General features: G+C 46.7%; 1 protein-coding gene and 1 non-coding gene across 2 annotated transcripts; both read left to right on the top strand.

Annotated features, from left to right (window-relative positions):
* Positions 1–13,997: 13,997 nt before the first annotated feature.
* E2f7 (E2F transcription factor 7) lies at positions 13,998–54,224 on the top strand. Its single transcript, XM_028873040.2, has 13 exons — positions 13,998–14,223; positions 14,872–14,964; positions 22,018–22,296; positions 25,778–25,946; positions 30,562–30,852; positions 32,344–32,502; positions 33,893–34,027; positions 42,800–42,985; positions 43,537–43,606; positions 44,603–45,098; positions 46,552–46,816; positions 49,750–50,174; positions 51,575–54,224. The coding sequence occupies exons 2-13, from the start codon at positions 14,872–14,874 to the stop codon at positions 51,743–51,745; spliced, it is 2,739 nt and encodes a 912-aa protein (XP_028728873.1). The 5' UTR covers positions 13,998–14,223; the 3' UTR covers positions 51,746–54,224.
* On the top strand, positions 47,748–47,854 carry LOC114695673. Its single transcript, XR_003734897.1, has one exon. It is a non-coding gene; the product is annotated as a U6 spliceosomal RNA (small nuclear RNA).
* Positions 54,225–71,821: the final 17,597 nt, after the last annotated feature.

Genomic DNA, 71,821 nt, shown 5'->3' with positions numbered 1-71,821 from the left:
CCAACGGAAGCTCTTATGAATGTGCACTGAATTGCCCAGCCCACAGATATTTTTCATTGAGGTTTAATGTTCTTTTTATATATAGCAAGATTGCCAGTGGCTTGAAAGGCAGGACTTTGGGGGGCAGGGGTATCAAAATGCTACCTATGATTATCCTTGCCCACTTCCTGGAAAAACAAGAATTGCCTGCCTGTATTAGCTAGGGGTCTCCCATACACAGAAAGAATGGGATGTGTATATAGAAATACACTGGTCTGAAGGAATTGGCCAACAATTCAGAATGGGAGCTACTGGCAGGTGGGAAATTCCAGAAACATCGCCGTTTGAGTGCAAAGGCAGTATACCTTTAACCAGGAAGAGCAGATGTGGCACATGAAGTCTGAAGCCTGTATGTGGGCAGAATAACGCCTTCCTCGTCGGAAGACGTCATCCTTTTGCTCTGTCTATGCCCTTGACTGCTTGGATGAGGCCCATCGGTGTTATGGAAGTCACTCTGCTTTACTTGCTAACTGGTTTCCATGAGAAAGATGTCCATGACGCACCTTCGCAGAAACTGCCATAATAAAGTTTAATTAAATATCTGTAATCAAGTTTAATTAATAACTCTCTGGGCATTGAGGTGCAGTAAAGGTGATAAACAATTTGCTACCAGACTGCCACTTTGAAGGAGAACATCACAATGCCCTCTCTACAGCCGTTCAGTGGACTTTGCCGCTCAACAAGCACATGGAGTTCTCCTTCTCTTAAAGTCTAATTAAATATTAACAATCATCAACAACAACAACAAAATCATTGGGGACAACTAGCTGGCTCATCACACAAGGTACTTGCCATGTAAGCCTGGTGACTAATAGAGTCTCATTCCAGAATTTGTGTAAAGGAGGAAGGAGCAAATTGACTCCATACAGTTGTTACCTGCCCTCTGTGGTCTGTGTGTGTGCGTGTGTGTGTGTGTGTGTGTGTGTGTGTGTGTGTGTGTGTGTGTATAAGTATACATACACAATAACATTTTAAAAATCATTAGACAATATGAGCCCAATGATTTTACTATTACAAAATGTTTAATTCGTCTCTTGCTCTTGTTTCATGAGGTTTCGTCCCACAGTTAATGTGATACCTCACACCGTCCTTCTTTGTTCTCAGTTATGGATCTGGTGCATTATAACACTTCGCTCCTTTCAAAGCAGCACTAGAAAAATGACAAGATGTTCGTGTAACTGTGTTGTTCTTAAACTAGCTGTTTGGGTTGATTTATATTGGTGCTGCTTATGGTCTAATGCCTAAAATATTTAATTATTTAAAAAGATCAAACAATTACAGAAAGTTTGAGGAAAATAAAAAAACAAAAGCAATTTACCCTAAGGGATATTCTAGTATTATGTCATTGTAATTGCAAATATCAATAAAATATTTAATAGCTACAAGGAAAGTAACCAGTAAACTGGAAAAACAAACTCCTAGAATAAATGTCAGTAAGCTTAAGAAAATAGTAGAGTGATCTCATGGGAACGCTATCCAGCAAGAAATCCTGATGCTGAGAATCAGAAAAAAATCCTGCTTGGATCAAAAGAGTAGACAGAATTTAACTGGATCAGCTAAGAAAAAGTAGAATAAAGACCTAGGTCTAAATCAAGACAAAAACTATTCAACACTAAGAGATGTGTGACGCTGCCAACTTGACCATATCTGGAATGAGCTACAATCCAGAAATGGAGGGCACACCTGTGAGAGATTATTTTTGCTTGGTTTGAAGTGGGTGGATCCACTTCTAGTCAGGCCTTTGAGGGAGGAAGACACATGCCTTTGTTCTGGATCTGAGGCGGGAAGACACACCTGAAGCGTTACTCTACTTATTCTATATCAATAAAAATTCAGGGGTCAGGTATCAAGGTAAGAGCCTGAAAGATCAGAGAAGCCGAGAAGTCACCAGTCCTTCCTACCTGCTCCCTTCCTTCCTCCAGAGAGTCAGATCCCTTTCCTCCCCATCTTACTACTTCCTGTCCTATCTGTCCTCAGTCTTCCAAAACCTCCATGGTTAATTTTAGTCAGCTAGTGGCTAGCTCCGCCCTCTGACTCCAAGCAAGCTTTATTAGTCAGAACACAATGAAAATATCACACAACACACACCTTCAATCTGGGCTACATCTTCTGCTGGAAGACATGGAAGAATGAAGCTTTTACTCTTTGCCTGCTTGCTCTTGCCTTGCTAACAAGTCCATAGAGCCTATATCTTTGGAATTCCGTTGTCTACTGAAGACCAGATGAGATATCTAGCTTTGTGGACTGAGCAACTACTGGATTCTTGGTCTTTCCATTCCTAGCCGACCATTGCTGAATTAGTTGGACCATAGTCTGTAAGTGATTGTGTGTGTGTGTGTGTGTGTGTGTGTGTGTGTGTGTGTGTTCTATAAGTTCTGCTACCCTAAAGAACTCTGACTAATACAAGGCATTGGTCCAATACACCTTTACTGGATGTATGGGGAGGAAAAAGATCCAGTACCATCTCCCAAGCTCTGAACATTGGCACCTTGCAGAACCAGTAGCAAGGTACACCCTCAAAACAGACAAGATGCAAATGTTTTCACTTGATGGTAGTAGCAGTGGCTGGTGCCCTTGATGCAGAGCAGGGTGGCATAAAAGAGCATCTCTGACCTTCTCTTTGAAGATGTTGGCAACAGAGAGCTGTATTGCATGGAGATTCCTGGTACCTCATATCACCAGCGAGGGCAAAAAGAAACCAACATTTGGCATTGGAAGATTTAGGTGTCCTGAGAGGTTAAAAGACTCCTCAGGAATATGTGTAACAGAAGATGAAAAAAATTCACTCAGAGAGGGCCAGCAAAATGGCTCAGTGGGCAGCCACCATCCAGCCTGATGACCTGCGTTCAGTCCCTAGAACTCACAACGTGGAAGGCAAGGTCCAAGACTTGCAAATTGTCTCTAATGTCTACATGTGCTCCACGGTGCACACATGTGCACGCACATACTCAATAACTAAATAGAAGTCTAAAAAGTTTTAAGATTTCTCTCAGAAGAAAGGATGTCCTTAAATAAGATTAGAAATTACATTGTAGGTCCTTCTCTACTTTTGGTGGTTTGGCTTGCGTTTTCAGACTTTACAGGGGTGTAAAAGTGATACATATTCAAGAGGATTGATGGTTTGAATATTTCTATTTCTTGGCCTGGTGCTATGCAGCCTGAGTCTTTCTTACTATACAGTGGCTCACTGCACGACAGCTCCCAGCCAGTACACGAAGGATACTCTACAGTGTACGCTATGGCCAGTTGTTTTTGAGTTCAGGCACTCAGTACATTATATCAGATAGCTAAGGGGATTTTATTTCTGTAAAATAGGGTTTATATTAGATGAGTTTGCCCAGCTATGAGCTAATGTAAGTGTTCTGAGCATGTTCAAGGTAAGTTAGCCTGAGCTAAGGTTTTGAGCGAGCCAGGTACAGTAAAAGTATCTTCACTTCTGGTGCCTTCATTGCGTAGCCCCATCCCAAGTTGTGGGGGTTTGAATGAGAACGGCACCCATAGGCTCACATTTGAATGCTTGGCCCACAGTTGGTACAACTGTTTGGGAAGGATAAGTAGGTGTGGCCTTGTTGGGGGAGGTGTGACACTGGGGAGTGGGTTTTGAGGGTACAGAAGCCCACACCATCCCAGTTAGTACTCATATTCTCCATATGTGTGTGTGTGTGTGTGTGTGTGTGTGTGTGTGTGTGTGTGTGTGTGTGTGATGGTTGTTGCCTCAGCATGTAAGCTCTTAGCTGCTGCTCCAGTGCCATGATTGCCTGCCTGTTGCCATGCTCCCCTCTATGATAATCATGGACTCTAACTCTCTGGAACTGTGAGCCTCCAAATTAAATGCTTTTATGAGTCTCCTTGGTCCCGGTGTTTTGTCATGTGTGTCCTAGAAACACAACTAAGATGCCAGTCTAGAAGGGTCCAGAAGCTTCTCTGTTTCGTTCATGGAAATTTAGAAAACATAGTGGCCTCCATTTCAAGGTTAACCCATTTTTTTCACTAGAAGTTCTGATGAAAGACATCTTCACAGGCTACATGGGTGGTGTTGGTCAAATGATTACTGTTTTTTCAGGAAGTTCACATTTGACAGCGATGTGTCATGAAGACAACATCTAGTCTTTGTACAGATAGTGTGCTGACTAATTTTATGTCAACTTGACACAAGCTATAGACACTTTGGAAGAGGGAACTTCAACTGAGAAAATGTCCCCACCAGATTAGCCTGTGGGCAAGCCTGTGGTATCTTTTCTTGATTGATGATTTGTGTGTGATTGATGTGGGAGGGCCCAGGTCACTGTAGTCAATGCCACATCTGGGCTGGTGGTCTTGGGTGCAGGCTGAGCAAGCCACGAGGAACAAGCCAGTAAGCAGCACTCCCCAGGGTCTCTGCATCAGTCTATGCCTCCAGGTTCCTGCCCTGTTTGAGTTCTCGATCTAATTTCTCTCAGTGATAGAGTGTGATGTGGACCTATAAGCTGAAATAAACCCTTTTGTAGATGTAACCAACCGTCTTATTAAATAAGAAACACAGAACCAATGCAAAGAAGAAAGCCTAGAGATCAAAGCTAAGAGCCTTACCTCCTGCTGCTAGCCTCTTTAGCCAAGAGACCTCTCCGAAAGGGACCTACTTCCTGTGTGTTTGTCTTTATATAGCCTTTCTGTTCTGCCTTTTCATTGGTTGTAAACCCAAACACATGACTGCCTGGTCACTGCCTGTTTGTACAGCCCTCCAGATCTTCTATGGTATTGAGATTAAAGGCATGTGTCTCCAATACTGGCTGTATCCTTGACCACACAGAGATCTACCTAGCTCTTCTACCAAGTGCTGGGATTAAAGGCGTGCACCACAAATGTCCAGCTCTGCTATGGCTTGCTATTAGCTCTGACCCCCAAGCAACTTTATTAACATACAAATAAAATCACATTTCAGTACAAATAAAATACCACCATACCCTTTCTTCCTCAATTTTCCAACAATAATAACCCTAACTAAGATAGAATAAGTGATGACAATCTGGACTATGATGTATCCATTTGGGCCCAATACACCACCTCTGTAGATTTTTTTTAAGGTAGAAAAGCTTTACAAATGATTAAGTGACTCTCAGTCAGTCCCCCTCCCTTCCTCCAAGCCAAGGACCAGGGAACATTTTAGCAGAGGAGGCAGAAAGAATGGGAGGATGGGAGGATGGGAGGGGGAGGATGGGAGGATGGGGGAGGGGTCCTATAAACGCTGACTTCTGGATGTACTCTGGACATGGCTATTGCACTCATGAATTTACAGCAGCTTCCATTACCTGCTCAAGACCAGAACAAGATCAAGCCAGTCAGATTTCCCACGGAAATGGAGGAAGAACTCACAAGCCTCACCCCTAATTGAGGAGTGATTGGCAGCTGATAGTGGTGGGGGAGGGGAACTATTCTGCTTTGGGGATGTGGTCACTGGTGGGTTTCCCATGCTTCAGTAGATGACCGCATATCCATGCATGTATGGGCAGCACTAAATGAACTTGATGGGAAGTAGAAAGAGAGAGAGAGAGAGAGAGAGAGAGAGAGAGAGAGAGAGAGAGAGAGGGAGAGAGAGAGAGAGGAAAGAGATGTGATAGGAGCATGGAGCATGTGAGATGGTGACGTGGGGAGGGTGGTAGACTTGGAGAAGGAAACAAAGGGTGAATCAAAAACATATCTAAGAAAGCTTTGATGTAGGAAGAAGCCGGATGTATGGGGAAACTCCCACGATTCTACAAGGAAGACCCAGCTAAGACTCCAATAGTGGGTATGTAGCCTGAACGGGCCATCTCCTGTGATCAGATTGGCGACTATCCCAATTGTCATCAGAGAGCCTACATCTGTAACTGATGGAAACAGATACAGAGACCCACCGCCAAACATTAGGCTGAGCTCAGGGAATCCTGCTGAAGAAAGGAAAGAAGGATTTATAGGAGCCAGAGGGGTCAAGGACATCACAAGGAAACCCACAGAAACAACTAACCTGACTCATAGGAGCTCACCAAATCTGAAGCAACAGCCAGGGGGCCTGCATGGAACTGCCCTAAGCCCTATGCAGATAAATGACAGTTGTGTAGATTGGTCTATTTGTGGGGCTCCTAGCAATGGGAGCAGGGGCTGTCCCTAATGCTTTGGCTGGCTCTTGGGAAGCTATTCCTCATAATGGGTTGCTTTGTCCAGCCTAAATACAAGGGGAAGGTGCTTAGTCTCACTGCAACTTGATATGACATGCTTTGTTGACATCCATGGGAGGCCTGTCCCTTTCTGAACAGAAACAGAGAAGGAGTGGATTGAGGCGGGGGAGGTAGGGGAAGAGAATGGGAGGAGAGGAGAGAGAGAAAACTGATCAGGATGTAAAATAAACACATAATAATAAAAATAAAAAAGAGAGGAAAAAAGAGAACGCTATAATGTTGCTATGGGTTATGCATGAATTTTAATTTCTGTAATTTACTTTATAGTCTTATTATATAATATGTAATATATGCAAGTGTTTTCTATACCGTGTCATATAAAGCAGTTATGTACATACTTTTAAAAAGATAATATCTCTCACATCTATTTATTTATTTATTTAATTTTTTCTCTTTCTTTTTCTTTCTTTTTTTTTTTGAGACAGACTCTGTGTAGCTTTGTGCCTTTCCTGGAACTTGCTTTGTAGACCAAGCTGGCCTTGAACCCACAGAGATCTGCCTACCTCTGCCTCCTGAGTGCTGGGATTAAAGGCATTTGGCGCCACCACCCAGCTACCTCTCATATTTAAAATGAAGCTTAATCCCAACTCTTTTCTCCCCTATCCCTCACTACAAACTCATCTTTCTCCCACACAGTGAAAATATTTTTACTTGGTCCTACAAAGTATTTGAATAATTAAATGCTACTAAGTAATACTAATTCAGGGGTATTAAAAATTACACCCAGACATTTAATTTTAAACTGAGAAACAAGATAGTCACATAGTTAGTATTTGGTCTGATTTTTTAACAATTATGCTATTAAAATATAGATGTGTGTACATGGATATACATAAAGTGAGTTAATGAGTAGAGATGTATTCCATTTAATCAAATATAGAACTAAAAAATGTGATTGCTGTAATGTTCTCACATTTCCCACATCAAGTAGCTAGGAGTTAGTAGAAAATAATTTTAAGAGGTAGCAAGCAGTTTCAGAGGCTAAACCATCCAGGAAATATTTAAGATAAAAACATTTGCAGGCTTTTCAAGGGTCTTCCAAATCAGCCTGCCACTTGTGGGAGAAACCAGGGCTGAGGTAGGCAATGCCAAGTGTTCCATGAGACAGCTCATGGCCGACCTTGATCTCAGATCCACACACCTCTACTTCTCCAAGTAAACTCTTTATTTTCTTGATAAGACTGGAGATTCATGGGATGTGTATTGATCATTTTCTCCAGAATCTCAGTTCCAGGGCAGCAGTCAGTCCACTGTTAGTACCCAGCGTGGTGCCTCCAAACACAGTGCTCAAGCTTGCAGCATTAATGATACTAATTCCTACACTAGTTCCATAACCACTCAACTCCAAAGTCATCTGTGGAATATTCCTTTACACTGTGTGAATGTGTGTCACTGTGATTGGTTTAATAAAGAAGCTGACTGGCTTATAGCTAGGCAGGATAAGATTAGGTGGCAGAGCCAAACTAAGAGAAAACTGGGGAGAAGAGGGGCTGAGTCTCAGGAGTCAGGGGAGACGCCATGAGACACAGAGTGAGCAGGATGGGAAGCATGTATGAGGAAAACAAGCCTCAGGGCTGCACATAGATGAATAGAAATGGGATAATTTGTGTTATGAGAGCTAGCTAAAAAACAAGCCTAAGCTATCGACCGAGCATTTATAATTAATATTAAGTCTCTGTGTGGTTACTTGGGAACTGCCTGATGGGACAGAAAAGTTTGCCTACAGTCATCCAGTCTAGATCTAATTTCAGTACAACCTCTTCCCACCCTTCTTTCAGTGAGTGCACAGTAACACACATCGATACACCCATATACGCCCCAAATATCTTTTCACAAAATGAAAGTGCAATCTATATTACTCAGAAAACTGGTTTTGCTCCATTGTGTTAATGATCCCAGGAGTCTGTGGATGACCAGGAATGAATTCCTCTATTCCCTATAGGAGTTGTACTCACAGTTGGAACTCCTCCCTTGGAACAGCTGCATGTCTAGAAATTATTAGGATTGGAGCCATAAATGCCCTTTGCTATTATTTTCTTTGTATTGTCAGGGACTCATGCCCCTTACATTGCTCACAATCAGTCAAAAACAAATGTTTGCCTTCTCTGACTTGCTTCTAGTTAGAGAAGCTAATGCACCAGGTTCTCAGATCCATGGATGGCTGATGAGAAAGGCCTTTATTATTATTATTTTTAAAGACAGGTTCTCACTGCATAGCTCCAGCTGGCCTGGAACTTGATATGTAGATCAGGCTTGTGTCTGCCTCCCAAGTGCTGGGATTAAAGACATGAGCCACTACTGCCCAGCTCAAAGTTATTTTAAACAGCCATGTTCAGTTTAAGAAGAACAATTAGCCAGGTCTGGTGATGAAGGTCTATAACTCGGCTACCACAGAGGGGAAAACAAGGAGGCCACACTTTCAAGGCTGCTGGGGCTATAGGATGAGTTCATGTCCAACTTGGGCAAGTCAGCAAGACCCTGTCTTGAAATTAAAATGTTGGGCCTGGAGAGCTCATTCAGTGATTAATAGCACCGGCAACTTGTCCAAAGGACCTAGGTTCAATTCCTAGCACCCATATGGTGGCTCATAACTGTCTGTAACTCTAGTTCCAACAAGTCCAATGCCTCTTCGGGACCTTGCAAGGCACCAGGCACACAAGTGGTCCATAAACATACATGCAAGCAAAACACCCACACACACAAATTTTTTAAAAAAATGAATATTAAATGTCAAAAGTGAAGGGCTGGTGGTGTAGCTCAGTGGTGGAGAATTTGTCCAGCAGGCATAAGACCCTGGGTTTAGTCTCTCAAACTAGGGCAGTATGGGAAAGTGGAGAGCTGTTATACAGATCCATTAAGTGAGGCTGGAGAATTGCCAAGATGCAAAGCCAACATCCCTCTGTTACTTGAAACCTGAAGCTGTTCTTTGGAGCACAGATGCATTAAGAGCTGTTCCTTTCCATCGCTCATGGCAGGGAGAGAAGAGGAACATCATCGGAGGAAGCTCATGCATTGACTGGACAACCTAAGCCATCTTGCTCCAGAGTTGACCCTCGTGGATTCCATTTCCACTACAGTTATTCTTTTCATGAATTGTGATTAATACCGTGTCTCTGAAAATCTTGATGTTCAGAATCCAAAAATGGTAAAAGATGATTTGTAAGTCTGGAAAAGAATGCAGTGGTTCTCAACCAGTGGGGTCGAGACCCCTTTGGGGTGGGGGGGGATTGAACAACCCTTTCACAGGGGTCACCCAAGACCATCGGAAAACACAGATATTTACATTACGATTCATAGTAGTAGCAAAATTACAGTTATGAAGTAGCAACAAAAATAATTTTATGGTTGGGGGTCACCACATCAAGGGGGACAGTGTTAAAGAATCACAGCATTAGGAAGGGTGGGAACCACTGGAATAGAGTATGTTGTGTGACAGGGGAATGTCAGGCATCGTCTACAGGAACTCTACTGTGCGTGGCTTTTCAAGCGCTCTCCTCCTCTCACTTTGTTCTTCTCACTCATCACAGTTTTTCCTCCACAACCAGGCTCTTTCAGCCATGAAAGAGAAAGACCCAGTCCTCAACACCTCTGCATCTGCTTCAGAGAGTAGCACATCAACCTATCTCTCATTGCCACTGGTGGGCTCTGTGGGTCGACTTCTGAACGGCCAAGTCCAAACAACCCACAGGAACTGAAGAAGAAGCATCCAGCTGGTGTGGTGTGGACCCAAGCACGAGCATTTTTAAAATACTCCATACTCAAGTCCAATACAGAGTCAACTGAGTGGAGGATATTTGGGCGTGAGATTCAAGTGCTGAAACGATTAGGCATCTTCTGAAGCTCAGCATAGCATGTCATGGATATCTGGGGGACTGATGCCAGACACATGACGTGATCCTAGGCCATTCTAGTCAGTGACTTTTCAAATCTGATGCAGCAGTTTTTCAAATGGTCCCAGGTTCCTCAACACTTCTTCCGTTGCGAGGAAGAGTGTGTGTCCTCTCTCCTGGAATATGGATGAACTTTGGCCTACTGCATCTAAAAAAGTATTACAACATCCGTGTTCCCTTCCTTCTTGTGTGTAGCTATCCACTGCCTTGCTAGCTGAGGCTCATTTTGGATCCCTGAGGCTACCACAGAAGTCCAACTTCCTGGAGCTCCCAGGCTGTAAAGAAGTTCAGGACACATGCAGAAGCCGTATGTAAGGGCTATCACAGCCTATTTCCCGTCTGAACATCCGAGACACTGGGAGAGTGAGAATTCTAGAACTTAAAAAAGCATCCATTTTAATAAGTGTTCAGTGTCTTTGAACTATCAAGTTATGATTTTTCCAATTTTTTTCTCCAAATCTAAGATCCTTTTTACTTAAAAATACAAAGTGTCTAAAACTACACATCGAGTTTTTCTTAACTCAGTAGAGGCCACTCTTGAATTGGAACTGATAGAGGACTTTCTTTAAAGGTCTATGACACAAAACTGTAAACTCAATAAAACAAGCATATATGTTTTGAAACATCAGAAAAACGAATGGATTTGTTTTAATTTTGTATGGGTTTTGGGTGTATGGGCTTTGAACAATGCCCCCTCAAAATGTATATTCATATCATAAAGTCTGGAACCCATGGGCATTACCTTATTTAGATGACTTTTTTATTTATATAATAAATAAAAAATTTTTTATAATTATGTTTTATATATATATATATATATGAACTTCTGTTCTTTTAAGTCAGTCATTTTGAGGTTAATTTATTATAGCAGCCACAGAAAACGACTACAGTCATAAATAATGTATTTCCTCATCTAAATTCTCTGCATCTACATGAGGGAAAAAAAATGTAGTAAATTCCAGTTTGACTCCTTACATTTCCCTATGCTTCTCTATTGGTCTACAAGATAGATTTCACTTCATATTTTTATTTCTTGTGTGTGTGTGTGTGTGTGTGTGTGTGTGTGTGTGTGTGTGTGTACACGGGCGTGCGTGCGTGCGTGCGTGTGTGTGTGTGTGTGTGTGTGTGTTCCCGACACACATATGCACAGTTAGGCACTTGTGTGGGGGTCAGAGGACAACCTAAGTGCCGTTCCTTAGAAGTCATTCACTTTTATTTTATGATTTGTTTTTAATGCATATGTGGAGAGGGGTGTTATGTGCGCACGTGAATGCAGGTGCCCAAGGAATCTTGAAAAGAACAGCCAGTCCCCTAGAGCTGGAGTAATAGAGTGATAGAGTAAGCTGCCTAGCTTGGATGCTGGGAACCGAACTCTCCTCTTCTGCAAAAGCAGCAAATGCTCTTAACTCCTGAATCATCTCTCCAGCCACTGTGTGTGTGTGTGTGTGTGTGTGTGTGTGTGTGTGTGTGTGTGTTCCCGACACACATATGCACAGTTAGGCACTTGTGTGGGGGTCAGAGGAAAACCTAAGTGCCCTTCCTTAGAAGTCATTCACCTTTTTTTAAGATTTATTTTTAATGCATATGTGGAGAGGGAGGGGTGTTATGTGCGCGTGTGAATGCAGGTGCCCAAGGAATCTTGAAAAGGACAGCCAGTCCCCTAGAGCTGAAGTAATAGAGTAATAGAGTAAGCTGCCTAGCTTGGATGCTGGGAACCGAACTCTCCTCTTCTGCAAAAGCAGCAAATGCTCTTAACTCCTGAATCATCTCTCCAGCCACTGTGTGTGTGTGTGTGTGTGTGTGTGTGTGTGTGTGTGTGTGTGTGTGTGTGTGTGTGTGTGAGATTGGGAGATGTACATGTAAATGCCAGTGTGTGAAGACCTGAGGTAGGCACTGGATGTCTTTTTTACAATAGCTCTCCTCATTTTATGTACTTTTCCATGAACTCATTCCTTTCAGACAGGGGCTGTCACTCATCAACGAGGAGAGCTTGACTGGCCAATGAGCATCTGGAATCAGCTGGTCTCCGCAGCCTAGGTTACAGAACTCCCCACCCCCAGCTTTCTAAATAGGTGATGGGAATCCGGACTGGGGTCCTCGGGCTTGCTGAGGCAGCACTTTGCGGATTAAGCCTTTCCCCAACCCCCCACCTCGTTTTGGACATAGGGTCTTTCCTTTATCTGAAGCTCACTGATGAGACTAGACAGGCCAGCCCGCAAGCCCCAGGGATCAGTTCCTGTCTACCTGATGCTGGGATTGCAAACAGGCGCCACCACACCCAGATTTGTGCTATGCCTACTGGGGAGCAAACTCAGACCACTTTTTGCATGACAAGCACTTTATTGGCTGAGCCACCCCTTCTAGCCCTCAAATTGTTATTTGCCACAGAAATACTTTTGCTGCTGTTGTTTATTTGTTTGTGTGGATTGTTTTACAAGCTTTCTGGTCTTTTCGAAGGTATGGCCTGGTGGTCATTTTTAGGCTGTGTTTACCAGCAGCCTGGAGCAAAAAGTGAAGGACATGACCGAACATTTTGAACTCTGCTGATGGCTCACTGTACATATTTGAGAGCAAAGGCTAAGGAGGGACAATGAGAATGATAGCTTTGCAGTTAAGTTACGGGGGAGGGGAGAAGCTGGTAGGCTTGTGTTAAAGAGGGCCACTCTAAATCTCAGTTGAGAGTGCCCTACGAAATACCAGGATTGGTGGAAAGGACCACCGGGATCATAATAAGAAACTGTCAACCAAGAGCTTAGGAGACATGAGCAAAAACGATGTCTTCCAACAGGAAAACAAGCATTAGGAAAAATGAAAACCTGAAGAAACAAGTGACTTTAAGAAACGCCCTGTATTTACGTAAGTGGTCGAAACTGGATACAAGATGTGGGAACTCTTTAAAGGATCTTATCCATTTTTTCTGCAAACCCAAAACAGTTCTTAAAGATGAGTTTCTCAAGGGGGTGTGTGTGTGGCTGAAACAGCCACCTTTCCTTATGTTCGTATTTTAAATAAGAAACCAGAGAAGTGAAACATCTTCATACAGATCAGCAGTATTCCAAAGCTATCCTTGACCGTTTTCCCCTCCCCAAAAGCTAGTCTTGACAAGAAACTAATAACGCTCCTTGGACCATGTGTCCGTTAAATGCTCTGAGAAAGAAACACCACGAAACCTTTTCCAAACGCCCTTTTGGGGGGGGTTGGCTTCCAGGGTTGTTCCCAGGGCTAACGGGCGTACCATCTGCTCTCAGCCCAGGTGGTTAGCCAGGGTTCACGTGTCACCACCGGGCACCGGGGTGCTAGGTGGGGAGCCGCCCTGGCAGGTCCGGGCAACTCCTCTGCCGCAGGTTGCCGGGGGCAGGGCGGCGGCCCCAGCATCCAAGCGGGTGCGGATCGTTTCTCCCACCCCCACGAGCTCCCCGCGCTCCCACATGCCCAGACCCCCCTCCTCCACCCCCGGGGCTCCATCTGCTCACGCGGGGACCGACCGGGCACCGATCGGGTCGGTGTCCCACAACAAAAGGACGCCCCGCGGAGAGCGCGCCTGGCCCGCGCCGGCCCGGCCCGCCCCGCCCCGGGTTCCCGCGTCCGCGCCCGCGTCCCCGCGGGAACCGCTCCCGCGCCACCGCCTCCAGGTACCCGGAAGGGGGAGGGGGCCGAGGCGACAACAATCCGGCGGCGGGCGGGCGGGCCCGAAGCCGGGGCGGGGCGGGGGGGAAAGGCGCGGCGCCGAGCGCCAAGACAGCGAGGGGCGGGGCTCCGGGCCGGTGCCGCCGCGCCATTGGTCGGCGCCGCCCCTCCGGCCGCCGCTCATTGGCCAGTGCTCAAATTCAGTCTCAAGGCGCCAGAGGAGGTGTTTTAGCGGGGAGACGGCGATCCCGGGCTAGAGCTTCGCGAAGGCGGGGGAGGAGACGCTGTCGCCCTGCGGACCGACGGACGGACGGACGGGCGGGGCGGTCGCCGCTGGCTGGAGGAGCCCCGGGGATCTGCGAGCCTGCCCTATGCCGCCAGCCCGCCGCTGAGATCTACACGCCCTGCCCGCGCACGGGTGCGGCTGCGGGTGTCCCCCCCGGGAGACGGAAAGCCTCCATCGCACGGCGGCAGTAAGGAAGCGTGCAGCGCCCCCCGGATAAGGGAGGCGGGAATAGGGGAGAAGGGTTACCCGCCGCGGCTCCCATCCCACCGTCCCCGGGTCCGAGTGCCCTGGCGGTTATGCGGGCTACAGCCCTGGGTGAAAGAGACCGGTCCCCTCCCCAAGATTGGAGCTGGGGAGGGGTTCCATGGGAAGATTTCAACTCGGGGTGTGCTTTAGACGCCTGGGGAGAGGCTGCGTGTGCATCCCAGACGGGTTGGTCTTGAGATCGGGTTTCAGCCTACCCCCTAGCTCAAACCCACTCAAAGCTGAATTCCTCCCACTTTGCGCCAAAATTAACTGACCTGGGAGACCCTGTAACTTTCTGACATTTGCCTAACACCCTCCTTGCTCGGTAACAATCCTTGCCTGTTGGTTTTTGTAAAGAGTTAGTGGTTTGTTTGATGAGTTTTTCTTCTTCCCAGATTTTCAGTGATTCCTAAGTATATTTTAAGTGTTTGTGCATGTGAGTTTTAATGAGGATCGGAGGATGTCTGCGTTCCTGGAAGTTCCCAGGAATGCTCGAGGGAAGGGGAAGTTGATGTTCGCAAGTGGCATTTTTGTTGTTGGAGGGGGGAATCGATGTAACATCGTTTTCTGATGTAATTGTGTGTTCCAGATGGAGGTGAATTGTTTAACACTAAAAGACTTGATCAGCCCCAGGCAGGCCAGACTAGATTTTGCCGTTGAAGATGCAGAAAATGCACAAAAGGTAAGCACATATACATACCTAAATCTCTAACATATTTTACATGGTGATGCTTAGCTTTCATCTTATATACAGCAAAGTTTTGGTGACCATTATAGAAGGAGGTTTCAAAGAACCATTGTCTCAGTTCTACTCCTCGCCATTAGTGTTGGAACCAGCTCCCGAAGTCAAAGACACACCAGATGAAGCCATCAGTTTGATAATGCTTAGTGTTGTCAAGGGTAGTTTAGCTAACGCTTCGCAGAAATTAGAAATATTAGTTCCCTGGAACAGACTTTTGTAGTTACAAATACCAGATTTAATGTTAAAATGCTGAGAAATGCTGACTTCGTCCTATTGAATCCAATACAGAGGTTCTCCCAAGAGTACAATCTCTGACTAACATACAAGGCCAACGTGACTGACCCTCCCCAGCCACTCTGAATAGTTTACAGCCCTTCCGCTTCTTGTATGCTGAGCCACACTCTTCCTTTATGTTCTTCTGTGTGTTTTCAACACGTTCCCAACTAAACGGGCCATAGCAATGTCTACACTGTCACCTTGGCCTACATCAGCACAGGTGTGCAAATCAGTGGGTGTCCTGTTGAAAAGATAGCAGTGCAATCTGAGCACTGTGTAGGCAAAAGCAAATAGCTACAACAAGCCAGTTTTAGAAACCTCAAATATAAATATATAGTAGCAACTTCCTTGGGCATTGAGCCTCTTGGGATTCCAGGTGTTAGTTTCAGGTTAGTGTCAACAATGAACCTGCCTGGTGGCAAAGAACATGCTTTTATATGATATTTTTTGTTAGAGGGGGAGATACATACCAGAACATTGTTTTAAAATTACCTAAGAATATGACCTTATGAATAGATTCAAAATTTTGGTTTGGGGAGTTTTCTGTTTTCCTTTGAAATTTGGATGGTTCTGCCTAGAAAGTGTGTGTGTGTGTGTGTGTGTGTGTGTGTGTGTGTGTGTGTGTGTGTGTGTGATGTATAAAGTCTGCCAAGTCAGTACTCCATTTCTCTTTCTGGTCAATGATTTACCAATTATCTTCCCCAAAGGTTGATCATTCCCTCCCTCCCTCCCTCCCTCCCTCCCTCCCTCCGTCCCCGTTTGCCTTAATCAGTGTTGTTGAGGTTTCTCAGGGGGGTGCAGAGAAACCCAAATGACTCAATAGATTGGGACAGTGGTTAAAATATTTGAGCTAGAATGAATAAGCAGGGGGTTGGCTCAGAGAGGGGGCAAGAGATGAGAACAGAGTGGTTTTGTGGGGACATGGAGGGGGGGCGGCCCTTTGTCCTCTCCCCATGGGTAAACCCAGGGTAAAGAGGTTTCCTAAGGATGGTGGGAACATGGGGTTTATAGTCACAGAGACCCAAGTTCGATTTCCTGCTCCGACATTAACTAGCTATATAACCCCAAATAAATATATTTTTAAGGTTTTTCAGCAAATATTTGTGTTCCAAAGGCTAGAGATGGGGAGGTTAATATCCCCTAACCTTTCTTAGTCCATTGGTTACCTCTGTAAAGTGGAGCCGTGAATAACACCTCACCCATTGGGTTTTTGTGAAGTGCCTAGCTGTATACATTCTTCATGTTGTATTGAATCAAAATGACAATCTAATCATAACTTGCCCTTTGGTTACCTGAGAGGCTTTCAGAGACCCAGATGGAAAAGTAGCCAACTATATTATACTCTCAGAATAGAGGAAGAAATACATGACAGACATTGGAAAGCTTCAGGGGGAGGTAGGATTTGGGTTAAGCCTTACTGGGTAAGGAAAGTCAACCTACACTAAAAGAGTCAGTGAAAGGAACATTTCAAACAAAAGCAACAAGTTGAGCCTCTAAGAACTCCAGAGTGGCCAGAAGCCAGGGAGGCAAAGCTATTCCTTCTGAAGATACCTCTGGAGGGGAATCACTGGATCCCACGTCCTTTAGATGACCTCTTTCTTGATACACATTGGTCCAGAGCTGCATGTACTGTATGGTGCACGCATCTCCTGAGCACCTACAGAGAAACTTATTTTGAAAAAAAAAAAAAAAGAACTTTTTAACATTACCGCCCAACTTCACTGTTCTTGGTTATGGTGTAATAAACAGACTGACCAATCCTGATTGATATCAAAAGTGGGAAATGGACAGTTTGGGGCAGAGAGGTGAGTGCTTAGGATGGAACTGTTTTTTTTTTTTTTTTTTTTTTTTTTTGGTTTTTTCGAGACAGGGTTTCTCTGTGTAGCTTTGCGCCTTTCCTGGAGCTCACTTGGTAGCCCAGGCTGGCCTCGAACTCACAGAGATAGGATGGAACTGTTAAGAGGACTTGATGAAATTGCTGGTGCATGCATTGGGCTTGGAGGGAATGCACGCTACTGCTCTGGAATGTGAGAGGAGGGGAAGCCAGTAGGGAAGCAGAAGCATGCTGGACCTGATGGTGCATGCCTGTAATTCAGCACTCTAGAGGCTGAGGCAGGAGAATTGTGAGGCTAGATTAACAGGCTGATACCACCCTGAGTTTCCATGTGTGTTCTTGGGGAAGTCGCCAAGGAAGCCAGTGTGTTCAGCTTGGCATATGCTTGTGCCCTTGTGATATGCAGACAGTTAACAGCTAGCAGTGGGCAGCTGATTGGCTGGTTTTAGAATTCTTGACAGGTGATGGATGATGGCCTTGGAACCAAGCTTGGAATCGTGAGCATATAGTTCGACTTTGAAGCCGTGTATATGAGATTGGGTGAACCCGTCCAGAGAGTGAAGAGAGCTAGAGGTCTGGATATGGACTCTTGCAGTTTGTAAGAGTAGAAACGGAAACCCAATGAAGGAGACTGAGAAGGTGCAGTCAGAAGTAAAGAGATCTAAGACATAATAGTGTCTCGGAAGCTCATGTCCAGATTTTATGGCGCCAAGAATCACTGCCAACCTTACCACCTTGATGGGGGAAGCAAGATGGGCAACCAAGAGGTGACCTGAGGGAACATCATGGATTGGGACAGACTAATGGTTGGGGAACCTCCTGGAAGGTGACCAGAGGAAGGTCTCAATGTGGCTTGCTCTTTCTAGAAAGTGTATTCTGGCAGAAGGGAGAGTTGATGGCCAGGAGCCAGGGGACACTTCCTAACATGGAGTCTTTGCAGTGAGCCTTTAACAGCAGGCGGGTTTCAACAGACGGAGCTCTGTTTACGGTGTTAGAGAGAAGGCGATGTTCCGTGGAAGGCCTTGGGTGTAACGGACGGCAGGTTTGAAGAAAGCCAATGGGACAATGTGTGAGCTGTGTATGAAGAGGCGGGTAGAGACGAGATAAGTCAGACCCCATAAGGGTCTTACAAAGCTGGTGGTCATACATGTGACTTAAGATTGCATAATCAAAGCTATATAGAGACATAAGCAAGTTGAGAACCAAGGTCTTTTAGCTTCCAAGCCTTTTCTATGGCAATATATAGATAGCGTGCTCCCCCATGGCCCTAGTACTGGTCCTTATTAATTATAATGGTGAACACTTTGCAAAGCATTTCCCAGATGGCAGGGTTTTTCCTTTATTGTCTGAGCTGATAGTCAGAGCGGCACGGTGGCAGATAAACCCAGGTTCGTTCCCTCCTTTATATCTGAGGGCTGTGAGACCATTTTATGACTGGCGTTTCTCTGGATTCTCTGACCGAAGTGGTGTCCAAGATGTTGCTGATCCGATTTCCTTGCAAGCGGATCTCACGTGAGTGTGGTGTGCAGGAGACTCGTGGGTGCCTAGGACTGTAGCAGAGGAAGGAAGAGAGTGGAAGGGAGCGGAATTAGACAGAGGAAGAAACGGAACTGCCCTTGAGTCTCGATGGAATTCTGAGGTTACACAGTAAGGAATTCAAGGTGACCCTGTTGAGTCGTCCTGAGCCGGTGAGGAGACCAGAGCTTTGCCTGCTGGTGAGACTTTCACCAGTCACTGAGTTTGGTGTTGGCCTCCCAGGAAGGGGTGTGGTTTCGGGGTTCATGGTCCCTCTGGAGCCAAAGCGATCCAGCCAAGGGCGTGTACTGTTGGCATGGCTTCCAACAGCTGGAGAATGACTCATTCATTCCTGAAGAGACCTGGGTGCATCGAGTGTCTGCTGTACCAACGGGCACATTACTAGAAAGTCTCGGCGATTAGTCCGGACCCTGTGTTTTGTATATGTCTGGAAACATGGAACCAAGAGGAAGGAATAACCGGGTCTGTACCTATTCCAGTCCCTTTTGCTCTGACTCTCACACAGTCTCTAGGAGGCAGTACAGACAGGTGGCACTGTGGGTGAAGAGATCGTAGCTGACTTTCTTGCCTAACCTGGGACCTCACCGCGCAGTTTGTGCACCATTTTTAAATTTCGACGTAGAGGTGTTATCTGAGTTAGGGTTTCCGTTGCTGCGACAAAACCATAACCAAGAAGCAAGTCAGGGGAGAAAGGGTTTGCTTGGTTTGCACTTTACCATCGCTGTTCCTTATTGCAGGAAGTCAGGGCAGGAACTCAAACAGAGCAGGATCCTGGAGGCAGAAGCTGATGCAGAGGCCATGGAGGGATGCCGCTTACCGGCTTGTTTCCTCATGGCTTGTTCAGCCTGCCTTGTTATAGAACCCAGGACCAGCAGCCCAGGGATGAGACAACCCACAATGGGCTGGGCCCTCCCATGTCAATCATTAATTAAGAAAACGCCTTACAGCTAGATCTTGTGGGAGCATTTTCTCAGTTGAGGTTCCCGCCTTTCAAATGACTAACTAGTTCAAGTTGACGTGAGACCATCCAGCACAGGTGTCCTATAGTCCTAACCCAACCACATTGCCTAACTTCGCTCTCACTCTCTCAAATAAACCATACATTTTTTTAAAAAAAACGTATCTAACTGAAGAAATGATTCATTCTGAATTGCTCCCTCACCACAGAGAAACTTAAGAGACTCATTCCTGTGTGGACATGTACCCTGGGAACAGAAGGGAGAGAGAGTCTGTCTGCTCAGAAGCCTGGGACACACCTTGTGCCTTGAGGGTACCTTTTGGCAAGACATCGTGTTCATTCAACACCTGTAATGGGCAAGGCATCAAGTGAATATGACACATGAAACCGGCTTCCACAAGGGCAGGCTCATTGTAGAGACAAGACACCCATCCATCCAGGAAGCTGAAGACCTTGTAATCAAATACAGCGCAGCATGCTGTATTGTATTAGCGCTAAGAGCCAGGGCAAATGGGAGAGAATGGGAAAGGGGAAAAGATCATAGCTAAGTTATATCGGGTGTTCACCATGCACTCGTGAACTAGTCTGGACCCTTGAGGTTGGCGTTTTCATGAGCTTCGTTTTTTTTTTAGTTGAATAAACGGGAATCCAGTAAGGGGAGAAGGAGGAACTTGCCCGCTGGCCTGAGATCCTGCATGTTCAACCACTCCCTCATACTGCCTTTTCCAGTTCTACTGGGTCCCTCCCCCGGAACTTAGGAAAAGGTAGTTTCCTTTTCGCGCCCAGAACGATGCTCTCAGCTGCCTTTGACGTGCTCTGGGGCTGCTGTGTGTGACGTCAGGCCACTGACTTCACCTCTATACCCGAGGTTATATAAACTGGAGCAAACAACATTAGCACTGCCCAAGAATTAGCTTGGGGATCGAGACGAGTCCAGGAAACAGGGTGTGACAGGTATCAAGCAATCCTTTCCCTGGAGGCTTCACCTGTGACAGCATCAGGATGGCTCCCCAGCGGGGCCTTGTTAGCAGACCTGAGCAACGCTCTCCCAGGATTGTTGCTTCCTGCCGCTGAGGTGTGAGATCTCATCACCTCCACCACTCCACCACATTACAGAACAATGGAGTGTCACCGTAGCCAGCTAGCTGGCGGCTTCCGCTGACCCAGCGGACAAACGTTGGTTGGCCTGTGACCAAAAACACCCATTACTACCGGTCGTGGACCTCCTTACAGAATGGGACTGTTTTAACCACAGATCAGCCAGGACTGGAGCTTACAGTAGCTGTAGGGAGATAAATACACGTGCAGGAAAAGTGTGAGATGTCGAACCTTCCTCCTTTGCCATCCCGTGAGTCTCTGTTGACAGGAAGAGAATCCCACCAGAGGAAGAGAAAGCTCTTTCTGGTTTTCAATGGGAGAAAACTTGAACCCTTTCTAATAATTGTCTGAGGCAGGATGCATAAAGTATATGGTGTGGGAACTGGTGCCACTTCACAGACTATTTCAAGACGGCAAAAGTTGAAAAGCAAAACCTTGACCCTTAAAAACCTTTCTTAGCAATTGGATCCCTCCTTTGGGGCGTCTAAGCTACTGACCTGCTGGAGGTCTCACTTGTGGCAGAGGCGGTAGGCTGATTTAAGTAATGAACTCAAATGGTAAATCATGTGTGCTGGAATGTCAGGTGTGGCGACACACACCTTTAGTCCCAGCACTCGGGAGGCAGAGCCAGGCAGATCTCTGTGAGTTCGAAGCCAGCCTGGTCTACAGAGTGAGTTCCAGGACAGGCTCCAAAGCTACACAGAGAAACCCTGTCTCAAAAAACCATTAAAAAAAAAAAAGTTTATGAGGTAAAGGTGGCTTAGCAATGTGCAGAACTCAGGAAACACAAAACAAGCAAATAACTAGTCCCTCGCTGTGAATGGTTGGAGAACATACAGCTCTCGGGTTAGCTGACACTGGTATTTTGCTGGCTTCTGTCCCTTTAACCTGTCCCGTTGCTGGTGGCTTTTGAACACTGAACTACAAAGGGGTAGCTAGCTGTTCTTGACTGGGCTTTGAAAAACATGGCGCTGAGGAGCAAAAAATGTCTCAACTGGCCTTCCTCATTCCCAACTATTATGAGCGTCTGTTGGTGACAGATAGATTTGTGACTTCTCATTCCGACACTTCATGAAAAATTTGTGTAAAAGGAGCAGCAGATATAATGGAATGTCTCCATGGAGGCACTGTTCCATGCTCATGGAGCTCTCCAGTTTTCGTTTATCCAGTCCGGATTCTTTCCACCCTTGAACGTATGTTTGGATTTTCAAGTCCGGGTGGAACGAACTCTACTCTTAGCTGGTGCCTGCCCTTTCCTAACCTCGCTCACAGTTCTCTTTTCTTTAAATAGGAAAATATATTTGTTGATCGATCCAGGATGACCCCAAAGACTCCGATGAAAAACGAACCGATTGATCTGTCCAAGCAGAGAATCTTTACCCCAGAAAGAAGTCCCATTACTCCAGTGAAGCCGGTCGACCGGCAACAGCAGGTGGAACCATGGACGCCCACGGCCAACCTCAAGATGCTCATCAGCGCCGCCAGCCCAGACATAAGAGACCGGGAGAAGAAAAAGGAGCTGTTCAGACCCATTGAGAATAAAGAGGATGCGTTTGTGAACTCCCTGCAGGTAACTAGCCATGCTCGTAGGACTTTCTGAGACTTCAAAGATTTACCAGATTATTAAAAAGAAATAGGATGCCTGTCCAGTCAAACCCAGTGCTAATTAAACATGGCCTCATTTTGTTAACAGCTGAATTTTCACTCAGATTCTTATTTTTCATAATTAATTTCTTTCCTCCCTTAACCAGACCTCATTTTAAAAATAATGCATTAGTAATTTGATTCAATAAAGAAACTTGGTTTTTCTGTTTTTTGTTTTAAGCACTGCTGTGAATTTTTAATTTCAATAATTTTGACTGGGGAAGTTTTATTATTCTGTTTGATAGTTTGTGACTTTATCAAGTTAGGCCAATTTAATGTATTTCTTTAATTTTATCTGCTTGGGTTTTTTGTTGGGAGAATTCTTTTTTATTTTATTGTTGGTTGATTGGTTGGGTGTGGGGTTTTTGTTGGGGGAGAGTGTGTTGTGTGTGTGTGTGTGTGTGTGTGTGTGTGTGTGTGTGTACACAAGTGTATGTGTGCGTGTGCATAAGTATTTCTGCTGTTGTAGCCACTGTTCTGTTGCTGTGAAGAGACATCATGACCAAGGCAACTCTTATAGAAGAAAGCATGTAATTGGAGGCTCGCTCACAGTTTCAGAGATTCAGTCCATTATCATGATGGGGGACATGGCAGTGTACTCGACTCGGGAGAAGTAACTGAGAGCTACTGGCCTGCTGATTTGCTGGCCTAGAGGGAGACACTGGACCTGGCGTGGGCTTCTGAAGCCTCAGAACCTACCCGTAGAGACACACGTCCTCCAACAAGGCCACACCTCCTAATCCTTTTCAAACAGTGCCACTCCCTGATGACTAAGCATTCAAGTATATGAGGCTGTGTCCGTTCTTACTTCAAACCACCGCAGCTGCTAGTGATTCAACCCAGGGCTTTATACACAGTAGGCAAGCCCTCTGCCTCCAAGCCACATGCCTAGTTCCCAATCAACGTGGAAGGCTCTTAGGCTGTCTTTAAATTGCATGCCGTACAAAGATGTGGAGCTGCTCAATAAACAGCGTATTCATACTGTTTTTAAAAGACTCAACAGTCAGTCGTTTTCCCTCCCACCAACCTTTTTCTGGGACCTCCCAAGAAAGATGACTTCCAGATTAGAGTCTTCTTAACTATTTTCCCCCCTTTTTGGAGTATTTTTTTTTTAAGCTGTAAAATTTGCCGAAATATAAAAATTGGGGGGAAAAAGAGAGAAGATGTCACAGTATGGATGATCTTTTTGTATCTCTTTAATCTTTCTCTAGTGTAAGGTTAGAATCTTATTCTCCTACATTTTCTTTATTATAATTTGCTTTCTATAAGTCTTGAGTCCAACCAGGCAGTGGTGGCGCACGCCTTTAATCCCAGTACTCAGGAGGCAGAGGCAGGTGGATCTCTGTGAGCTCGAGGCCAGCCTGGGCTACAAAGCGAGTTCCAGGAAAGGCGCAAAGCTACACAGAGAAACCCTGTCTCGAAAAACCAAAAAAAAAAGTCTTCAGTCCTTTTGGGATTGTTTTTCAAATGTAAAGTGAGTTAAGAACACAGCTTTTGGTGTCTATATGTTTTGTTGTCTGCACACTTTTCAGGAGCTCTCACCTCCAGTTGGCAATGTGGTATCTGTCTTGTCAACGTTCCACGTATGTGTGCTTCTGTTTTAAGAGCCTTTGCCCATTTGCCTGCTTGAGGCCAGCAGGCAAAGTCCAACTTCACCGTATTCTTAAGATGTGTAAAACGTTCCTGACTTTTTCTTCCGTGTATGCTTCCAATTGGCTGTTTGCTTTTGCTTTTCAGACAGAGTGTCACTAGGTAGACCCGCTGGCCTGGACCTCTCTGTAGACCAGGCTGGCCTCAAACTCAAGGCGATCTGCCTGACTGCCTCCTGAGTGCTAGGGTTAAAGACGTGCGCCACCACCGCCTGGCTCTAGATTTGGGTTTTAATAGGAATCATTTGACTGTATTGATTGGAAAAATATTAACCTCTCTATGGTGCCGAGCCTCCTATCCATGAAAATGGCACGCGTCACCAATTGTAAGTGCTCTCTAAGACAGTCCTTTTCAACTTTCCTAAAGGCTGTGGCCCTCATGTTATGGTGACCCCCAACTATAAAATGATTTTTGTTATGTGGGGTGTTTACCCACCAGCCCCACAGCCTTTTCTTGAGTGCGAGCAGCAGGAAATATTAGATAGAAGGATTTAGATTGTGGAGATAAACAGAAAATACAGGATAGCCTCGAGAGGGCCTGGAACCTATTCCAACGGGCCCTGACTGTCTCTGCCCCAAGAGTATAGAGACGCCAGGGGGTGGAGCAAAAGACCTCCTCCCCCAGCACAGCCAAGTGCAGACCATCTCAGACACCTGCACTCAGGCCCGTGGTCCTGATCATCCTCTATGGGGACCTGCTGGGTAAAGCCATGAAGGACCTGAAAACAGGCTCCCACACTCCTAAAAACCTTATCATTCTCATTGCTACTATAAATATTGTCTTTTCCACTTATTTCTCTTGCTGTATAGACATATAGCTTGGGTTTAAAACATCACTTCTTGTATTCAACTGTCTTGCTAATTCCTCTTATTTTTGTAAATTTTTTTTGAGTGAACCATCATATCCTTTTCAGAACGAAAAGGTTTTGTTTGTGCTTTTCAGTCCTTGCTTCAATTTCTTCTTTCTTGTCCCAACATACAACTAGGATTTCCTGCATAACACAGAAGAGGGCCAGTGACAAGGACATCCTGGTCTTAAGGGAATACTTCCAAGGTTTCTCAGCTAGCCAGACATTAGGTTTTGTATTTTCATGAATGTGCAACATGCGATTTACCAACAGCTTTTTCTCGATCTATTGAGATAATCTTACCACCCTTCTCCTTTGGGTCTGTCTATTGAAAAGCCTTTGCTTTCCCCTGGAGACCTGTTTAAATGTGGGTAGAGACAAGAACGCTACCTGAAGTATACTCAGAACAAAAAAAGAATTTGACTCATTGGCCTTGGTGGGGTTTCACCAAGATTTGGTCCATCTTGGAATATGTGGCAGTTTAACAGGTCACTGTAGCTCATGTTCACAGTCACCCAGAATCTGGAAAAGCAGATTTTGATGCAGCGGGTCCAGGATGAGACCTGAGATGCGACTACATCTCCAGCAATTGCCCGCCGCTGCCGCTGCCGCTGCTGCTGCCAGGTCCACTCACCTATGAGGGGCAAGGGTGGAACGACCTGCCCAGGACGGACGTTACTGTTTTACGTAACCATGAGCTGTAACCATGAGCCTGGTGTTGTGAGCCAAAAAACAGCTTAGTCCAGAGAAGATAATAGGGAAAGCGATAAGAAAATAGGACTAGAAGTTGTTTGCTCTGGCATCTTGGATGGTGTGGATTGGGACCACTTTGCCAACAGCTTCCTAACATCCGAAACTAAGGTGGTAACCATGGCATCTCCCCCCCTCCCTTCTGTCGGCCCCTCTGTAGCTCGATGTCGTTGGTGATGGTACTGTGGACGACTACGAAAAGCAAAGGCCAAGCAGAAAGCAGAAGAGCTTAGGACTGCTGTGCCAGAAGTTTCTAGCTCGCTATCCAAGTTACCCGCTGTCGACTGAGAAAACCACCATCTCCCTAGATGAAGTCGCTGTCAGCCTCGGTATGTGTCGTCCGATTAACCGGAGACCTGCCGTCTGTGACGGTGGGACGCGGGGTCACCTTGGGTGGGCCAGAGGCATCTGGTAAATGTCCTTTATTAACAGAGGACGAGGGCAGGGCAGCGGGCAGAGCTGCCTCCATCACCACCAAATCTCCCTTCCTTGTGTACAGAGTTCAAGGAAGCCTAGACCCACAGGGTCAGACAGGAACTCCGGGGGTTTCAATCCTAAAATTGGGTGGGGCTGTAGCTCAGGGTAGAGAATTTGTTTCGAATGTATAAAGTGGGTTTAACCTCGAATACCATACATAACACCATACCCAAAGAAAATGTGTTTAATTGCAAAAGGTAATAAGTTTATACTTACATTACAGATTAATCTCATTTTAAATTCATATTTGGAATCTAAAAATCTAAGCTGGGTCTGATGGCGCGCATACCTATAATCCCATTACTTGTGACATGTGAGTGGGAGGACTGTAAATTTGGGGCCAGCCTAGGGTACACAGTGAGACCCTGTCTCATAAAGAAAATTGCAGCTATCTTGCTCCTTATTTTTAATAATGCTTCAAAGAGTTTGGAGCTAGTGTTCTTTCCTGTGTAAAGCAAAAAAAAAAAAAAAAAAAATGGAGAGCAAGAGCGCCACCGTCTTCGCAGCAAGCCCTGTCAGAACAGAAAATGCACATCTGGACAGAACTCACAAAGCTTAGCTCCCTAACAAAGAAGAATGCGTGTGTTCACGTGGCAGGAGCGTGTATAATGTATGATACCCGCACAGCTGCAAATTCGCCTACAGTTGCTTTGGATGAGAGACCCCTAGTGGTCAGGGGCTGTATTTCAGGATAATTCAATGGTTGACAGTCCTTTTAAATAGAAATCCACGCTAATCTGGAGGTATACAGGGGTAGGTATCCACTTATATAAATAAAGGGATAAGCTAAATGAATGTTAATAGTTTGTGTTTCATAGCTGTCTGTCTTCCATAACCCAGAGAAACATGCCAGAGGAGTGGGCCGTCAGTCTGAGTTACTTGAGCTGATAGCTGAAAAACGTTCTGGCTGTTGGAAACTGAGGCAGTGGGTTCTGATGGACAGAATATGGGCTAGGCTTTGGGTCAGACAGGGCCCAGCTCTGAACTTCCCCAGCTTGTAAGGACTTTGAGAAGTTATGAACCTTTCTTGTCTGTAACATAAACGGCAGAGACAACACAGAGTTGAGCTAATGCCACTAATGTGCTTAACTTGGTCCTGGCAAGGATCATGAAAAACAGTCCTGCAGAAAATGAGGGTTAACTACCAGATCATCCAGTGTCCTCATTAGGGTCCATGAAGTTTTCCCCCCGACCCCCACGCCCCTGCCATCTATTCAGCTTCCATGTGGAGGTTCAGAACTGGTCTTAGAGCAGAATACAAAGATGCAATGTTTGGGGGGAACTTACAATCCCAGGGAGGACGAAGGAGGGGACGACCACAAATCACGCCACGTTATAGCTTCCTGGAGCCGAACTCCAGAGATTTTCACCCACAGCAGCCTCCCAATGCCCCATGACGACAGAGACCTGCTAAGTAAAATGTGTTACCATCTCTTCTCATGCGAGGTTGACAGTTAGTGTCTCCCTAGAAGCTGTTTTCCTCGGTGATCATCTCCTGGCCTTGAATCCGAACCCCTTGCTCCCTAATTAAAAGACCGCCATTTATGCAAAGATGTGCAGAGTTTCAAAGTGTTGTTTCCAGAGTCTGCGTGATGCAGATTTGACTCTGGTGTTAATGAGTAAGCATTTAAAGACTTGGGAGTAACTTCAGTAAATAGAAAACAGAACCGCCTTTGATTCTTTTCTTTTCCCCCTTTGGTTTTTTTTCGAGACAGGGTTTCTCTTTGTAGCGCTGGTGCCTTTTCTGGATCTCTCTCTGTAGACCAGGATGGCCTCGAACTCACAGAGTTCTGCCTGGCTATGCCTCCCAAGTGCTGGGATTAAAGGCGTGCGCCACCACCACCCGGCGCAGCATTTGATTCTTATTCTGAGCTGTGTATGGTTCTCACTCAGTTCCTAGGGAAGGAGACTTAAGAAAAAAAATAGTAATCATTAAGTCCTTGTGTGGACAACTAGGACCATGAGGAGAATTAGTAAGACCACCACTTCCATACAAAAACAAAAGAAGGCAGGATGCCCTGGAAAACCTTCCCCTCAGCAAGCCCCAGAGGAGCCTAGAGGTCTTGAGACCTGTGAATGGGACTTTAGGAGCCCCGCCCCCTAAACAGCAAAACTTGGGCATGATTGAAATGATGAGTGGTTAAGCCGGCCAGGGGCCGCCACATTTTGGTGTTTACCAGAACAACCTATCAAGTGCTCATTGGCACATCCTGTCTTCCCCTTCAGCGCAGTCCGGATCTCCGATCCTTTTCCCTCGCGACGCCTGGCCACTAGGTGGAGACGCGACAACTTACAATAACACAGCGGGCTGGCATATGGCCGGCCCCGGGGTGCCTCAGTTGAGTTCCCATGACATTTCTAACGGGAAGGTTTATGAGATGGTGCGGGGCGTGTTAATATGTGGAAACAGGCTGGAGTAAAGAACCAGACGGCTCGAGATGAGAGGCCCCTGCCAGGGCCTTCGAGCAGGCAGCTGGCACCAAACCTGGTTTGGCGTGGGGTGGGGGACAAGCCAGACAGGGTCGTTCGTGAGTGGAAATGTTCTGATGGACCGTGAAATGCCGCTTCGTGTGTGTGTGTGTGTGTGTGTGTGTGTGTGTGTGTGTGTGTGTGTGTGTGTGTGTGTTGAAGCTCCTCCTCGGTCCAGAGTTGCCTCTGTTAGTTGACTTCTCTCTTCTATCACTGAAGAGCCCAACGATACCTTCTCCACTGAGTCTCCTTCTGGAACAGTGAGACAAATGGAGCGTCTCTAGCCGGTTGGGTTTCTGTAAAGTGCCCGGAGGCTTTAGTGTGGATACATAAATGAGAGCAGAGGACACGGCCTGGGGCCTGCTACACAACGGAATGAGTCATGGGCCGGAGATGTTTGAAATCTGCCTCCACTGTGACTTGTTAGTGGGGGGGGGGTCTAGGTAGCTCCAAATCATGCACATATTTAGACAAAATGAATAGCTGCCGAGGACCCTGTTAATGCTCAAACTTAATTATTTTATAAGGTAAGTACTGTACTGTGAAGAGGTTAAGTAACTTCCTAGCGTGAACCGCTTGTAAGGGAGAGATTGAGGATTCGTGTCCCAGGCAGTCTGATTCTAGAGCCTTCCACGCTCAACCAGCAAAAGCCTGCTTGGGGGAGGCAGCGAAGGGTGTGAGTTTCATGGTGGGCCTCTGCGCTCTGTGCTTGCTGTTGGCCAGCTTGTTCCAAGGAGAGTTCCTACAAGCCATGGCAGAGAGAGGCCTTGTGTTCCTCCAGCGGACACGAGAAGGGAACCCAAGCCCTTGGAATCTGCAGTTGCCAGTTCAAAACGGGAGACAAGGTTATTGGTGAAATTATTAAGGCCACTCCACGTAGTTAAAAGGGAGATTGATTTATTGGCGTAACTTACAAATGAAGGGATAGGTGGGTCGCAGGGTCTGGGGAAGACGTAGTGCAGTCCCGCTGTGTTCTCTGGAGAACTCGGCTCGGTCTACCTCTAGCGTCCAGGGTCCAGGAACCAAGACAGCTGGCCCATCCGGATCTCGGGTCTTCAGGGTCCTCTCTTGGCCCCGCAAGGCATGACAGTTACTGAAGCCTCAATGGGGGTTGGAACTTCCAGAACAAAGCTGGAATGGCTACCCACTACACAAGAAACACCATCCATTTTCCTTACCATACTGTTCAGGGTTAGTCTATTAACTACCTGTTACATCATTCAAACTCCCGCCAAAGGACAGTACTGCCCAGTGATGAGGTGACAGTCTGTTCTATGGTCCTGTGATGGCTAATCTTGACTGTCAAATGTGGTGGCAGGATTTAGGCTCTTCACAGGGACACACCTCTGGGTGAGCCCTACCAGGGTGTCTCTCCAGAAAGATCTGACTGAGCAGGGAAGACCCACCCAGAATGTGGCAGCACAGTCCCATGTGGCGACGGTCCCCAGCTGACTAAAATGAGAAGGACAGGCCCAACGCCAGCTCCGTCTCTTTCCGCTTCCTGACCGTAGGTGCGGTCGCTGCCTACCGTCCGCCGCTGCGACTTCTTCACCATGATGGACTGTCCCCGTTCCTTATGTAGCCTTTATCAGATATTGTCACAGCAATGAGACAAAGAACTAATGCAGGGTCACCAATTAGGAACAGGTCACTAGCACCAGCCACTCTGTCTGATAGGGCATGCTGTTGGTATACCACCATAATGTGCATGTGGTTTGCTTAACGGTCTGAAAAACGTGAGTGCTGCTGTCCTTGCCACAAAGGTCTGGCCATCTCAAGGGGACGTCACCCTAGATGTATCTGAAGGTGGATCCCAGGAAGAAATCAGGGGGTCTGTTCGTGTCTTCCTCGGATGGCCTTTAGTGATGATCCACAGTTGCTGGGCATTCACTTGGACCTCAGTCAAATAATTTACAGAAACAGCCCAGGCCCGTCAGGCGTGGAGAAATCAGAAATGTCCGTTTGCGTGACGCCTTTTGCCTTCTCCTTGGCACACAGGTGTGGAAAGGAGACGCATCTACGACATCGTGAACGTGCTGGAGTCGCTGCATCTGGTCAGCCGGGTGGCTAAGAATCAGTACGGCTGGCACGGTCGGCACAGCCTGCCTAAGACCCTGAGGGCACTCCAGAGGCTGGGGGAGGAGCAGAAGTACGAAGAGCAAATGGCCTGCCTCCAGCAGAAGGAGCTGGACCTGGTGGACTATCGCTTCGGAGAACGCAGGAAAGACGGCTCCCCGGACCCCCAAGATCAACACCTGCTCGACTTCTCTGAATCCGACTACCCTTCCTGTGAGTCCGCTGTAAACTTGCCAAGAGTGACGAAGGGAGTGACGGTCTCTTAAAAAACCGATCACTAAGATGGGAAGTGCCAGTTTGAGAGCCCTGGGGGGAGATGCTGCTCACTCAGTCTACGGAAGGAGGAGGGCGGGCGGAGGGCTCCCAGCTCAGCTGCCCACTCCCACCTTACTCGTGGCAGTAGTCCTTCCGGTCAGGACGTGTGAGACCTAGAGACTGACAGCCACGTCCCGTTTGCCTTTGAGACTTCACTTGATCTTCTCAAAGCGTTTTATTCAATTTCTTCCTAGAGTGAACTGCTGAGAAAAAACAGCCCCAGTAGCTGAGTCTGTTAAGAAAGCTAGACAGCCCCGACCTCCCCTTGGTGCCGTTTAAGTTTGTTTATTTTTAATTTTATGTCTTCCTTGTTCTTCCTGTACCCCAACTTCTATGTCTCTTCTCGCTGTAAACATCGATACCCATCAGTCCCACCCACGTGTGTCGTCCCGTCCCGTCCCGTCCCGTCCATCCGTCCGTCTGTCCGTCTGTCGTCCCTCCCTCCCCCATTGTGAGGATGTCACACACAGGCATCACTGATGCCTTGCTCTATTGGACCCTGAAGGAAGGGTAGGTGGTGTCCCTTAGATCCACAGCTTCAAGCCTTTTAGCTCCGCCCCCTGAGGAAGTACTTGTAGAACCAGAGGAGACGATCATCTATCAGGATTCTCTACCTGCCATCCACAGGACCCCAGGGATAATCAGTGTCCTGTTTGTGTAAAGGCAGGCACCAGCTCTGTTAGGGTACCCTCTAGACATTGTGAGAACAGAGAAAAATGGGCTTCTTGGGCTGGGAAGATAGATAGCTGAGGACCTGAATTCAGATCCCCAGTACCCAAGTCAAGTCAGGCACGGTGGCATGTGCCTATGACTTCAGCACTGGGGAGAGGGAGGTAACAGGATCCAGACAGAGGTAACTGGCCAGTCAGACTAGCTGAATCGCTGAGCTCCACGTTCTGTTGGAGACCCTGGAAAAGCACTTGAAGAAGCATAACACGTCCACCTCTGGGCTCCACACGCATCTGCAGATACCCACCCCACAAGAGCATGTACACCCATACACATGGACGTGGACAACTCCTAAATGGAGTTCTTGCTTTTAAGAGAACCAAAAACAACTCCTGATCCCTACCCCGCTCCTTTTATCTGTCTGCATTAATCTTTTCAAAGAGTCGCTTAAGGAAAACTGCCATATGGCTTCTATTATGGGATGTAAGTATGAAGTGTTAGGAGCAGTTGAAAAATCACAGTCGTTTTACAAGACGCAGGAAAATCCTTCCGATTTCTTTACGGGCTTGTTTTTGTGATGTGTTTCCAGTAGGCTTCTGCCTATGACCAGATGATCCTTCCATGCACTGGTAGTGTGAGGTAACTCTGGAAAACGGGTAGCGAAATCTTTCTTGCGGTAAATCCGCATTTTGATGATTTTTATTTTCTTTCCCTTTTTAGCATCTGCAAACAGTCGGAAAGATAAGTCTCTAAGAATTATGAGCCAGAAGTTTGTCATGCTCTTCCTCGTCTCCAAAACCAAGATTGTTACCCTGGACGTGGCTGCCAAAATCCTCATAGAAGAAAGCCAAGACACCCCAGACCACAGTAAATTCAAAAGTAAGAGTTTTCACCTAACCCATGTGTCAGCACAGAAGGGGAAGCTTGCTGACACCGCTTCCTGCCTCGGAAATAAATATATCCAAGAGAGGGTTTTTACTGATGGTGGTAGTTTTGGAGAAATGTATTCCTTGTGCTCATAAAAGTCCTCCGTGCTATAAGCAGTCAGTCAGCTACTAGAACCCCCACCAAATCCACATCAGAAGCCTTTTCCTCCCCTGTCACAGTAGACAGGGCGAGGCAGAATGCTCCCCGAGAGCCCAGGCCCGGGAGGGTGCGATCGGTTTGCATTTCTCTTTGGTGATGCTACATCCGAGACAGAATGCCTGAGTCTTCTCTCCCCTTCTCTCCCCATCCCCTGCCCCTGCCTACTTCCCTGAAGGGTGGAGATGAAAGTTGTCTACAGGTAAGAACCCGAGGAATGGCCAGGGTTGGGGTCGGGGTGGTGGGGGCAGGGCTGCTTGGAAGGGAGAGAGTCTCTGGGTGCCACACCCTGGCACCTTCCTATTCCTCTGAGCTTAGCTGCAGGATCTGTGCCCTTGTAAGGAGCCACAAGCTCATCATTCTCGAATTGCATTTTGTTTTTGGGGGGGGTTTTGCTGGAGTAATAGCCACGCTCTGTGTGAAATGGTTAAGATAAGTTCCATCCCTGCCAGTGGCCCTGACATCAAGTGGACGTCTGACCCCTTTCTTCAGTCCTTGTATTAAAAAAAAGCAGGCAGGCCATCTTGTCCTGCTTTTTAACACGCCATCTGAGTTCCCCTCCCTTTCATACATGCATTTTTCCAAGGTTTCTCCAAAGTGCGTTCCGATGCACGCCACACCCGTCACAAGGCGTCTCTGCCTTGTCCAGGGTTCCGGGTGAGCGGCTGCTCTTTTTCAAAACTGTACCTCGTGACCTCGAATCTTCAGCGTCCTGTGGACCAGGAGTGTGGCATCATGGGGACCCTAGGGGGTCCCTGTCATTTTCACAGGCCAGCTGCCTGTGAGGCAGGCGCCACCACCCCTTGCCGGGAGACACGCAGGGCCAGGGCCAGCTTTCGTTGGCCACATACCAGGGTTATATTCACTAAGCCTTTCATCACAGCCTGTCCCCCGTCCCCCCGTCCATTGTGTCCCCCCCCCCGGTATTTTTGCCATCATGGAGCTCGCTGCCCATCAGCAGAGAAAGTTGTGGGAGGGGAAGGACACATTGCCTTCCCCTAACACTCGTGCGTCTGCAGATGCTTCGGGTACACAGATCTCCGGCGATACCGCGACAGGGCCATCAGCCTCACACCACCTGTCCTCTGCAGGTTTCTGTGGTAGCCAAGGGATGTACCCTGTCCTATAAACTAAAATGCAATGGCATGACACGCGGCATGACCACGGCTGTGTTTTATATCCTCAGCGAAGGTACGGCGCCTCTACGACATAGCCAACGTTCTGACCAGCTTGGCTCTGATAAAGAAAGTGCACGTCACGGAAGAGCGAGGCCGGAAACCAGCCTTCAAGTGGATCGGGCCCGTGGACTTCAGCGCCATCGGTAAGGAGAGAACGGTTTTGCCGGGGGCCCTGCTGTAGAATGCTCTAATTATGCATCCAGCCAGCAAAATTGACCTTTTCCCATTCTCTTGGAACAATGATGACTAGCCAGAAAACGGAGGTGCTGGTCGCCTCACACGCACATCGGGAAGGAAAATTCTAGAAGACCGTGGGTTTACATAACTGTTGGAGTAGACTTATTCGTGAGTTTATATTTTATTCTGGAACTTTTTTCTGAAAAGTTTAGGACTAAAAATTTAAAGTGGCGCTTCTGAACTTGCGTTGTTTCCACATCAGCAAAATAAACCACTGTTTTTCAGGGAAATCCCACATAACATTTAAAAAGTACAATCAGGTACTCACAAAGCTGGCGTGACATGAGGCGGCTTCTAAATCTCGTGGGGACATATCGAATACCTTGTATGTCATTTAGATAAAAGGTTAAACATACCTTGCTTTTGCTGAACCATAATCAAAGGTGTCACCTTGCGCTTATTTCACAGTTAACACACAGAAGACCGAGTCTTCTGGGCAAGGGACTTCACATGCAGCCGAGCTGCCTGAGCACCAGCCATTAAAATAATTTTTAAATTACCCTTCGGTGTTGGGGTAGTGGCACAAAGTATAAAAGATACGGCTCTCTGCCTCCCTGGTAACATACTAGGATCTAGATTAAAAAAAAAACCCTTAAAATCAAATGTAACTACTTCAACCCAGCAAGTGTTTACTGAGTGTAGACTGCAGGCCATTTACTGTACTTTATGCCAGGAGAGATTTAAGCTGGGGTGGGGGGGCATTCCCTGCCTACGTGAAATAAAAGGCTTCATGGGTTTTAGGGTTTTTTATTTTTTTTTTTTTTGCTTCTATATTTTTGGTTTCTCTTCACCTGTGAAGGCTTCTCCTTGTCAGCATTAAAAATAGTCAGTCGTGCCTTGCTTAGTGATCGGCATGCATTCTGAGATATAGGCCATTAAGATTTAGTTCATCGTTATGGGACTGTGACAGAGTCTTCCTGCACAAAGACAATCAGAAGGTCACTCGCTAACAGAATTGTATGGCAGCAGTGCTACATAATTGCTGTACCTGACCCAAGCATCCTTCTGTGACATATGAATATGCTGTCTCGGGCTTCGATATCTGGTTCAAGTACCAACCCCACGATGCTTTTCCCTGGTCCTTTAAAGAGTGTCTCCGCTGGGCAGCTGCAATTTGGAAAATGGCGTCATGGGATGATAACCCTTGCCCTACACATCCAAGGGGTGTCTCCGCTGGGCAGCTGCAATTTGGAAAATGGTATCATGGGATAGCCCTGGCCCTACACATCCAAGGGCGGATCTGTCTTTTGTGTCACTCACTGTCATTGGCTAATGACCTGTCAGTGGTGTAAAATTAGCACTGGTTTGGAAGTTAGAAAGTAATCAAGTTCTAGACGAGGGTGGTACTGCCTCTGTAGGAATTCACATGATACAAGTTAAGACCTGGTGGATTCCGTGTCGGAACATTTGAAGAATAGCGCATTTAGGAATAAATCTAGCCCATGTCGGGGAGATTAGCCATCCTGGTTGAAGTGGAGAGCGTAGGGTAGAAAATGAGGTAAAAAATAATAAGCTGGGAACACACTTTTGGACGACCTCTAAAGTTGAGCCAAGAAATTCAGACTGGCTGTAACAGGTGAGCAGGAGCCTCTAAACAGAGAGATTACAGGAGAAGAGGGACTCCGGGGTGGCCAGGCCATTGAACGTATCCATCAGCAGAGACACGGGCTTCTGTGGAGAAGCCACGGAGTTCAGCTGTGAGACCACAGCTGCTAGAACTCTGTTCCGGTGCAGGAAGGATGACTTGGAGTCAGGGCAGGAATTGCAAATTCAATGTTCAGCAACCTATATTATTTCTTCCATATTCTCCGGGTCCGTTACTGATATTGTCACCAATCCCGGGTCCGTATTTAGAACATCTTTGATTTGCTCTTGGCCCCTTAAGGGTCTCACATTTCAGCTTCTTAACTGTCTCCCTCTCCTTTCTCGCCGGCACAGCGGTTGATTATGTGCGAGCGTTTTCTTTTTAATTTTATTGGCGTATCACTGGGATGCAATAAATAGCGCAGTTGCAACTTGGTGAGTTTTATATACGTAACCTGGGTTGAATAATCACTGTAGTGAGGATAACTTCTTCCTAAGTGTCCTGTCCTTCCTTTCCTCCCTGCTGGCTCATCCATCCCTAGATGACTGTCGCTCAGCGTCTGCCAGTCTAGATCTGTGTGTGTAATTCCAGAACTAGAAGTGAATTATATAAGGTTGACCTTCATTATTCACAGATCCCACATTTGTGAATCTGAGCGCCCATTAGAAATTGTTTATTTATGACTCTAAAATGATTACTCACGGTATTTTTAGTCATTTGCATATATACAAAACAGCGACAACAGAAAGGAGAAAAATTGTGTCTCCCCGGCGGACGCGTTCCTAGATGTGGCTTCTGGTCTCAGTTCCACCATCTGGGGTGTCGTGTGTTTAGACGTCTCTGCTTTTTGTTAGTGATTCTGCGACTTAAAATGGCTCCCTAGAGCGACGTCCGCATGATGGCTGGCTGTAGACACCTACTGTGCTTCTTCCCTCAACAAAGAATCAAAAGGAGGAAAAGCAGAGACAGCCACCTCCCTGGAGTGTGGTGGGGTCAGCAGTGTAGCAGGGCACAGGATTGAAATGCACAGCATGTGCGGCCAGTCTCCAAATCAACCCTAAATCAAGGGAGCGTGACCAGGAGGACCCAGCCGTCCCCACTCATGCCACAGGCACCTGAAACGTGTTGGGTAGAAAAGGCAGCAGCCCTCCCAGATCCTCGGAAAGAGCACGTCCGTCTCGGAATTCGGTTCACCCAGCCAGGAAACTTCCCAGGTAGTTCGGGCAGCCCAGCCTTGTGAACCAGCCTGGTAGCCCTGATCACAGGAAGTTCCCGGGCAACCCACCCTGAGTAGCTCAGTTTAGAGGGCCCTGCGAAACAGGTGTCTCTTTCTACCTTCTTGTTGAATCCAGAATCACCGCACATCTGGGTCAGCCCACCGCTAGCTACAGGGAGCAACCCGGGAACCAGCTAGTGGCCCTCAGCGTCACAGTCCCATTTTAAGCCTCTGGGAAACTTGACCTACCTACAGAGCCCCCGTCCCCCAGAAAGAGTGGCCATTTCCTCCGTGACTTTAAAAGCAACCACCCAATCTTCCCTAAGTTGGCCCAATCCATTGAGACTTCCGGAAAACAGTTCCGTGGCCCTCCTCTGGCCCCAAGAACAGGCCACGAAACAACGAGACAGCTGGCCCTGAGCTGATTGGTTTCCAGAAGGCCGGTGAATTCACCCATACAGCCCTCATACGTTCACATGAGCACTGGTGCACTCCACCATGTGCAGTGCTCAGATACCAGCAGGCATCTTTCTCCTGAGCATGACACTGTCCTTCACCCTTCGGGACTCATGGGGACAGCGTTAACCTCGACAACAGAACAGACGAGCACCCTACATCCAGACATACACTGCAGAGCGGCCAACACACAAGCTTCCCGGCTGGTAGTATGTTCTCACGTGCTCTGCGTCACGAGCCTCTGAGATACCCATCTATGTCGCAGATGTTGGTTACAACTGAAGTTGCATGACCACCGCACTAAAACATGGGTGTTGAACCTACGCCGAGCAGCCTGTCCGTACCCCCGCCACTGCACGTATTGCCAGGACATCCAAGTCAACACACAAGAAGCATGTTTAAACATGTAATGGAGCCGGTGGTGGCGCACGCCTTTAATCCCAGCACTGGGGAGCCAGACCCAGGTGGATCTCTGCAAGTTCAAGGCCAGCCTGGGTTACAGAGTGAGATCCAGGAAAGGCGCAAAGCTACACAGAAAAACCTTGTCTCAAAAAAAAAAAAAAAAATGTAATGGAACCAAAAATACTAATTCCAACAATAGACTCCAAAGAAAAGGAGCTGACAGAATTCAAAAGTATAACTCCAAGAAATTTAATCATCTATGAAAGTTTGTAGATGATTCAGTGGAATTAGGAAGCTAGATGATGTGTGAATAAGAAACTTAGCAAGGCGTTGGAGATCAAGTGAAAACCAACCAAGTAACTATTAAAAAAAACTCAAGAGGCTCAGCAGCAGAATAGATTACACAGAAAGAATTCTGATATTCTTTGAACAGAACAGGTTAAAAACAAAGGAAAAAGAAGGGAAAAAAAACAACGCCTTTGAGACTTACTCAGCCATAAGTAAGCAATTGTTATGGTATTCTGGAAAGGGAGGGACAAGAAACAGCCTAAGAAACAAAGATTGGTCCCCACGTCTTGGAACAATACAGAAATCTAGTCTCAAGAAGTACTCGGGGGCGCGCGCGCACACGGTCTAAGAGACCAGACAAGAGGAACACCTCACTGAGGCGTGTCCTTATCAAACTCAAAAGCACAAGACCCAAGTGGCCAGTGGCGTTCCCATTCCTCCAGCAGACCCCTCAACCAGAGCCTAACACCAGGAGAGGATGAGATGGGATATTCAGAATACCAAAAGAGAGAGTGGACGGGTGGCTCAGTGAGTGGCGAAGAGTACTGGCTGCACCACTGTGAGAACCATTTAGGGTACCAACACCTCCATAACTAGCCCCTCAAACACCTTTAACTCCAGCTCCAAGGGGTTCGGATGTTTCTGGCGTCTGCTCACTGGTGCACTCACCTACACAAATGTGGACGACTAACCACATATATAATTTGTTAATCCTAAAAGGAAAAAAATGTTAATTATACATTTAAAAAAAAAAATGAGAAGTCTATTTCCAGGAAAGTAATCCTTGAGAAATAAGGCAGAAATTTTTTTCTAAGACAAGCAAAAACTGATTCAATTCGTCCCCACCAGACCAACTTTATAGACTTGTAAGAAATTCCTCAGGCGAGTGAGAAGGCTCAGCAGGTAAAGGCACTTGCTGCCAAGCCTGATGATTTGTGTCCAATTTCCAGAACCCAGAGAACCCAAACAGAAAGAGTAACCAACATCCACAAGCTGTTCTCTGACCTCCACACGCATTCTGTGCACGAGTGTAAAACATACCAGCAGAGCAGTTTTACAAAAGAGAAAGAATCCAACTTTATTGAAGTAGAAAACCAAACCTCAGAGACAGAGAGGAAGATGCTCAGAAAACAATGACCAAAATGATTAGTATGAATTATTTATGATGACAGAGAATGAACACAGATCCCCATCCCCTCCCTCCCCCACCTCAGTTAAAAGATAAAGCCTGCTGAATGGATACGCAGACACAGTGGTAAGCTGTCTACGTAACAAAGGAATAGCAAAAATAGACCACGCAGATGGAAACTTAAACACTACTCTCTTGAGCAACCATTGAATCAATGAAAAGGTCAAAGGGGACATTTAAATTAAAAATAAATAAATAAACGGAAATTAAATACAACCTGGAACCCCGTGGGATAGAGCGGGAGTACTAAGGAAGTTGGTAGCAAGTAAGCACCTATTAAGCATTTAACAAAAACGGGTTTCAAACAAAGAACTTAATGATTCAAGTGAACTCTAGAAAAGAGCTGAACAGTAGTAGAAATTTTAACTACTGTCTTAAATCTTTCACCATTCTTGCTTGGCACAGTGTTGGAAGTCTTAAGACCATCAGGACAAAGACATAAGTAGGAAAGGAATGAATAGTCAAATTATCGGTTTCCAAACAGCATGACTTTATATAGAGAAAAACGTCGACACCATGCAAAACCTGTTAGAAGCAAGAAGTGGCTTCGGAGAGATTGCAGGATACAGGCCAACATACAAATATTAGTTACGTTTGCTTACAATAGCAAGAAGGAAATCAAGAAATTAATTTTCTTTGCAACAAAATAAAATGCCTACAAGCAAATTTAACAAAAGGGTGGACGTATCCACAACAAAAACTTCAAACCTGGTGAGAGGCGTTGAATACATCTCAAACTTTTGTGGAACTGGGTGTGCCTTTAATCCCAGCACTTGGGAGGCAGAGACAGGTAGATCTCTGAATTCTAGGCCAGCCTGGTCTACAGAGCGAGATCCAGAACAGCAGTCAAGACTACATAAAGACCAAAAACAAAATGGGGGGAAAAAAGCACAAAGAGCTAGAGCAATTTTGAGCCAGAAACAGTAAAGCAGAAGCATTACAATACTTGATTCCAGAACATTCTACAGAGTAGAGCATCCAAACAAAATGATACTGGCAAAGATGCAAACCAAGAAATAAGTCCTCTTTACAGCCAACTAATTTTTGACGAAAGTGACAAGAGCATCCTTTGAAGAAAGTCTCTTCCATAAATAATGCTAAGAAAATAACATTTTCATAAGAAACTGGAGCCCCATCTTACTAAAAAGATAAAATAAATAAAAAAAACAAGTATACAGTCACATGAGGACATGAATCTGGACAAGATTTTTTTTTTAATCCAATCTCAAAAACATACTCAACAGATCCCATTGGAAAATAAGATGCTATCAAACTAAAAAACCAAGGAAGCAACAGTGAAGAAACCACTCCAAAGAATGGGAGGAGATTGTTATAAACTATCTGACGAGGAAGTGATTTTCAAAGTAGAAAACGAATTCAAACAACTCCACAGGAAGGTGGGGGCGGGTAAAAATGGTTACACCAACCGAGTGGCCATTTCTCAAGTGAATAAACTCCAAATGCCCACCAAGCAGGAGAAAAATGCTCGATGTCCCTGGTCACATGGGAACTGGAAATCAAAACGAATCCATGGGGAAATGTCTCGCTCCAGCCAAATGACTGTTTATCAAACAGACCAAACACGCACACTTTGGATACGGAGGAAGGGGAAGCCATATTGTTGCTAGGACTGCAAAGCGGTAGAGCGACTCTGTAGGGTTAGCAACAGTGGGGGAACGGTGTGGAGGCCCCTCAGAAATGAGAGCTGAAGCTAGGACAGTGTGATCTGGCCGTCACACCGGTAGCCAGGGGAGCTGGGGTCGGTGTGTGCCGAGGGGGTGTCTGCACTCTCGACGGTTTTTGCAACACCAATCACAATACCAAGATGTGGGATCAGCCTAAGTCTCTATCCGTGAGCAGATGAATAGAGAAAATGTAGCCCATGTGAACAGAAGGCTAGACCATTTTCCCACTGCCGAGGCCGAGATAGCATCGTTTTTTTTTTTTTTTAGTGCTCTCAACGATGCCCCTGCAATGACGTTTTCCTCCTCTTGTGCTGGCCAGTGTGAGCTGCAGAAGCCCCACCCCCTTCACGCCCCCACCCCCACCCCGCAGTGCTTTCCCTGACCTGCAATAGTGTTCTGACTCCTCGTACTGCAGTGCGCTCTGGGGAGCCCTTTGCAGGCCCCCAGCTCTCTGTCTGTCAGTTGTCCCCTCCAGTATCCTGCCTTGGGAACTCTAGCTGCCACAGTGCTTTAGTCTTGGGGAGCTGTCAGGTCTCTGCACCCCAACCTAAAAACATCTCCTGGCAGTGATTTAGAACGGCCTAAGCTTGCTTAATTTCATTTCCACTCTAAGGGGTGGGGGTTACTGTCTTCCCAGATCTGATGCCTGGCGTCCTAAGAGCCACCGGCGTATACATTTCTGCTCAGTGTTTTATTTGATTCAGGAGAGCGGGCAAATATAGTCCCTGGGACTGACTTGACCTATTTTTCCTTCTTTTTGTTTTATACTTCTGGTTTTATTTTTAAAAGGACCATATATTGGGCTTTTGTTACGGGAAAGTGAAAGCCATTATTTTTCGTTCAGTTTCAACGTGGCCTTTAGGTCAAAAGTGCATTTTCTCAAAGTCTAGGTGGGCTTTTCGGCATGTCAAGCCAGATTTATGATTAAAATCCGTATGCGTTGAGCTTTTAAGACATAAGCACAAATAAACAAGGCAGGAACGATGGTCCGGACCCTGGGGATGGCTGCCTGAGCTACAGAGATTTCCATCTCGACTTTACACTGACACCTGGAAGCATAAATGGTCTTCAGGGCCCACCCTTCCGTTCCTGATTCTCACCGCTCATCAGCACATTAGCCCTGATGAATGCTGACCTTGTTCCTTTGGCCACGTGGTAACCATGTCTCTGCCTGTGCGAGAAAGAAATAATAGAGCAGAGTAGGAAATTGAGATTCTCCTCTGCATCGCCCTGGAGCTTTGGAGTGAGAGGCTCATCTTGATTCATCTTGAAAGTGAACCTCAAAATACGCATGCAGAGCTGAACTTGGGCAGGTTTCCTTTGCTGTCCCGCCCTAACCCAGCATTAAAATGTCGGGCCTGTTCTAATTCGGGTTGAAGAACATCTTGCTCCACTTTGGTTGCAGTTGGGATAATTTTAGGCTACATATGGGTTCATTCTCACTTTATAGTTAGCCATTTTTCTTTTTCCAGGACGTGGAAAGAAATTGGGGTTTGAGATAGTTCATAAAATTCTTTTGATTGTGTTAGGTTTATATATATATAAAGTAATAGGGTAACTCCATTTCAATTATAAGTTCAAAGCCGTCTCTTTTATTTATTTTATTTTGTGTGCATTGGTATTTTGCCTGCATGTATATCTGTGTGGGGGTGTCGGATTCCCCTGGAACTGGAGTTACAGACAGTTGTGAGCTGCCATGGGGGGTGGGAGGGGATTGAACCTGAGTTCTCCTGAAGAACAGCCTGTGCTCTTAACCACTGAGCCACCTCTCCAGCCCCTCAAAACCAGCTCTTAAAATGATGAAAATCACCCAAGAGTTGTGGCTGGGTCACAGCACTGCCGTCCTGTTCTCTCTAGATGAAGAACTGTTGGATGTCTCAGCATCTGTCTTACCGGAATGGAAGAAAGAAACATACGGCCAGATCCGAGTGTGCGCCAAGCAGCGGCTGGCTCGGCACGGTTCCTTCAACGCGTTTCAGACATCTGAGAAGATCGAGAGGAAAGTGAGCTCAGAACCCAGCAGCCCACGGGGAGGAAAACAAGGTACCCGCCCGTGCTCAGCCTTCGGAGTCCGTCAGTTGCCATGGCGTAGTAGTAGCCTTGGTGATAGGCAGGCGTTTTCAAATGATCTCTCTAGACCGGGCCAATTTTTTTTTTTCCCCAACAGCCAACTATTCACTTGCCTGAAGTCAGGCAATTATTGGCTGCCAAAGAGATGCTGACTTCACAGGGTGTGAGCAAAGCCCCACGCCTGAAATTGATCCAGTCGGCCCTGATCAATTTGGCTTGCTACGCTTGGCTATGCTTGGCCATGTTGATATATCACAGAAATTTACGACTTGGGAAACAACACTTGTTTCGCTCTCTCGATTATTCTTAATGAGACCTGAAATCATCATTAGTAGCCAGCTTCTGGAAATGGCCCTTTCTGAAACAAAAACCAGAACAGATTTGAAGCTTTGAGGAGCAGTCTCTGGGGTGTGTGTGTGTGTGTGTGTGTGTGTGTGTGTGTGTGTGTGTGTCTGTCTGTCTGTCTGTCTGTCTGTCCATGGAAGGCCCCGACTGCATTTGTTAACCTTCACGTTCCCTTTTAGGATCAGCCTATTCCCTAGAAATTGGAAGTCTGGCAGCCATCTACAGACAGAAAGTGGAAGATAATTCGCAGTAAGTGGTCTTTTAAGAACCCAGGATGAGGTCGCGATGCTGTTCCTGGCGGAGATGGAGAGGTTGACGGCAATGTCTAGCAGACGCATTAATGGTTGATAGATTCACTGTGGCCTGTTGACCCTGAGAGCCCAGTTTCTTGCTTAGGGAGGCCGTGGTTGGGAAGAAGTACTCATCTGCTGGCAGCAGAAATCCACATCCTCGACTTCCCAGAGGTTAATCTAGTCCCAAACAAACTGAACACATTCACTATTGAATATTTGGAATAGATAGATAGATAGATAGATAGATAGATAGATAGATAGATAGATAGATAGATTGACTGCCCAAACTTAAAATCTCATCATGGGGCTTAATTTTACATGAAGACTGCCTAAGCAGTCTTCATTACATTAATACTGAGCAAATTGAGAGGAGAATTAACCAAGTACCAACCCAGTAGGTAAGGTTACCTCCTCACCACCCACTGTCTTTCACACTGAATTCTGGGTAAACTGGACTAGAGCTTTCCTTTACATTAGCCTGGCTCAGACTCCCCTCTAGCCATACTCCCTCCCAGTAACCTGGAACCTGGCCTTGGTCAGCCAGCGGACCCGTGATGAGGCCCAGCTTCTCATCTTTAGAACTCTAGCGGGTGGATTAACTCTGAGCTTGGCTTGGGTTCTCCTCATCAGTAAATAAAAATAAAAGTGGCTATGACTATGATATTTTACCAAAGTGTCTGCTAAGGGCCAATATTCAATAACCATTAGCCGTGGGAGAACCAGTGTCAGCGATCACCAAAGACCCCCAACAGCTCTTCCCACACTGGCACCTCCTGTCATCCCCAGCCACCCAGCAAGAGTTACTTGGTCCGTCCCTGTGTGACCAGGGAGGACATCCGAACGTCCGTCTGAGCCGGCTTGCCTCGCTTCTGACTTGGAAAGCGGAGAATCGGGGGCTGTGGTAAGAGCTCGGTGACTTGATGGTGGTACTCATCGCTTCTTTTGGTTTCAGGGGGGAAGCCTTTGCCAGTAGCAGAGCGGTGCCTCCAGCGAGCGGCTTGGACCCTGCCCGCCCCGCCGATGCAGAATACCGCGTCAAGCCTCTAGCCCACCCGGTCTTTTCCGTTGCTCAGACAGATCTGCAGGCTTTCTCCACGCAGAACGGTCTACGTGGCGGACACGTGGGCGGCCCGCTTCCCTCCGCAGCATCAGCAGCCCCTGACGCGGAGAGCCTGAAGCCGGCTCTGCTGGCCGGCCAGCCCCTGGTGTACCTGCCCTCCTCGCTGATCATGCTGTGTGGGAGCCTGCCGGAGGGGCTGTCCCCAGAGTCACGACCCGAGGAGGACGGTGGCGGCGGCGCAGAAGTCCCGGCTGACCTGTCGCTGGCACCCTCGGCTCAGAAGCGCCTGTGTGAGGAGAGGAACCCCCGAGAAGAGGACGATGAGCCCGCCATGAAAAGACAGAGTCAGGAATTTGAAGACAGCCCCTTGTCCCTAGTCATGCCCAAGGTAAGGGAGCGTGGGTAAATGTGTCTGGTGCCGTCTCATCGGCCCCGAGCTTAATGAAGACAGATGCTCTCAGCCAGTAGACTCTGGACTAGAAGTATATGTCATGCGGTCCTCGTATTTAACGAAGCGCTAGACTGGCTTTGCCAGAAAGCCTCAGCATAAAATAATACTTTAAGAAGGGTGACTTTTATTTTAACAAAATAAAAAAGTCACACTTCTTATAAAATGCCAAAAAAAAAAGTATACAGAAGGAAAAAAGCTTGTCTGTTAGTAGAGAGCAATAATCATAATCATTATTAGCATGTTTGTATATTTCTTCCCAGTGGTTTTTTTGTTTTGTTTTGTTTTTAATGAACTTAAAAAAAGAAAACAAGTTTGGGATCAGGACAGTCTTCATTTGGGCTCTGGAAACAGTGGAGTACCTGAGTCAGGGATGTGAATGCCTCTGGAAGGCCGGGACTGGGCTGGGTCAGCGCTGTGCACTGCCCCAGTGATCCTGGTCCCTTAGCTACGGAGTGAGAAAGACGGACATGAACTGTCTGTCTGCATTCCCCCACGTAATAGCCAAGGCGAAGTTAGTGAGGTACAACCAGTAAGAGGGAGAGGACCAGAGCGCGTTTGCGGTGGGTCGGCCGGGCACGCTGCATGGAAATTACTCCATCAAGAAGTGCCTTTCCCTTCTCCTCTTCTCTTGCCAAAACGGGCTCTTCTAGTTTTATGTAGAGCTCAGCGCGGCAGATTAGAAGTGTAAGGACGGGGTGGAGTTGATAAGGGTGGAAGGGAGATACTAACAGGTAGAGGAGAGGGTAACTGTGTGCAATTGTCCAAGAACTAACTTAGTAAAAAGTAAATCAAATTTTTATTTAAAAACTAAAGGAGAAAAAAAAAAAAACGTGTAAGACTGACATGTCTTGGACAACCAAGGCAGCTCGGGCCAGCCCACGTACGTGTCTTAACAGCCCCTGAAACAGTGGTTCTTGATCTTCCTGATGCCGTGAACCTTTAATAACCCAACCATAAAATTATTTTTGCTGCTGCTTCATAACTGTAATTTTGCTACGGTTACAGGTTGTAAATATCGGACATGCAGGATGCATCGTCACTGTTACAGATTGACCCGGGGGTGGAGGGTCGCGACCCACAGGTTGAGAACCACTGGCCTGCACGCGCCACCCTAACACTATTTACAGGTTACCAGCACAGAAGCATTTCCTTCACAGGCTGAATGCCATGGCATTGCTGTAATCTCTACCATATGTGTACACAGGAGTCATAAGCCTACGCACACACATCCATTTCTATACTCTACCTCTAAATAAAAGAAAAACAACTGAGCCATTAACCCAAGTGTTCGCTCATCTGTGCGCTAGATATTTTAAGAGAGCTCTTTCAAAACTTGACTGCTGGAATTCTGACTTGGCTCCCCTTGGCTTTCTGGTTTGGTTGTGCTTAGAGACCCTCGACGTCCACAGCCCTCGCCTCTCCTGTGACCGCGGGCGATGGGAGAGCCACCCCCCTGGAAGACGCCCGTGTAACGGGTCAGCTCCCCGCGGCCGCCGCGGAAGACGTTCCGGGCAGGGCTGCGGCCAACGGCTGCTTCCTGGCCTCTGAATGTGGAAACCCGCTGAGAAATCCAGACGCCGAAACGTCTTCAAACGAAAAGGGGATCACCAAAGACTCCTCGCTGCCGCAGTTCCTGTATGTGCAGTCTCCAGCAGGTAAGGGCTTCCTCGTGGCGTTCCCACCAGGCACGGACATCTCTGCCTGTGACACTTGGCCAGAGGGAGCAGTGAATTGTCGTGGTAGTACTGCACCTGTCTCGCTCCCGGCCTCCGTAGATAAAGGGGAGACTCCTGTCCTCTATAGGAGTAATCAGATACATTTGAAGTGTGTCACACCTTATTTGACGAAGAAAGGCCCATCTAAAAGACAAGTTTGTTCGTTTTTAAGATGTATTTGTGTATCCTCCAGAAGAAGAAGGAATCTGATTCCATCACATGGTTGTGAGCCACCATGTGGTTGCTGGGAATTGAACTCGGGACCTCTGGAAGAGCAGTCAAGTGCTCTTAACCACTGAGCCATCATCTCTCTGGCCCCTAAGTTTATTTTTTGATTCAAGCAAGTCTGGTGCTGGTTCATAATCACGGTATGAATCTTTCGGTGACTGGGCACAGCCAGCGTTCTGATTTCCAGTGTGGAGAAGTACCGAGTACATCATCGTGATCGCCAGTGCGAGGTCCTGACATCTCACACCAGTTATTACCTGTGTCAACTTAAAACAAGTACTCAGATATTCTCATTGGTAGAAGACTAGTAATAGCACCTACTTCTGGAGTGCTGAGAAATCTGAACTGGATTTAAGAAGTCTAAGGTACCTAGAGTGAGTGCCAGCACTTACTAAGACGCAGTAGATCCTGTTGCTCTTTCGGAAAAACTGAATTAGAGTGAAAAGCTATTAAGGTGTGCCCTATGTACAGAGAGTTGTTCTTGGTACAAAGATATTGTATCAGTCACTTTTCTGTGTTAGAAGACAAGACTTGAGAACAAGTTTAAGAAGGGGAGTTTATTTGGGCTTCTGGTTTGGGAGGGCATGGCCAAATAAACGCAGGATGACCGGTTATATGGTGTCTGCGGTCAAGACCCAGAGAGGCGCTCACTTTGGCAGCATATATACTAAAATTGTAACAATGCAGAGGTGATTGGCATGGCCTCTGTGCAAGGATGACATGCAAATTTGTGAAGAATTCCATATTAAAAAAAAAAGAAGACCCAGAGACCCAGAGAAGGTTGAATGCTGTCACTCACTAGCTTTCCACCTTTCATTCAGTCCAGGGCCCCAGCCAATGGGCTGGTGCTGGTGTTACCCACACTTAGGGAACATGTTCCCCCCTCAGATAAACCTCCCTGGTAACAGCCTCACAGACACACTCGGGCATGTCTCCTAGACGATTCTTGATTCCGTCGAGTTGATCATGAAGATTAGCCACCAAATTTCTGAAGTGGCTTACGTCTGGTCTGCCGGGCCGAGGAGATGGGTGCCTCTCACCCACCATCTGTCATGGCTTCAGTTTGGATTGTGACTCTAGGACAGCCCAGTGTTGAGGACCCTTTAATGAGTAAGCAGACTCAGCCGCTGCAGAATTGAAATTGTAGTGCAATATGGGATTTTTTTTTATTGTTGTTTCTTTGGCTTTTTTACTATTATTGCTCAACCATAACCATTATTAGACAATTGAGGGGAACATGTGGACTCCTCAAAATGTTTACAAAGCAGGCAACTGAGTAAACAGACTTATAAAGAAACAATTCCAGTAAGATTAAAGTAGAAGGTAAATTTTTTAGTTATTTACACTAATAAGAAGACCCAGTAGCAGCTGGGCTGTGGTGGCACCTGCCTTTAACCCCAGCACTCGGGAGGCAGAGGCAGGAAGATCTCCAAGTTGGAGGCTAGCCTGGTCTACAGAGTGAGTTCCAGGACAGCCAGGGGTACACAGAGAAACAAGAGACCCAGTAGCAAGTCCAGACGCCCCAAACTTTCAAAGCTGTGATGAGTTAAGCATGATGGTAAGACCTTCAATCTACAGGCACAGAACCTAGCTGTGTGTGTGGGTTACGGGCAGAGGATAACCTCACCCTTCAGGCACCACCCACATTTTTTGTTTTGTTTTGTCTTAGCCAATCTCTTTTTGGACTAGAACTCACCAAATAGGCTTATGCTGGTTATCCACTGGACCCCCCGTCCCAACCCCCCCACCACTACCACCTCCCTGGCGCTGAGATTGCAGGTAGTCGTGCCTGGCTTGGGAAGAGGGGTCTTGGTGTTTATTTGTTTACAGAGCTCAGATTCAGGACTTCTTGCTTGAATTCAGCACTTTCTCAAGTGAACCGTCTCTCCGGGCCCCATATCTGTACTTTTCAGTATTGCCAAAGTATTTTTCATACTCTTAGGATTTGTTGCTTGCAATCACTGAGGAAACTATGAATTTTTGGCTAGGAGTTCATAATAATAAAAAATAGGGTTTTTCCCACCAAGATTCCATTTTCCCCTTCATTTTGGATTTGGCGCAGTTCCTACGCAGACCCCCTCAACAGGAGGATGGGGACATGGTTCAGTGAGTAAAGCGCTTGCCGAGCCAGCAGGAAGACTGAGTTCAAATCCCCAGAACCACAGAAAGCTAGGCACGGTGGTGCATATCTCCATATTCCCTGCACTCCTGTGGAGAAATGGGAAACTGAGGCAGGAGAACCCCCAGAAGCCCTCAGGACAGCTAGCCTGGTCCGCGCGACAGGAAACAAGAGACCCTGCTTCAGAGTAGAAGGTGAGGGCCCAACACCCAAAGTTTTCCTCTTGTGACCACGCCTGCCTCCATTCACACGCGATTCCATGCATCCACGGAGAAAGACACAAAAAGAATTCTCCGCAGGCATTGACCACAAGACCCCGTAGATAAAGGCTGACATGCGGTTTTACGGCCTATGTGAGGTAGCCATGTCAGCCGGATGAGCACAGCAAGGATGTTCCCTGTCACCAGAGAGACGGTTCCGTCACTCATGGATGTGTTATGGACTCCTGGAGGAGCCACGAGGGCTGTGAACAGGAAGGGGATCTTGTGTTGTGATTTTCCACTTTGCTCTCCTTCTGTTGTTTCAGGGCTGAATGGTTTCAACATGCTCCTGTCAGGCAGTCAGACCCCCCACGCTGGGGGTCCATCCTCGGGTCCGCTGCCATCCTTCGGCGTGCCTTGCATGTTCCTGCCATCTCCAAGCTTGGCCCCCTTCCCGGTTCTCTACTCTCCCGCCATACCCGGGCCCATCCCTTCGGCTCCCGGCGCTCTCCCCAGCACGGGACCCATGAATTTCGGCTTGTCCCCCCTGGGGTCTACCGCTCACCTTCTCCTCAGCCCTGCGGCCGTGGTCCACCCGAAGCCGTCCAGCAGCATCCCTTCCGCGGACCCTCAGCTTCAGTGCCAGCCCTCCCTAAACCTGAGTCCAGGGATGCCGGGCTCCCACGGTGTCATCCACCCCGAGTCCCCTGGTTACATGAGACATCCGGTGTCGATGGTAAATGTAGAACAGGTGAGACCCGAGACTCGGTCACTCCATGGTGGGGTGTGTCTGCATATCATTAGCTTTCTTCTCAGCCACTTGACCGATACAGAGCTATGATATAAGGGCCTACCTGGTTTTCGGTGGTGTGAACCGTGTGTCATCTGCTTATTCCACAAAGCATTGGACTCCAGGGCAAGGGACATCATACTTTAAGACCAATCTTTTCAATCGTCACCCGACTTCCCAAGGGTAGACGGGACCTTCTTAGGCGTAGTTATAGGAGATCTCCACACTTGGACACTTTCCCTGATCTGGCATTCGTCTCTTCAGGCTGTTTGAGGAGAATGTCCTAAATTTAAACATCCAGATATAGGACAGTTCAGTTCTCACTGGGATACTTCTCAGTGCCAATCATTTCTTTTTATTTTTTTTTTTGTTTATTTTTTTATTTTATTTTATTTTATTTTGTTTCTTGAGACAGGGTTTCTCTGTGTAGCTTTGCGCCTTTCCTGGAACGCGCTTTGGAGACCAGACTGGCCTCAAACTCACAGAGATCCACCTGCCTCTGCCTCCCAAGTGCTGGGATTAAAGGCGTGCGCCACCACCGCCCGGCCACCAATCATTTCTTAAAACATGCCGCCTGGACGCCTAGGTCACCCACACACACATAAAAACACACATGTACGATCAGTGCCCGAATAGTCAGCACTGTGTTCGTCTCTCAGATTCTTTTTGTGGTGAGTCAGTTAAAAACCTGTTCCATTCTTAGAAGACAGTGTTCAGAGTCACTAATCACGCTCAAGACACGTTATTCTGTGTGGCCAAAACTGGTCCGGCTTGAGTTTGCACAGGGTCTCGTGCATGCTGTCACGGTATGTACATAGGTCAGCATACTGCTTTTTGATCGCTGGTTATGAACCAGGCACTGATCTGGGCAGCGTAGATAGAGAATTAGCGGAATCATGCTCCGCCTTCCATTTTAGGGCACACGGAGAGGATGACTCTTAGCAGAAGGGACCACAGACACACAGTGTGTTTGCTTTGCGTCTTCTAAAGTACTCGACCAAGACGTGTCTCACTTCATTCTTCCAGTCCCGTGAAGTTGACATTCATCCCTGATGGGGATGCAGAAGCTGAGGCACACAGAGGTGAAATCATTTGTCCAGTACCACACGGCTTAAGTGATGGCAGAGCCCCCGCCCTGGCTCGAGTCCTTGGCCACGTCTGAAACAGTTTTTGGTAGACTCTGCTTCTCCGTATCTGAGATACTCAACGCATTGTGCTAAGGGTTGGATGGGTGGGAAGCATAGAATGGGAAAGCAGAGCAGAGAAAGAGGACAGGCAAGCTGGTGACGCCCAGCAGGAAGAGATTCCCGTCTTGGAGCCTGAAGCATCATTTCATCTCTGCTTTTGCTCTCTCTCTTCAGTCACCCGCACCAGCGACCCCCAAGAGCATCCACCGGAGACACCGGGAGACGTTTTTCAAGACCCCTGGCAGCCTCGGAGACCCTGTCTTTAAGAAAAGAGAGAGGAGCCAATCACGAAACACTAGCTCAGCCCAGAGACGGCTAGAAATCTCGAACAGTGGGCCTGACTAACTTGACGCTCCAGTGGGTGGGGTCGCCTCCGCACCCAAAGTTCCCTGTGTCCCAGACAATGTCCCGAGGCGACCACAGGCCACCCCCGTCCTTAGCTTGTGTCTTTGCTCTCTGGTTCCGCTAACTTCCCAACATCATGAGTCACCCTATTTTCCTGAAAGTGATTATTGCTAATTATGCATTCGATGCCAGCTAGAGTCGGGGGGGCCCTGCGTGTCCCAGCGGCAGTCCTGACTGACTGGTGACTGGTGTGGTCTGGTTCAAGAATCATCCGAGTGCTGGAAGTAAGTCAGTCCTAACAGGCTGCTGGAGCCTTGGGGTTCTTCTGAAGTAGGGGGTGGGGGCTGTCTAGCACTTAACCAGGGCAAGTGGTGGCGACGTGCATACCCGCCTGCCCTGAGTGAGTCTGTGGTGAGAACTTTCTCTACAGCCTAAAGACGCTACGGCTTCCTCCTCGGGCTCCAGGAAGGAAGCCAGCCGCCTTCAGTTACAAATCCTACAGTATTATTTATTTTGTTCTTCAAGTGGGGGGGTGGGGGGGACGACTTACTGCACAAAGTTTACGACATCGGTCTAACACGTATTTTTCAGGGTATCGCGACTTGAATGTTTAAGACTTTTTTTTTTTATAAATTGCCCTGCACTTATTCTACAACTTATTAATAATGTGGATAAATGTATATGTACACAACACATGTCAAGACCAAAGTAACTGTGAATGCCCCGCCTAGGTATCGATGAACTGTGCTTGTCCCGTCTGTCCGTCTGGGGGCGTGGGACCACCACCGGAAGTCGAGGTGCCTCGCCTGCTTCTCCCGTGAACAGTGAGGTTTTACTGTTTGTTGAGAACAAAACGAAACCTACTGTGCTCCGCTTCCTTTGCGTACAGATCAATGGCTGATTCTTTTACTTTCTTTTCCTTGCCTTCCTCGTACTTGGAGGGAGGAAGGGGGGGAAATGGGCACATTCTGTCCATTCCTGAGAGCGCTCCGAAGTTCTGTGGTCCAGAAAAGGGGCGGCGGGCACAGGCGTTGGTTGGTCTAACAGATGCAGTTCTGGAAACTGCCGGACGTCTCCCCCTGTGCGCCACGTCGCTCTGGGGTTCTCCGTGTTCTGCATGGATGCGTGTTTTTACCTCGATCTTGTCTCTGCAGAATAAACCTCTTCCCCTGTCTTCCTCCTGCGGCCTTTTTCTCATGAAACTTCCTAGATTTAGAGTCTTAACATAAGGCTACCTTTTCTTTGTATTTTTGTGCCCCATAAAATACCATATAAAAGAATAAGAAATATTAATTTAAGAGACTCTGGGAGTCTGATCAAAGTAGCTTTATATTAAGTACAGGACATCTTTAGTCTTACTACCCCAACAATCGCTTTTGAAAACTTGAAATGGGTGGCCCAGATTTAACGCATTCGCTACTGATCAATTTTTTTTTTTTTTTTAATCAACACTAAGCTTCTAAAGTTGCAATAAGGCATTGTTCCCCTTTTTAAAAGTTTTTGTTTGGTTGGTTTTGTTTTCGTCTTTTCTTGAGTTAGGTAAAAATTGCATGGTGGTGGTGGTGACTCTGAATCCACACTGCTGGTTCCTTCCTGGAACACGGAAAAATCGCCCTTTTTCCGTTTATCGGACATGCAGCAAGTGAGCCTTGTTGAAGGCGCTGGCATTTAAAATCCGCCACGCTTATGAACTTCCTTTATCAAGAAGTCCGCATATCAATAGAAACACAACCCTCTTTCCTTGCTCCTGGATAACGTTCATTTATTTTGACTGTTTGCCGCCCTGTCCTATCATCGATTTTTTACTCTCGTTTGTGAATTGACCACATTAACCTCAGAGAATTTGTGGTTCTTGAGAGGGTGCGAAGAAGCAACTTCATCCGTGGGAAAACCGAGTCACTTGTGTCCGAGGGTCCCACGTGGTGCGGCTTGGGACTCTTCCAGAAGACTGATGCCCTTTCGAAGCTGCACAGCTTGACCCGGGGCGGAAGAGCAGTGGCAATCCAGTCTGTCGTAGTCTAATGAGTGCAAGAAGAAGTAACTGTTAGCGACCCTGCGGAGGACATGCTCACACCGAGTCGGTACCGAGGGGGTGTGCCGCCTCAAACCGTGCTGTCCGGGGTTTGCGAGACCCTTGCATTCTGGTACAAGAGTTGGGGGTATAACTTTTATACTTGAACCTACCTACCAAGTTTACATTGCTCGATGTAAGGTGCTATTTCTGTATTTAAATAACTCCAGTGTAAAAGCTGCTTCCTGCTTACCTTATTGCACTGCTAGGTTTCTCTGTAGATGTTAATTTTATTGCTGCTTACCGCTTTGTGTTTTCCACGTCCTTTTGGCTCCGCTCTCTCCTAGTGGCTATATTGTCCGTAGCCATCTAACTTGTAACTTTACTACATGTAAACCAATCTTTCCTTTTAGAAAAATACTAAGCTTTATATAGTAGCCATGAAAATAAAGGCCATTTAGTAAGAAATGGTAGTGATATGACTTTTAAGAACATGTTCATTTCGTTCGTGTGTGTGTGTGTGTGTGTGTGTGTGTGTGTGTGTGTGTGTGTGTGTTGGGGGTAGCATGCCATGGCACACAGGTGGAGGCCAGGGGACAACTTGTAGGAGTCAGTTCTCCCCCTAAATTGTGGGTCTTGGGGATCAAATCAAGTGGTTGGACTTCGTGGCAAGCACCTTTGCCTGCTAAGTGGTCTCACGGGCCCTGTGGGTTTTCTCTACTACTGTGTATTGTAAAAAAACGTTAACAGTGGCTACAACAGCTACGTCATCGATGCTTCCTGTGACTCTCGCACACCAGAAATAACTGCATCGGGCTGACCTGAGAGCTTGGGAGGGTCAGGACCATGCTATTGGCCTTGGGTCTGCTGTGTCCAGCTGGACGTTTAGAGCTTCCAGAATGGACTGACGTTCAATTCGGCAGTCACAACTGAGACCACCTTCCCGGCTCCTGGTGTTCGTGAGGTTAACGGCTTGTGGGTCTAACACATGCTCACTTTCATTCACACCAAAGTCTGTTATTAGCATGGTTTCCACCTAGCTCTCTAGACTTAAGAGTGTGTGGTCCATGGTACCTAGGTGTCAGCTCTGCCGCCTCGTTGTTAGATGGGACAGGCAGACATTTCAGCTGGTGTGGTCTGAAAGAAAAACGGCTCCCAAAGGGAGTGGCACTCTTAGGGGGTGTGGCCTTGTGAGAGGAAGTACGTCACTGTGGAGGTGGGCCTTTGAGGTCTCGTCTATGCTCAAAATACTACCCCGTGCCTCGGTCCACTTCCTATTGCCTGCAAGCCAAGATGTAGGACACTCAGCTACCTCTCCAGCACCACGTCTGCCTGCACGCCGCCATATCCCACCATGATAATGGACTGAACCTCTGAACTATAAGCAAGCCACCAGAATTAAATGACTATAAGAGTGGCCATGGTGTCTTGCTGGTTCACAGAGAAGAGCCTTGTGCCTGAACATCTAGGGCACAGGCAGTGTATTTTCCTCCAGCCACTGTTCCTCCCACAGCCCCTGGTTTCCACAGAAACCAACCCCAGGCTGACCATATCCTCTTAGCCCACATCCCGTGGCCTGTCTCCTCACAAAGAGGGCCCAACCAAACTCTACCCTGGCCCACCCATCTCCCCAGGAGAGTCAGTCACCAGAATCAGCTTCCTGCTTCAGGAAGGGCTGGAGGCAAGCAACAAGACACACTCCCCCTCATTCCTTGTAGGCAAGGCGAGCTGTGCCATTCTGATACCCTCACTAAATCTAGTTCCAAGTCCATTTCCTCGAACTTTTCACAATCTTGAGGGTGAGGGGACTCGATAGATGTGTTGCTCATTTTTTCCAAAACCTCCGTTAATTCTGCAGAGCCCAGCAGTGCGGAAATGCAGCATCTGTAATTGGTGCCCCAGCCACACTTGAATAGCCTGTTACGGTACCCTTCCGTTGTTCAGGATGTCCACGTCGGGAGGTGACCACTGAAGCCGTTAACATTTCCTACTTAACAGAGTCGTCCTGGTGGTTCATTTGGTGTTGAGGTGGGGTTGATTCTGTGTCTTTTCTGGCCTGGATGCTTCCAAGTCTAGGAAGTCATACCAAAAACTAAACTGGTTTCTATTGTCCCACATCTACATCCATGGCTCTGTGGAGCTCCACTGGTAACCTTTTCATCTCAGTGGCTCTGGTCAACGAGAGCTCTGAAGAGCTCGGGTGTTGATAGGCATTAAGAATGAAATGTGGGCCGGGCGGTGGTGGCGCCCACCTTTAATCCCAGCGCTCGGGAGGCAGAGGCAGGCAGATCTCTGTGAGTTCGAGGCCAGCCTGGTCTACCGAGGGAGTTCCAGGAAAGGCGCAAAGCTACAGAGAAACCCTGTCTTGCAAAGAAAAAAAAAAAAGAATGAAAAGTGGAGATCAAGGATAACATTAAACAGTTTAGGGGGAGGAGGTGCACCCCTGTGTGCCTATATAAATGGCTGAGGGTGGGGGTGGGCAGGGGTCAACAGCTGGTGTCTTTCCTCTATCACTTTTTACTTTTACTTTTCTGAGGTTTCTCAGTGAGCCTCTGCAGTCCACTGGCCTCTGCCATCCCTCCTGTAGCTAGAGTTGCAGGTGTGCACTGTGTGGGTGCCGGGGATTTGAACTCCGGTCTTCATGCTTGCACCCCGACCTCTTTATCCACTGAGCCTTCTCCCTCGCCTCACACTTCATTCTTCATCATTACGAGATGGCAGACTTATGTTAGTGAGTGTATTTGACTTAAAGAACTGGCTTGAGTATGAAACGTTTTCACGGCATTTTATAAGAAGCTCCTCTGAAAAGCAGCCAATCAATGCCCCGAGCCCTCTAAAGCGAACTTAATACTTAGCTTCCTAAGGGTAGAGGTCATATGTGACTTTTATCTGTATCCACTACGACTGCCTCAAAGGCATATCTCCAAAACACCGGAGTACTAGAGAGTTGCCCTAAAAGTTATATATATTAAATTAAAGCTTTAGAGGGCTATTTCATTACCCAGCTTCAGGAACAACAATTACCTAACACTACATCACACGGCGTTTTCATTTTAATTCAGAAGAATGGGCTCGGCGGTATAACCAACGCTTATAAAATGAATTTGGTCATGATAGTCTTCCCTTTCAGTCACATCCCGGGCAGCATGCTGTGACTCACTGGCGCATCCTTTCCAGTCACACTGCTTCCAACTTTGCCTTCCCAGCTGTGAGAGTCACCCTCTCCTGACGGCCGGCGTTCACGTCTGTTCCCCCTCTCTATTTCTTATCCCGGGGACTGAAAACCTGGCAACACAATCCCGAGACTCCATTGCTGCCAGGTATCTGACATGATTTTGACAGATCCGCCCGTCACGTAAGACTAGCAGACAGAAGGGATCCTGGGCCTGTTCCTCCTGCAGCAGAAGCCGCCCAAAGCTGCAGGGATGCGTTTGTACAGAAGACTTTTGAAAGAAGCGGAGTGATTAGTCGATGATCACAACGGACCTCTGCTTTTATGTAGCGATCTGTGGGCAAAATTGGGTTTAATCTGAGTTAATATAGCTTATCACGGTAACTGAAGTTTGAGCCATGTTCCTGAAAAACTGAGGTATCTACCTATGCCGTGATGCTGGTGTGCCTGTATAATACAAATTCTGTGACTGGAATTAATTTCATATTTTAAACCCACAGTTTACTTGAACACTCGTTAGTTGAGGATCTTGGTTAATGCCATCCTTACTTTATACACACTCTGTGACTGCAGAAGCAACTGGGAGACCTTCAGTGAGAAGTGTTTTTAAACTCAACGTAGACTTAAACAAGAACAGTCCTGGTGAAGGCCAGAGGTAGGAGGAGCCAGGTCATTTCCAAGGATTCCTTCCATCTTGCCTTGTTCCCTGCATCCAGTTTTTCTCACTGTCTGAGGCAGGTACAGCCCCACACGAGCCAAGTTCAACTGAAGAGAAAATGTGACTGTTTGGAACATCTTCCACTCTGGACTCTTCAGAAAGTCTCTCCTCAGTTCTTATAAATTCAGACTGGCCTATGCGTCTTCTATAGCTTAAATATAGCTTTTCCTTCCACAGGGCTCCACTCTGAGATGAAGAGTTACAGGCAGTTAACAACTGCAGGGAGGGAGGGAAGGAGAGAGAGAAAGAGAGAGAGAGAGAGAGAGAGAGAGAGAGAGAGAGCTCTCCCAGGGATGAGTCTCCTAATTATATATCTAATACCAAGCAGTCAGCCCTAAAATATACATATAAGCAACACTAAATGGTTGCATTTATATATTATGTTGTTATATAACAATGACAATGTCAGAAAAAGACCATGAATTTGAGAGGGAGAGTGCCAAGAGGGGTCTGGGGGGAGTTGGAGCAAGAAGGGGGTAATGGTACAATTATATTCTAATTCAAAATAAAATGAAATTTAAAATACATACAGTTTTCTCCAAGGTCCATGTGTTAACCCCTTGATGCCAAGGGCAACACCAGTGGCACATAGTGGCATCTTTGGAAAGTCTGGCCTAGTGGGAAATCCTTGTGTCATTGGAGGATATATCCTTGTAGGCCGAGTTTCTCTGTGTCTTGGCAGCCACTCCTAAATAACCACTCAGAAACGTAATATTAATTATAAATGCTTAGCCGGGCGTTGGTGGCGCACGCCTTTAATCCCAGCACTCGGGAGGCAGAGGCAGGTGGATCTCTGTGAGTTCGAGGCCAGCCTGGGCTACCAAGTGAGCTCCAGGAAAGGCACAAAGCTACACAGAGAAACCCTGTCTCAAAAAGCCAAAAAAAAAAAAAAAATTATAAACGCTTGGCTGATAGCTCAGGCTTGTTACTAACCAGCTCTTACAACTTAAATGAACCCATATTTCTTATCTAAGTTCTACCATGTGGCTCGTGGCTTTTTACCTCATTTTCTACAAGTCCTGCTTCTTCTGTGTCCAGCTCGTGACTCCTTGACTGTCCCCTTCTTCCCAGTGTCCTTAGTCTGGTTCTTCTGCCTCACCAGCTATTGGCCAGTCAGCCTCTTTAGTAAATCAATTTCGGTGACATACAGTCACGTGGTATAAAGGAATATTCCACATGTCCTTGAAGGGATAATAAGCCCCTGGCCACCTCCTCTCTCCCTCTGCTTCATAGTTTGCCTTGTGACCTTTTCCTTTTACACTTGATCCTACCATCACCAGCTATTGCTCTCACCAAAAAGGAGCCAAGGTAGGTACCACACCTTTGGACCTATAAAACTACGAGCTCAATAAACACTTTGCATTTATAAGTGAGCTATCTCCACTGTTTTATCACAGTAATGAACAGCTGACTAAAAAACACTCACTTTGGACCAGCTAGGTCTAGACAAGATTATCTTTTCTATTAAATAATAAAATTAATATCATGGGACAGAAGCATGTGGGCTCTGTGAAGGGAGATTGACCCCTGAACAAAATTCAGCCTCAGTTAAAATGGAAAATGCAGAAACTCGATGTTGGCCAGCAACAGGGATTTCACTCTCTCCCTACTCGCTTCCCTGAAGTGACAGGACATCAAACCACAAGAAGTGATGATCAGGCTGTCGGTCTCTACCTTTATAATCTGCTGTCACCCAAGGTATGCATTCCCTTCTGCTCCTGGGTCCCTGCTATCCCTGTTGGCATCACTGTGAGTTCCTTGGATACCATGACTGTGGGAGCCCACAAAGGACTCCAGTTTGTGGCTTGATTCCATCTTGACTCAAGGTCAGAGAGTTCAAGCTTGTCTTTGCTCTTTAAGTTTGGATAACAGGATGCTTGGCCAAAGGCATGGTTACCAGGTGTCTTGAGAATTAAGAAGGTGTTTGCACTTGTTTGTACCTTGAATCATGCTGTCCTTGAGATGGGGGAGGTCTTTTGCCTCCCCTGCTTTGGGTATAAAAGGGTCCTGAGAAACAAACTCAGGGTGACTATGGTATTGACCCAGAGCCCTCCCGATGCTATGTTGTGTGTCTGTCTTTTTATTTTACATCATCTATGTCTCTATTTTTCATATCTATTATTTCTCAGTCCTCACTCCTCCATTCCAGACTGCTTGACAGTCAGGCGGGACCCAGCACATGACCAACTTTATGAAATACCCTAGGCCTTCTTCATCCAGACCCAGAGCTTCCCCAAGCTTTCTGCCTCCGAGTCGCCTTTACCAACCCTGGCATCCCCTAGGAAAACTGCAGCTTTACATAGAGCCCAGAGATCCAAGGCTTGTGAATCTGCCTCTGGGCTTTTCAGCCACAAAAAATATTTTAGGTGGGAAGATCCATGATCCCTTGTCCTACAGTCTGCCCTTTGGGGCAGCTATCAATAAAACATCAACTTGGTATGCAAAAGCAGTCAGCTTTTTCAACCTACAAGGCCGTTTTGGTCAAATGACTCAATTGTTTCAAGGGCATACATCTCAGAGAAGCATACACAAGCTAATATATAAGGATGCTTGTTGTAAACCCATGAAAACAAAATTGAAAGTCTCAATGACACAGACAAATTGGATCTATTCACATAATGCACTACTGTTGACTAAATGGAATATCTAGATCTGTACGGGGCAATATGGACACATCTGAAAAATATCTAATGTTGAGTGGGGATGGAAATGATACAAAGATTGGATTTTACAGCACTTCAAATTTAAAACACTTTTGCAGAAAATATATAAAAGGATAACGTGCACGTGTATACACACACGCGCACACACACACACACACACACATACACACACACACCCCACCCTGACAACAATAGGTTATTCCAGACAGGAAGAGCATGGAGGGGGAGGGGCTACTGAGAGGTCTTCAGTGGCATCTGAAACATCCCGTTTCTGTTAAGGCAAAGGAAACAGAAGTCACTTGGGCAAAGAGCAGCAGTCATCCTGGGATAAGCAAATACCTGTGTCTGTGCTTCTCTGTGTGATGAAATATTTTTACAAGACTTATAGCCATCTGCTGGCTCCTGCATTCGGGCTTCGCATGGAGCCGTGGGTTATCGGGCTGGTCCGAATATCTCCTGCAGCTTCCTGCGGGAAGTTTGCACATCCTCTCACACAGAGCTCTGAGAGGCCACGACTCACTTGTTCCCCAGAAACGCGGGAGGAAGTGACGCGTGTGCCGTTGGAGCAGAAGGTCTGAGATAGCATCTGTGGGCCTTTCCATGTCAGTTTTTCACCCTTAGCCAGGAAACCAGTTGTCCCAGACCAGGGTCATTTGGCCACGCAGGGTCTGGAATAAGAAACAGACGCCTGGCCAGGGTGGCCTATAGGGAGCGTGCAGGTGAGCAGATGGAAAACACATTTCTCAAGCTTCGGAGGTTTCGGGTTGCCTGCCTCCTCTGTCTAATTTATGGCTCTGCTGGCTGACACGATTTCAAAGTGTAATAGGAAGCACAGGATCCCACCTGACACCACGGCTGTCCTTTTTAGAAAATCCAAGTTTTCAGAATGACTATGACTCTCCCAACCTTTGGCCGCCATCCCCCAAAGCACTGAAGTTACAGGACGCATGGCCACACCATGAGTGCTGGGGATTTGAACTCAAGTCCCCACACGAGTACAACAGCGCCACATCTTCTCAGCCCCAGCCCTGGAAATGTCATCCTGCCCCTACCACCTCGTGGAGAGCTTTACCACAGCCTGGCTTCGAAGGTAAAAGCGTGACTTAGCCTGGCAGGAGCGCACTTTGGAGAGGATTGGTAACACACGATTCGTTTTCTTCCTGCCCTCAAATTCCATTTGTATTCCTCTCTAAAATCTGTCTGCCTAGGTAGTCTCTGGAGGGCTACGATCTCTCCTTCCCTTATCTTTAGGTCCCTTCTCCCACCACAAAAGTACAGACTATCTCCAGTGCGGTGATGCATGGGCTGCCTGGGTGTGGGGACCACAGGGTCCCCCGTCATGGGTGACGATGGTACCACTATGCTGAGAACCGTAATCAACAAGCAGAAATCAAATACTATTCCAGGCCCCAGGGTCTCCGATTATTTTGCTATCAATGCCTTAAGTGGGACCCAACCTATTGTCCACCGATGGAAAAGAAAATTATTGAAAAATGCAAAGCCCTTGGAGGTAAGGAACTAAAAATCATCTTTCCAAACTGGATTAACGTTGCCTCATAAAATTTCTTTCATTCCCATTCTGGGGTTGATATTTCTTGAGGCTTATATGTAGAATATGCAATAAATATGAACGGCATCGATGCTGGTCCCTGTCACGTGTTAATAACAAGTGTACATCCCGGGAGTGTAGAGTGATTACTTAAAACCTCGACTGTCTAAGAGACAAATCTCAAAATACAACATGTGTTTTGAATGTTTAATTATTGATCAATGTTCTAAATACATTTGTGTTTTTATGAGCGATGAAAACGTACTGAACTAAAGCCTCATATTCAAGCAAACAAGTAAAACTTAAATTTAGCCCGTTTATTTTGATAGAGAACTGTATGCATAGATTTTTTTTACAAACACACCACTATGTGTATAACATGAGGCGTTTGGAACATCGCTGTATAAAACACGAGAACGTAGGTCTGTTGGGGGACTGAGATTCGCACATCAGCTCAAGGAAGAAGGAGAAATACGTGAAAATCACTCATTTAAAAAAACGCTTCCGGCCATGCGGTGGTAGCGCACGCCTTTAATCCCAGCACTCGGGAGGCAGAGGCAGGCGGATTTCTGTGAGTTCCAGGCCAGCCTGGGCTACCAAGTGAGTTCCAGGAAAAGTGCAAAGCTACACTGAGAAACCCTGTCTCGAAAAACAAACAAACAAACAAAAACCTGTCTAAAAACGCTTCCCGGGTGCTTTTAAAATAGCTGGTGTACATCAAGGCGCTATTCTATTTGTGTATACGAAAAGAGTGATGAGTTTTGTCTTAATATTTGTGAATATTAATATTCACAAACCACAGGAAACTATCCTCCTTATGGGGACTTTTCAAACCACGCAGCCCCGCCACCTCCTCCGGCTCCCCACCCATTCCCAGCACTGTCCACAAGGTGGCGGTAGCGTCCGCAGAGCGTGACGGATCTCCACAGCCAGATGTTTCCAAACCATTTCCCTTGCAACCAATACATTAAACAAACTTTACATCGCCCTTGAATTATGACATATCTGGAGTGAATCATGGCTGGATCTCAAAGGATTTCATTAAATTTTCCTGTCATGTGACAAACTAATTCTATAAATACCAGGGATTTTCTCCTCCACCTGGGACGGATCTAGACGTTAAATTTCATTTTTTTCTATATATATACCTCTCTGCCTTTGTCTCCCCTCGTGCTTACACATTCGGCTGGCTCCCTAGCTCCAGTTGCTAAGCAACTAAAAGAGCTTTGTTTTTCTTAAACCCTAGCCATTAACTGTCCTCATTTTCTCTAACTAGAACATGGCTGCAGACCAGTTTCCCACCTCTTTCTAAAATCCCAGAGCAGTATGCTTTTTGACTCATGTTAATAGCATGGTAAATCACATCACAATGGGCAAATGCAGGCGAAGGAAACTCAGAACATATGCTCCACTCTGCACAAAGTGCTCACGCCCTGCACGAAGGACCCATTTTGCCCAAGCAAGATCACAATTTTATTGAGCACTTATTACGTGCGAGGTACTCTGCTAAATGTATATTTCTTTTAATACTAACACACACACACACACACACACACACACACACACACACACACACACACACTCCACTTCACTTTCTGGGGGCTTTTATACCCCAGCAGAGAACATCACTATACAAAAGTATGGGGCGTTTACCCACCACCCCCACAGTTTCCCCAGAGTTTTCTTGAGTGTGAGCAGCAGGAAATATTAGATAGAAGGATTTATAGCGGAGAATATTGCAGAGATAAATAGATAGAAAATAAAGGATAGCCTCAAGAGGGCCCGGAACCTATTCCAATGGGCCCCAACTGTCTCTGCCCCAGGTTTTTCAGAGACGCCAAGGGGTGGAGCAAAAGACCTCCTCCCCCAGCACAGCCAAGTGCAGACCATCTCAGACACCTGCACTCAGGCCCGTGGTCCTGATCATCCTCTCTATGCGGACCTGCTGGGTAAAGCCACGAGGAACCCGAGAATGGGCTCCCACACAAAAGGTATTGCATTTTGAGGAAGGGAAATAGAGACACTATCCAAATAACCATTCACACAGCCATCTTAGGCATAAACAGGAACATATGCTTATTTAAAGCAAGGGTCTCACTATGCAGCCCTTGCTGGCATTCAGTTCCTGGTCCTCCTGCCTCTACTTCCCAAATGTTGAAGTCACAAGCACATGTAGCGAGGGAGGTAAACTTATTTTTAAAGTTTCTTTCATTTTTACTCATGTCTATGGGTGTTTTGCTTGCGTGGACATTTGTGTACCGTGTGTCCGATGCCCAAGCAAGCCAGAGAAGGCAAAGGTTCCCTGAGACTGGAGTGACAGATGGTTGTGAGCCACCATGTGGGTACTAGAATCAAACTCTGGCCCTCTGAAAGAGCAGTCAGTGCTTTTAACAAGCCAGGTCTCCAGCCTGCAAATTTATAATTATTTTTTAATGTTATTTTTTAATTTGGGGTTTTTCAAGACAAAGTTTCTCTATATAGCTCTGGCTGTCTTGGAACTCACTCTCTAGATCAGATAAGCCTCAAACTCAGAGATCTGCCTGACTCTGTCTCCCAAGTGCTGGGATTAAAGGCGTGTACCACCATGCCTGTCCTATTTGTTGTTGTTTTTTAATATCCAAGACTAGAAATGTGATGCTCACAGAAGTTAAAATATTGGTCCTTGGGAAAATGGCAAAAGTATATTCTGTCACAGTCACAATAATCCAGCACATGGCTTCTTGCTCATATTGTATTCTGAATGTTACAGAAACTGCTATTGCTCTATACCATTGTTCAACATATAAAAATGGGATGAGAATGTCTACACTAAAACTGGCACTTCAAAGCATGACATGGATGTTTGCAGCCCCCACAGGAACGGACTGAGTGACTGGGGTTTGGGGTAGTACCATCTGGGAAGGTAGACACCCTATTTAGACATTTGGTTTTCCCTCTGTAAGAGTAAAAGTAAGCCGGGCGGTGGTGGCGCACACCTTTAATCCCAGCACTCAGGAGGCAGAGCCAGGCAGATCTCTGTGAGTTCGAGGCCAGCCTGGTCTATAGAGTGAGATCCAGGACAGGCACCAAAACTACACAGAGAAACCCTGTCTCAAAATAACCAAAAAAAAAAAAAAAAGAGTAAAAATAAATGTTATCTTTGTCATAGGCATGATCTAAAGATTAGCATTGTATATTAATTGGAATTTCCTATCTTCCTATACTGAATGAACCCCAAATGTACAATGGCTCAAATCTTAAGTTTTCCCATCACTGTAGTACACCCCTCTTTCTGAATGACAGGTTGGTGGCAGTGTTACCATCTTCAACACATGGCCTTCGGGGTTACCCAAGGCCTCGTTCTCACCCACATAAGCTACAAGCAGGAAAGGATGGGAGGAGAAGGTGAAGAAAGCCGAGGCCTACTTTGCTTCCATTCACACCTTATCAGCCAGAAGCTCAGGCTGATACAAATAGCCACCTGCAAAAGCCTTCAAGACGCAAGTCTTGGCGGTTTCGCTGGGCGCAGGTTAAACACGGCACACCCTGCTTTTTGCGATAAGCCTTGCGACTGCTCTAAGCAATTCCACATAATAATTCATCTAGACCTCACAATGGCCCTGCAAAGGCGGCCCCGTTCTCCCTGTGTGTAGACAGGAGAACCAGGGCCGCCCTGCTTCAAGTGGCAGGGCCTAGATGTGCACACAGTCAGACAGAAACGCTCATGTACGCACACGCTACGATTTGACCATCAGACTGGGGGGTTGGAATGCATATCCAAGGAATCTGCAACGCGAGGTGTCCTTGATAATGCAGTACAGGACTAGTCAGAGGCTAAGGAAAAGGTTGAGTCAGCCCCTGCTGCATAGTTCCCAGAGGACTGTGGACAGCCGTCTTAACTTTATATCTTCATCGGTAAAACTGAGGTGACAGTTGCCTCTCGGTACTTGGAAAAGATGGGGCGCACACATTCCTCTAGGCTGAAACGGTCACAGCCCAGGCATTGGCACCCCAAGCCATTCTGATAGGATCTGTCCTTTGGGGAGCTGAAGTGTGCCCCAAGTCTGAGCGACACTGGGCAGGCGCCTGGCACAGGCCTGATGGCCTAGGTGTCACCTCTCATCTATGTCGGTGTTGCTGACACACACTGGGGTCCGAGGAAGAGATCTCAGCTCTCCCCTGATACTGCAGATAAAGGGCCACGGCCTGCAGAGATGAAGGAGGGAGCTGGGCGATGTCCTGGGGCTGTGTCACGTGGGAAAGTAGAAAGCAGACAATGTAACGCCAATCTTAACAGGTCTTATTAATAAAAACAAACCCAGAGCCAGGTATTGGGGTGAACACCGAAAGATCAGAGAAGTAGAACCAGCCACAGCTAACCTCGCCTCAACAATTCCTCAGCTGATCCCGTTTCCTCAAACTGGAAGCCTCTGAGTCCTCATCCAGAATGGATCTCAGCTGAACTGCTGCTCAAAAGCCTAAAAGCTTAACCAGCTCTAGTTCCTGGTCCTCATGCCTTATATACCTTTCTGCCTCCTGCCATCACTTCCTGGGATTAAAGGCATGTGTCACCATGCCTGGCTGTTTCCAGTGTGGCTTTGAACTCACAGAGATCTGGATGGATCTCTGCCTCCTGAATGCTAGGATTAAAGGTGTGTGTGCCACCATTTTCTGGCCTCTGTGTCTGTCTAGTGACTTTTCTGTTCTCTGACTCCAGATAAGTTTATTAGGGTGCACAATATATTGAGGGACACAGTATCACCACAAGAGAGTGACATTTCCTGTCATTCTCCTCCACACATCCTTACAAGGACCAAATCGGTTTTCCACCGTCAGAGTTTAACAGAAGAGGCCCGATTCTTGCGTTCAGGGCCTCTCTGCCTATTCTTCCCGCCTTGCTCGCGGTCACCAATGTCCTTTACTGGGAATAATCTTTCAACTTTATAGTTCAATGCGAAACCCAAACTCGAAATGGCCAGGTGAGGTAATGTTTAGTTTGAATGTGTTTCCGAGGAGCGTCCGTCCGTCCGGAGTGAGGTGACCGGAGGTCTCATCGCAAATAAAACGGGGAAGTCTGCAAGGGTGGGAAAGAGAAATACCAACAATGAAATACTCCAGCGAGAATGTTAAAAGAAACACTACCGTGTCCAGAGGAAAGACTACCCCGTATATACTGTGGGGTGCTGCTCCTTGAAGCTCTGAAGAAGGCTACTTGGTCACACAAACACACACGGAAGCTCTTTTCTTAATGAACTTTCCTTGAGTTCATTGTTTTTTACATTCAGTGTGGAATGGACCCAATGGTTATATTGTGGCACCACCTCTCAGCTATAAAAAGCAAGTCTAAAAATAGAGCCTCAGCCTGGCTCATAATGAAACATTGTGAATATATTTTTCAGGCTGATGTGACAACCTTTTCACTACCCCAGAACTACAAAAAATTAGGAAATTCATGAAGGGTACCCCCTCTTCCTCAGAATGCCTTGAAAACGAAAGCACAAAGCATTATCTGGAGGTGCTCTGGTTCAGGAGCTTGGATGGATGGATGGATGGATGGATGGATGGATGGATGGATGGATGGATGGATGGATGAGTTGATTGATTGGTTTTTTGAGACAGTGTTTCTCCATTTAATTTTTTGTTGTTGTTTGTTTGTTTTTTCGAGACAGGGTTTCTCTGTGTAGCTTTGCACCTTCCCTGGAACTCACTCTGTTGCCCAGGCTGGCCTCAAACTCACAGAGATTCGCCTGGCTCTGCCTCCCGAGTGCTGGGATTAAAGACATGTGCCACCACCGCCTGGCCTCTCCATTTAATTTAACAGTGCCAGCTGCACTGGAACTCTCTTTGTAGCCCAGGCTGGCCTCCAACTCACAGAGATCTGCCTGCCTCTGCCTCCCGAGTGCTGGGATTAAAGGTGTGAACCACCATGCCCAGCCAGGAGCTTAGATTTTAAAGGAAAGCAAGAAGTCTCTGGTCCTGGAGGCTCAACATGAAGTTGGGGATTAGACTCACAGGGTTCGGATCCATGCGGCCCTTTGCATGTGGTTTAGCACTTCTGAGCCTCGGTTTCTACTGTCCAGGATGAACCACAGGACCTGACACAAAACCTAGAGAGATCCAAGGCATTGCAACATTCACTGAGACTTCCTAGATGTACATTTTTGAATCTAGGTATTGGAATATCAGTTTGTATATGCTGAGGGAGCTGCCTGGTATTTGAGTATCACATCTGTTTTCATTTCTGAGATTCTGTGTATAATTTAGTTTTGGGTACTTCAAGGATATTTGGTGGTTGCCAGAGTCAGCACTTAGCCGACTTTCAGCCGTAGGACCACTTAGGATATGACTTAGGCTTGCAAGCAGACCAGCTGTCTCAGGGCTGTGAAAATATATGTAGAACATCACAGGGGTGGGGGGTGGGGGTGGGGACACTGGGACCAGAGTCCTGACAGAAGATATGTACTAGCTCTGGGCTGTCTTCCCACCTCTTGTTCTGCCAGAAAAACAATTCCTTTAATGAAATACAAATACAATACATTTAATGAAAATGAAATCATCCCGGCTAAGATAAGAAAGGTCCCCTACTCCCTCCCAGGACAGAGTATGGTAGACACTAGAAAACAGGAAATTAGAATTCATAGGAGCAGAGTGATCAGAAGCTCTTTTGAGAATAACATGCCTATTGTGAAATGCTGTTTACAGTGAGGTATTGCTATCCTCACACGTCTGTCATCCTATTGGAGTTTTATTAATGGGATGTGTGGAAACTAGGTTAGAGTTGAAGTTCTCATCAGAATGAAATCTAACAGTAGATATGGAAGTGAAAGTCCAGCATCAAGTTGACCATGGGGACATAAGTCTAAATAGACTTCATGACCATAGGGACATAAGTCCACATAGACTTCATGACCATAGGGACATAAGTCCACATAGACTTCATGACCATAGGGATGTAAGTCCACATAGACTTCATGACCATAGGGACGTAAGTCCACATAGACTTCATGACCATAGGGACGTAAGTCCACATAGACTTCATGACCATAGGGACGTAAGTCCACATAGACTTCATGACCATAGGGACGTAAGTCCACATAGACTTCATGACCATAGGGACGTAAGTCCACATAGACTTCATGACCATAGGGACGTAAGTCCACATAGACTTCATGACCATAGGGACGTAAGTCCACATAGACTTCATGACCATAGGGACGTAAGTCCACATAGAATTCATAGGAAGCTGGGGTCAGGAGTGAGGCTTGCTTAGGTTGTATTATCTGGGACTAGATTGAACCAGCTGTGCTTGGGTATCTGGGGTTAGACGGATTCTGGATAATATCTGGATTGTGTCTCCTGGATTGTGTTATATAAACAGAGAACAAACGGAGAAAGAGTTCTGTGTGTTCCCCTACCCCGAAGGCTCAGGAAACATTGGGGAAGGGAGGGTGGAAAGTCCATAAGAACCAGAGACCAGGGAGGACCAGGGTTTTTTCTGGAGGTGGCAGAACCGATGATACATTCATGAACTCACAGCAGCTGGGGTTATGCAATACCTACCCAAGACCGAGCCAATCAACATTCCAACACGGAGCCGGCTCATGAGTCCCCTCCCCAACTAAGGAGCCATGCACGGGGGTAGGGGCAAGAATCCGTTTTCTTTAAGGGTGTAGCCCTTGTTAGGTTGGCCATGCTCGGGTAGATGGATGATGATGACTCCACACCCCTGAGTATGTGTGTAGCACACGCTAGACTCAGTGAGTTAGTAAAAGAGACAGAGGGAGGGAGAGCCAGAAGAGAGAGGGGGAAGGAGGGAAGGAGGGAGAGAGAGAAAAGGCAAGTAGAGGAGAGAAAGGGAATGAAGTTGAAGGGGGGGCCTGAAGAGTGGACCTGGGAGGAATTAGGTGGAGGACGGGGATAAATGTAATCAAAATGTGCTGTATACATATATGAAATTCTCAAAGAATTAATAAAATATTGGCTATTTAAAATATTGTGTAAGAGATACTAAAAATTCAATCGGTCCACCTCCATTCTACTCTCTTTCCAGCTGGAGAGGTTGAAATGCTCTAACTGCAGATCTCCTAGACTCCCTGTGAGGTCAGTTCTACCAGTTGATGTACCAGGGAGAGGTTAAAGATGAAGGCGGTAGTGTTCATCTTCCTGTGTTTCTAGGATGTTGCTGCTGGTATATAAGGTCCTGGAAATGTGACTCTTTCTCATAGCACTATCCCGGGATGCATTCTCTAGCTTCCCAGATACGTCATAGTAGTTATAACGTTGGCAAAGGTTATTCATCTTTCTAAGCATGGTGTTCTATTCTAGACATGGTCCCTGTGGTTCCGTATACTCTGTGACTATCTCCTCTTGGCCTTGGTGAGTAGCATATGTTTAGCTAGGACAATCAGAGTCTCTAACCTCTCCCCTAGACCCCCCCACAGACATTCTTTCCCTTTCTCATCATTAGAATTGGAGTATAAATTCCAATTATGTATTATGTGGTCTGTTAAACTTTACAAGGTTAAGGATCATGAAATAATTTTTCATAATTGGAGAATCCAGTTTCACATGTTGGGATTCTGTCCATTTTCAACAAGTACTTCCAGAAGATACTGGGTAGATCACCCTTTGAGACACGGTGCTGAGTTTGCTGGGGCGTGGTTCATCTGAGTGGTCATGCAGAGTCTGTATTCCGGCAACCAGTGAGTTTCTGCAGAAGCAAAGAAAAGTGAATCTTAAGCTTGGAGGAAATGGGGACAGGAAGCTGAGGAGGCAAAGAGAAAGACAGAGTGAAAAAGAGCAGAGAGAGGGTGCTTACCGTTCTCTCTCTCTCTCTCTCATTTGGACCTTTTGAGCCCTGGCTGCACTGCCTCACCTAGGGTAACACATTCTCGTTTGGATTATAAACAGCTCCTTTTATCTAAGCCAGAGTCCGTTAGTCTATCTTCTCCTTCTTAAAAATAGCATGGTGAGTCATCTCTAGAATCCTAAGAATGTTTATGAACCTAATGGAGACATTTCAACCACACGGCATACTTCTGAATGTGAAGCTATTTTTAGAGGTCAGCTCCATAGGTCCTAATAGTAAAGCCATGACTGCGTGATGACTTCGAGACACACTGGAAGTCGCAGCGTGACAGCTGGGATGACTGTGCCTTACAGGCTCATGTTTTGACATTTACAGCAAAATTACATTTGATGCCAGGGTGTATCAGGCCTAATGTTATCATGGGTTGCTTTCTGTTTTGGAGGTAAGACTATTTGGGCTCAGAGAGATGAAAACTTACCTAGATACCAGGTACATACCTAGATACCTAGATCACATACCTAGATAACAGGTTCAGAGTGTGATTCTAAGCCAATACCACCATCTTTCCATGTCCAGTTTCACAAGCATAGACACACAGGAAAGAAATATGTAAAGAAAGCAGGCTACCTTGAGTGTGTAGCATCCATCTTTCCTGGAGGGGGGTGGGAAAATACAGATGAGCCTTTCAGGAAGAAAAGTCATAAGCGTCTGAGGCAGGACTGAACAAGGGTTGTGTGTTTGTGTGTGTGTGTGATGAATGACAAGAGAAAGTGCCCAGGAAGGAGTAATGGAGCTGTGGAGGACAAGGACACCCACAGTAGAGGGAGAAATGCTCCCTATCTTCTTCTAGAGTCGGCCATAGTGAAAATCTCTCTCTAATTGGTACCATCAAATATATGAACACTATGAACAAATACACTGCCTTACTGATCTGTGTTCCCACTTTAATTTAAAAATTCCTTCCTTATGTATTAGCTTCACTGCGGTCATGTGAAGAAAGTCCCAGAAGATACACACACACACACACACACACACACACACACACACACTCACACAGCAGGGGTGGGCAGTAGTTCCACAGTTTTTGTTTTCAAAACCAGGCTGCAGGTTGCATTCATCTTCCAGATATACTTTACCAGAGCCTACAGCACTGAGAAATTGCTAATAATAATAAT

The sequence above is a fragment of the Peromyscus leucopus genome, chromosome 18 (genome assembly GCF_004664715.2).
Source record: "Peromyscus leucopus breed LL Stock chromosome 18, UCI_PerLeu_2.1, whole genome shotgun sequence".
NCBI lineage: Eukaryota > Metazoa > Chordata > Mammalia > Rodentia > Cricetidae > Peromyscus > Peromyscus leucopus.
Note: the sequence above shows the minus strand (reverse complement) of the source record. Positions and strands in the feature narration are given on the sequence as shown.

Bases quoted from the DNA above. Each gene is read 5' to 3' on its own strand.
- E2f7 (XM_028873040.2), top strand. From the start codon at position 14,872: ATGGAGGTGAATTGTTTAACACTAAAAGACTTGATCAGCCCCAGGCAG. The intron at 32,503-33,892 runs GTAAGAGTTTTC...TTATATCCTCAG, and splicing joins AGACCACAGTAAATTCAAAA to CGAAGGTACGGCGCCTCTAC. The intron at 42,986-43,536 runs GTACCCGCCCGT...GTTCCCTTTTAG, and splicing joins CCCACGGGGAGGAAAACAAG to GATCAGCCTATTCCCTAGAA.